Below are 72,089 nucleotides of genomic sequence, written 5' to 3'. Positions count from 1 at the left end.
CTTAAATAGATGTATCTTGTCAGTGATGTCACAGAGCAACATGAATGAGATATTAATTAACAAGTTTGTTTCTTACATAGATCAAAGGCTATGTAAGAAAAGAGAAATTGTAAGTGTAGTCTACTCTGAGCTTTATATATTCTAAAATATCCCTGATTTGCTATTAGAGTCCTTAAAATATTGTGGGGATTTTTGTCTATATAAGTTTACACTGATTAACTGCAACAAGACTTTGGATAAGCTTCCCATGACATGATCAAATCCTCTATTTGCAGCTATATTGTTTAATCTTCAAAAATATTAACTTAATCCTTATGAAATTGATTAATTACATTTAAAACTTAGTGAAAAGCCTTAAGGATATTTGATTGAAACCCTCATACAAAATCAGGAGAAACACTCAGTTGTCCCAATCTGCAGGTGAAGTTAAATTTTTCTGAGTGATACAGTCAAATCAGTGGTGTATGCCACACAACAATTTCCAACATTGCAACCTATAAATCATTGATTATTTAATGTGAATTCATTTCTTACATTATTTAACTTGATAGAAAAAGATTAAATTTGTCTAAAGCACAATAAAGGATAGCGTTTTGGAGATAAGTAATCCAAACTACACAGTTATAATGAAGGCAGGAGATATCTTCCATAATCCAAGAAGATTTTATAAATTTGTAGCCCTAGAATATTGGCTCGATATTTTGAAATAAAACAATTCAACATTATACCTAGGCAAATTTTGATGAGTAACCGATGAAACATTTAAAGAAGAATGTTGACAAATTGTGGGTATATTCAGAAGGGATCATTAGTAGGAAGGAGACCAAAGACTCACAGATTTAAAGTTGGATGACATCCTAGAGGTTATATTACACATATTAGAGATCACTGTTCCTATCTTTTCATTTTACAGATCAGGAAACTAAGTCCCTAGGCTACATAGCTAATAAATGATTGAGTGGGATTCAAATCCAGATTCTTAAATTCCAAATCCAGGTCCTTTTCCATCTTATCATGTTTCCTCCTTCTTACCCACCTCCAAGTCCCTCATTTTACAGATGAAAAATACAAAGCACAAAAGAGCTAAATGGATTATCTAAAGTCACATAGGTAATGAGTATAACAATAAACATTCAATTCCAGATCACAGAGTTACTGTAAGGTTACTGTATGGGACATCAGTAGCCATCTAGTCTAACACTCTTCTGAAAAAAAAATGTCCCTATTCTACCATACTCAACAAAGTGAGCATCTATACTTGAACAGAGGTTTATATACAACATCTGTTTGATTCACTTTTGATATAGTCTGTTGTAAGGACTTGTAGAAAATTATGACTAAATTTGGATCATTGGAAAAATTACTCAATATTGCATGTCAGTTTCATGATGTCATACTTCAGGTTCCGGATATTGGGTGATAATTTAATGCTTTCCCAGTCACCAATGGAGAGAATCAGGACTCTGTGTCTGCTCCCATGCTTTTTAGCATAAAATTTTCAGTTGTGTTTTCAGACATCTTCACTAAAATGGCATCAAGGTCAACTAATTTATTTAACTTGAAAAGACTACAAGCCAAGACTAAAATGGAGGGATAGTTGGTGCATGTTTTTTTTTCTGGTTTTTTTTTTTGTTTTGTTTTGTTTACAAGTTATTGTGTACTCATCACAGCATCTAAGACTGAGATACAACAGTTCTTGGCTGCTTGTGCTAATTTTTGCCTAACAATTAATATTAGGAAAACATAGGTTCTCTATCAGACAGGACAACATTATCCATATACGGATCCATTAATTATAGTACTAGAGAAACAGTGACTGCTATAGATAAGTTTACTTACCTTGACATTATAATTTCCAGGGATGTCCCTATAGATGATGAGGTTGATATATGCATTGCCAGAGATAGCTCAGTGTTTGGGAGACTGAAGGAAAATGTGAGAAAGAAGTTGTATTAGATTATCTACCAAACTGAAGGTCAACAGAGCTATTATGCTAACGTCATTATTGTATGCTTTTGAAGGCTACACAATCTACCAGCACCATGTTAGGAAATTAAATTGCTTCCTTTTGAATTAGCTTAGGAAGATTTTGAAGATCTCCTGGCAAGATAAAATATTGGACAGTGAAGTTCTTTCTAGAGCTGAACTGACAACCATTCAAACTCTACAGCAGAAAGCACCACTCTAATGGCTTGGTGGCATTTGATTGTCAAATATACATTTGCCTAAAATCCATATGGACAATTCAATCTAGCAAGCACTCATATGGAGTTCAGAGGAAGAAATACAGTGTCTTTGTGGAGAACTTTGAAATGTATTGCATGACATGGAAGATACTGGCATGGTGACATCAAAGAAGGCTCTGTCCTCTATATCTGAAGCAGAATTGTGGTAGCTCATAAGAAACATAAGTTGTAAAATTTTAGAGGCATCTATACATCTGACCTATGATAAAGTCTTCTGAGGTAATATTGGTCTGATCAATCAGTTGACACACTGTACTTTACCCCAAGGTAGTCACTTCATATTGCTCTTCTTTGAGAACAAAGAACAACAGTCTATCAAATAGACACAAAGAGGTGGGAAGTTTTGTATATGGAATAGCAAGAAAGAGTTTAACTGGAAGCCAGAGAGAAGGTAGAATTTGAGTCATATGGTAAAGTGCTTTGACTGTCAACCAAATAGTTTTCATTTCATCTTAATAGCAATTGGAGTATTTTGAACAAGGAAGTACCACAGTTAGAGCTGTGTCTTAGGAAAATCAATTTTGAAATTGTATTGAAGATGAAATGGATAAGGGAGAAACTTGAAGCAGGTTGACCAATTAAGCAATTGTAGTAGCCCAGGTGAAAGGTGATGAGGACCTAAAGCACATATTGGCTATATAAATGGAGTGATATGAGGACTTATGGCAGGAGAATTTTAGGGGTAGATTTAAGTAGCAAATTCTTTGAAAATCATGAGGGGCAGAAATATAAAATAAAGAATCTAGGATGTTGCAAACTTATATTACCATAATGTTGGAGATACCTTGGAAAGAAATGGTTACTTTAGAGGAAAGGAGCAGGTTTATAGGGAACATGAATTCTATTTTGGATGTGCTATGTTTGAGATGAAGATGGAAGATAGTCATTACAAACCCTCAAGCATAGGCTATGTTCTCATTTGCTGGTAATATTTTATAAATTAGCTATGGAATAGATTTCCTTATTTGTCCTCTTTTGTAAAAGATGTGCAGGAAACAAATTTGCTAATTGCTTTTTGATCTACTATTGCTTTTTATTGAAGTTCAATTTTTTATTTGTATTATAAATTTTGTTTTCATCATTTTATTAAAGCTTTTTTATTTTTTAAAACATATGCACAGATAATTTTGCAACATTAGCCCTTGCAAAACCTTGTGTTTCAGTTTCCCCTCCCTTCTCCCATATCCCTCCCCTAGATGGCAAGTACTACAATGTGTGTTAAATATGGTAGAAATATATATTAAATCCAATATATACTAATAAATTTTTACAATTATCTTGCTGTACAAGAAAAATCAAATCAAACCAGAACTGAAAATGATGAAGAAAATAAAATGCAAGCAAACAGCAAAAAGAATGAGAATACTTTGTTGTGAACCACATTCAGTTCCTAAAATCCTCTCTCTTGATGTAGATGGCTCTTTTGATCACAAAACCATTGGAATTTGTCTGAATCATCTTATTTGTAAATAGAGCCACATACATCATTGTATAATATTGCTGTTGCTGTGTACAATGATCTCCTGGTGTTGCTTATTTCCCTTAGCATCAATTCATGCAAATCTTTCCAGCCTTTCTGAAATAATCCTGCTTATCATATCTTATAGAATAATAATATTCCATAGCATTTATACACCATAACTTATAAAATTATTCTCCAACTGATGGGTGTCAACCAGCTTCTAGTTTTTTTTGCCACTACAAAAGGGGCTGCCATGAACATTTTTGGACACATGTGTCCCTTTCCCTCCTTTAAGATCTCTTTGAACTATAAACCCAGTAGAAACATTGCTTAATCAAAGCACATACACAGTTTGATAACAGCTTGGGCATAGTTCCAAATTGCTCTCCAGAATGGTTAGATCAGTTCACTATTCCATCAACAGAGTATTAGTAATCCAGTTTTCTCACATCCCTTCCCACATTTGTTGATATCTTTTCCTGTCATCTTAGCCAATCTGAGAGGTGTGTAGTGGTATCTCAGAGTTGTCTTAATTTGCATTTCTTTGGTCAATAATGATTTAGAGCACCTTTTCATATGACTAGAGATGGTTTCAATTTCTTGATCTGAAAATTGTCTGTTTATACCCATTGACCATTTGTCAATTGGAGAATAGCTTGAATTCTTATAAATTTGAGTCAATTCTCTATATAATTTTGAAATGAGACCTTTATCAGAACCTTGATTGTAAAAATGTTTTCCCAGTTTAGTTTTTCCCTTCTAATCTTGTTTGCATTAGTTTTGTTTGTACAAAAACTTTTTAAAATTAATATAAACAAAATTATCTGTTTTGTGATCAATAATGATCTCCAGTTCTTCTTTGGTTATAAATTTCTTCCTCCTGCACAGATCTGAGAGGTAATCTATCCTAGGTTCTAATAATTGGTTTATCATATCATTCTTTATGGCTAGATCATGAGCCCATTGAGCCCATTTCCACCTTATCTTGGTATACAATGTTAGCTGTGAGTCAATGCCTAGTTTCTGCCATACTAGTTTCTAATTTTCTCAGAAGTTTTTGTCAAATAGTAAATTTTTATCCCAAATGCTTGAATCTTTGTATATGTCAAACTCTAGATTACTATAATCATTGACTATTTTATTTTTTGAACCTAAACTATTCCACTTAGCTACTAATCTCTTTCTTAGCCTAAACAAAATGGTTCAGAGGGCACTACATTGTAATATAGTTTTAGATCTGGTTCAGTTAAGCCAGAAGGTCAGCTTTTTAATGCTTTTCTAAGGTCACATTTTTTTGCCTTATTTATTGATGACCATGAATCCCTTGATTGTAACTACCATCTTTCAAGCCCAGAATTTGAATTTGTTTATCTCATATCTGTTCACCCTAATAGTATAGTAGAAGGTAAGATATTTCCCCACTTCACAGCTCATATCTTGACTTTGATTGACCCTCTTGAGTTTCCTGCTTTAGAAACTTTCCGAGGCCTCTGGTCATTGCAGTGCCAAGATGAAAAAGTATAGGGAATGTGCCAAATTCTTCAATCTTTGATTACCATCTCTAGTCACTTTGCAAGTTTCTTCGAGGTGTGACATTGAAACATCCCCCCTCTCCTCCTATCTACCTTTCAAGAAGGTCTATCCACAGGATCACTGAAGACAATTTTCCTATGTTATTTTTCATAGCATTATACTATCAATATTACTTTACCAAAAAAATGGGTAACAATAGGTGGTTTTTCATCAGTAGAAGTACCAAGATTTCATGAGTGCTATATAACAGTATTTATAACATAATATAAGATCTTTATCTTTTTAGGTGACAAATCCCTAGAGTGAGAAGAATAAAGAAAGGACATCTGTTACTTGTCTGCTGTCATGGATAATATCAATTACACTTTCCACCCAGATGTCATCATTTTGAAGGCCATCCCAGGCCTGGAGAAAATACAATTTTGGCTCTCTATCCCCTTCTGCACTATGTATGTGGTGGCCCTTGGGGGTAACTCCTTGCTGATCATACTTATCTGGATGGAGCACAGTCTACATGAACCTATGTATTTCTTCCTGGCTATGTTGGCTATGACAGACTTCTTGCTCTGCAACACCATCATGCCAAAGATGCTGGCTCTCTTCTGGTTCCAAGCTGAGTCCATTTCTTTCCAGGCCTGCATGACCCAGATGTTTTTTGTCATTTTCATCTTTGTCATGGAGTCAACAATTCTTTTGGCCATGGCATTTGACCGCTATGTGGCCATTTGCTTCCCATTGAGGTATACCATGATCCTAACCCCTTCTGTGATCAAGAAAATAGCAGGGTTTTCTGTGGCCAGGGGCCTGGTCATCACTTCCCCTTTTGTCTTTCTAGTTGAGCGTTTGCCATTCTGTGGGAACAATATCATTACTGATACATATTGTGAACTAACTAAGATTTCCAGACTGGCCTGTGCAGATATAACTGCCAATAATGTCTATACTCTGGTAATGTCATTCTTGTCCACAGGTTTAGATGTGTTTCTCATTTCCATTTCCTACATGTTTATTCTTCGAGCTGTCTTCCGACTGCCATCCCGTGATGCCCAATTGAAGGCTCTAGGTACTTGTACCTCTCATGTTTGTGTCATCCTCATGTTCTACCTGCCAGCCTATTTAACAGTACTGAACAGCCAACTGGGATGCGGGATCTTATTGGCCAATCTTTATGTAGTTGTGCCCCCTGCATTGAATCCTGTCATATATGGTGTCAAAACCAAGCAGATCCAGGATATTGCTATAATTAGGCTCTCCCGACTGGGCCTGTGGTGTGGTGGAGAAAGAGTTCCGGAAGACCAGACAAATTAAGTTGTTCTATGTGTGATGCTCTGGCTAGAAATGCTAAGTTACATGCAATTTCTGTGCAGATTGTAGTATCAAAGTTTATTCCTTTCATGTGTTTAACTGATTGTATAGAAAATAACTGCATACAATAATATTCATTATAAGGATGGAAGTTTTGATAGAAAAGAAAGAATCCTATATATAGATGAGAGTTGCACTGAATATCTGTATCAAAAATCTCTAAAAGCTTCCCTTCGCCTAAAAAAAGGCTATACCATTCAAGATTTTCCATGATTTGGATTCCTAATTTGTCTTCAATTTGGCTTCATATTTATACTCTATAAATTTGCATAGATATAATGAAAAGATTCGGTTTTTCTTCTCATTAGCATGCACTATGAGTTAGCTTTTATTTGTTTACACATTTCTCTTTTTCCTAGAATGTCCTTCCTTTTTTGCCAAACCTTTGCTTTTCCACCCACTCTTCAAGGCTCAAAGCACATGCCCTAATGCTTTCCAAGATCCTTTTATTTCAGAGTCATCATTTTCTTCTCAAAATTGCCACAGACCTTTGAACATTCCATATATATCTGGAAATCCCTTGAATTACATTTTGTAATTCGAATTTTGTAATTGAATTACATTTTCAGGATTCACTTTTGCAGTGCCAACAGCAAAAGAGACAGCCTGAGTGGTCACTGAATTCCTTATCCAAGCATTTGCAATTATGGGTGTGCCACAAGAAATAAAAACAGATAATGGCCCTGCATATATGTCTAAACATTTTGAGCACTTTTGTGCACAGTATAAGATTATACACACCACTGGCATACCTTTTATTCCTCAAGGTCAGGCAATAGTAGAGAGAAGAAAAAGAGACATTAAGACACTCCTCCAAAAACAAAAGAAAGGGGGAGCCACAGGTAACCCTAGAGAATTTCTAAATTTAGTTCTCTATACCATTAATTTTCTAATTTTTGAAAAAGATGTACTGTCTCTGGAAGACAGGTTTTATAACCCACCAGAAGGGCAGTGTGCAGGGCAAGCAATTCCACTGTCGTTAGATAATCACCAGGTGATGTGAAGAGACCCAGAAAGTGGTGAATGGAAGGGACCAGATAGTTTAACTGTTTGGGGGAGAGGGTTTGCTTGTATTTCTTCAGATGGAAAAGGAATCAGATGGGTGCCAACGAGTTGTATTTGCCTTGTCCATCAGAGAGAGACAGAAAAAAAGGAAAACCTCAAAAGAAAGGAGAAGATCTAAGAAACATCTGACACTGAAAGAGCATGGCTGATAAGGAGAATATTAAAGATTCCTTAACACAAGATAAGACTGTTAAAGAATTTTAAAACCAGCAGGAATCATTGGATTTCCTAAGACAAGATGAGACTAATGAATAATGGCCTTATGGACATATATAAATTCTCAATTTATGATGATTTAATCATGTTATTTGTTACATACTTTTAGCATGTGTTATGTTACTATGTTACTATTTTTTTTCTATTTTTTTTTATTTAGAATATTTTTTCACAGTATATATGCATAAGTAATTGTTTTAATAATATTATCCCTTGTATTCATTTTTCCAAATCCCTCCCTTCATTCCCTCCCCCCGATGACGGGCAATCCCATACATTTTACATGTGTTACAATAAAACCTAGATACAATATATGTGTGTAAATACCATTTTCTTCTTGCACATTAAGTATTAGATTCCGAAGGTATAAGTAACCTGGGTAGATAGACAGTAGTGCTAACAATTTACATTCACTTACCAGTGTTCCTTCTCTGGGTGTAGTTATTTCTGTCCATCATTGATCAACTGTAAGTGAGTTGGATCTTCTTTATGTTGAAGATATCCACTTCCATCAGAATATATCTTCATACAGCATTGAAGTGTACAGCGATCTTCTGGTTCTGCTCATTTCACTCAGCAACAGTTGATTTAAGTCCCTCCAAGCCTCTCTGAATTCCTCCTGCTGGTCATTTCTTACAGAGCAATAATATTCCATACCCTTCATATACCATAATTTACCCAACCATTCTCCAATTGATGGGCATCCATTCACTTTCCAGTTTCTAGCTACAACAAAAAGAGCTGCCACAAACATTTTGGCACATACAGGTCCATTTCCACTCTTTAGTATTTCTTTGGGATATAATACCAATAACAGCAATGCTGGGTCAAAGGGTATGCACAGTTTGATAACTTTTTGGGCATAGTTCCAAATTGCTCTCCATAATGGTTGGATTCTTTCAAAACTCCACCAACAATGTATCAGTGTCCCAGTTTTCCCACATCCCCTCCAACATTCATCATTATTTGTTCCTGTCATCTTAGCCAATCTGACAGGTGTGTAGTGGTATCTCAGAGTTGTCTTAATTTGCATTTCTCTAATCAGTAGTGATTTGGAACACTCTTTCATGTGAGTGGATATAGTTTCAATTTCATCATCTGAGAATTGTCTGTTCATATCCCTTGACCATTTATCAATTGGAGAATGGTTCGGTTTCTTATAAATTAGGGTCAGTTCTCTATATATTTTGGAAATGAGACCTTTGTCAGAACCTTTAACTTTAAAAATATTTTCCCAATTTGTTACTTCCCTATCTAATCTTGTTTGCATTAGTATTGTTTGTACAGAAACTTTTTAATTTGATGTAATCAAAATCTTCTATTTTGTGATCAATAATGATCTCTAGTTCTCCTCTGGTCATAAATTCCTTCCTCCTCCACAGGTCTGAGAGGTGGACTATCCTCTGTTCCTCTAATCTATTTATGATCTCATTCTTTATGCCTAAGTCATGGACCCATTTTGATCTTATCTTGGTATATGGTGTTAAGTGTGGATCCATATCTAATTTCTGCCATACTAATTTCCAGTTTTCCCAACAGTTTTTTCCAAATAATGAATTTTTATCCCTAATGTTGGTATCTTTGGATTTGTCAAAGATTAGATTGCTATAGATGTACCCTTTTTTGTCCTTTGTATCTAATCTGTTCCACTAATCTACCGTTCTATTTCTTAGCCAGTACCAAATGGTTTTGGTGACTGCTGCTATATAATATAGCTTTAGATCAGGTACACTTAGACCACCTTCCTCTGAGTTTTTTTTCATTAGTTCCCTTGAAATTCTCGACCTTTTATTCTTTCATATGAATTTTGTTGTTATTTTTTCTAGGTCATTAAAATAGTTTCTTGGGAGTCTGATTGGTATAGCACTAAATAAATAGATTAGTTAGGGGAGTATTGTCATCTTTATTATATTCGCTCGGCCTGTCCAAGAGCACTGAATGTCTTTCCAATTACTTAAATCTGACTTTATTTTTGTGGCAAGTGTTTTGTAATTTTTCTCATATAATTCCTGACTATTCTTTGGTAGATGGATTCCCAAATACTTTATACTCTCAACATTTGTTTGGAATGGAATTTCTCTTTGTATCTCTTACTGTTGCATTTTGTTGGTAATATATAAAAATGCTCAGGATTTATGTGGATTTATTTTGTATCCTGCCACTTTGCTGAAATTCTGAATTATTTCTAATAGCTTTTTAGCAGAGTCTTTGGGGTTCTCTAAGTATACCATCATGCCATCTGCAAAGAGTGATAGTTTGATTTCCTCATTTCCTACTCTAATTCCTTGAATCTTTTTCTCAGCTATTATTGCCAAGGCTAGCATTTCTAGTACTATATTGAATAGTAATGGTGATAGTGGGCAACCTTGTTTCACTCCTGATCTTACTGGGAAAGGTTGCAGTTTATTTCTATTGCATATTATGCTTACTGACGGTCGTAAATATATGCTCCTGATTATTCTAAGGAATAGTCCATTTATTCCTATACTCTCAGGAGTTTTTAGTAGGAATGGATGTTGGATTTTGTCAAATGCTTTTTCTGCATCTATTGAGATGATCATATGGTTTTTATTAATTTGATTATTAATATGGTCAATTATATTAATAGTTTTCCTAATATTAAACCAGCCCTGCATTCCTGGAATAAATCCTACTTGATCATAGTGTATTATCCTGGGGATGATTTTCTGAAGTATTTTTGCTAATATCTTATTTAAGATTTTAGCATCAATATTCATTAAGGAAATTGGTCTATAATTTTCTTTCTCAGTTTTCAATCGACCTGGTTTAGGTATCAGTACCATGTCTGTGTCATAAAAGGAGTTTGGTAGGATTCCTTCATCACCTGTTTTTTCAAATAGTTTATATAGCATTGGGTCTACTTGTTCTTTAAATGTTTGGTAGAATTCACATGTAAATCCATCTGGTCCTGGGGATTTTTTCCTGGGGAGTTGATTAATAGCTTGTTCTATTTCTTTTTCTGAAATGGGACTATTTAAGCAATTTATCTCCTCCTCTGTTAATCTAGGAAGCCTATATTTTTGGAGGAAGTCATCCATTTCACTTAAGTTATCAAATTTATTGGCATAAAGTTGGGCAAAGTAACTCCTTATTATTTCTCTAATTTCCTCTTCATTGGTGGAAAGATCCCCCTTTTCATTTGTAAGACTAACAATTTTATTTTCCTCTTTCTTTTTTCTGATCAGATTTACCAAAGGTTGATCTATTTTATTGGCTTTTTCATAAAGCCAACTCTTGGTTTTATTTATTAATTCAATAGTTTTTTTACTTTCAGTATTATTGATTTCTCCTTTTAATTTCTGTATTTCCAGTTTAATTTTTGGTTGGGGGTTTTTAATTTGGTCTTTTTCTAGCTTTTTAAGTTGCAGGCCCAATTCGTTAATCTTCTCTTTCTCTGTTTTCTTCAAATAAGCCTCTAAAGATATAAAATTTCCCCTTATTACGGCTTTAGCTGTATCCCACAGATTTTGGTATGATGTCTCATCATTGTCATTATCTTGGGTGAAATTATTAATTGTTTCTATAATTTGCTCCTTCACTCAGTCATTCTTTAAGATGAGATTATTCAGTTTCCAATTACTTTTTGGTCTATTTACCCCTACCTTCTTACTGAATGTAGCTTTTATTTCATTGTGATCTGAGAAGAAGGCATTTATTATTTCTGCCTTCCTACATTTAATTTTGAGATCTTTATGGCCTAATATATGGTCAATTTTTTGTATAGGATCCATGAACTGCTGAGAAGAAAGTATATTCCTTTCTATTGCCATTCAGTTTTCTCCAAAGGTCTATCATACCTACTTTTTCTAATATTCTATTTACTTTTTAAATTTCTTTCTTATTTGTTTTGTGGTTTGATTTGTCTAAATCTGAGAGTGCAAGGTTGAGATCTCCCACTATTATAGTTTTACTCTCTCTTTCTTCTTGAAATTCTCTTAACTTTTCTTTAGAAAGTTAGATGCTATACCACTTGGTGCATATATGTTAAGTATTGATATGGCTTCATTATTTATGCTACCTTTCAGCAGGATATAGTTTACTTCCTTATCTCTTCTAACTAGATCAACTTCTGCTTTTGCTTGATCTGAGATAAGGATAGCTACCCCTGCTTTTTTGGCTTTACCTGAAGCATAATAGATTCTGCTCCAACCTTTTACCTTTACTCTATATGTATCTCCCTGCTTTAAGTGTGTTTCCTGTAAACAACATATTGTAGGGTTCTGATTTTTTATCCAGTCTGCTATCCGTCTCCGTTTGATGGGAGCGTTCATCCCATTCACATTTACAGTTAAAATTACTAAATCTGTATTTCCTGCCATCATATTATCCCCAGATTATTCTTTTTCCCTTGACCCCCCTGAATCCCTTCCCCGATATTTAATTTATAGACCCCACTTGTGATGCACAGCCCTCCCTTTTTTTTTAGTATCCCTCCCCCCTCCCTCCAAGTCCCTTCTCTTTTCTTGTACCCTTCCCTTATTCTTCTTTTCCTTTTCCCTTTTCCTCTCCCCCCTTATAATGAAGTGAGAGAGAATTCTCTGAAAATCAAATATATCAATTATTTACTCTTTGACCCTCTTCTGATGAGAGTAAGATTCACACAATGTTTCTCTCCCTCTCTAAATTCCCTCATATATGGTGTATTTTCTATCCCTCTTCCTGGGATGTAGTTTCCCTCTTTTTATCACTCCCTCCCCTTTTTCTGATACTACCCCCTTCCCTTTACTACACCCCCCTTTTTTTCTTTTGTATCAGTAAAATCAAATTATCCATGCGTACTTTCTATATACCCACAACAGAGATACCGTTCTCAAGGGTTCTGTGTACCTTTTTCTGTTTCTCTTCAGTCTTGTGGATGTAGATCAAAATTTTTGTTTAAGTCTGGTTTTTTTCTTAGAAACATGTGGAATTCCTCTATTTCATTGAATGACCATCTTCTTCCATGGAAAAAGATGCTAAACTTAGCTGGGTAGTTTATTCTTGGTTGCAATCCTTGATCTTTTGCCTTTCGGAATATCTGGTTCCAGGCCCTTCTATCTTTTAATGTGGAGGCAGCCAGATCTTGTATGACCCTTATTGTGGCACCTTGGTATTTAAATTGTTTTTTTCTAGCTGCTTGCATGATTTTCTCCTTTGTGTGGTAATTGTGCAGCTTAGCCACAATATTCGGTGGTGTTCTTTTTTTTAGGGTCTATTTCAGAAGGAGTTCGATGAATTCTTTCGACATCTACTTTCCCTTCTGTTTCTATTATCTCTGGACAGTTCTCTTTGATAATTTCCTGTAAAATAGAATCTAGGCTCTTTTTTTGGTCATAGTTTTCTGGAAGTCCAATGATCCGCAGATTATCTCTCCTAGATCTATTTTCCAGGTCTGTAGATTTTCCCAGTAAGTATTTGCCGTTATTTTCCAGCTTTTCATTTTTTTTGTTTTGTTTGACTGATTCTTGGGTTCTCAATGAATCATTCATTTCTATTTGTTCCATAATGAATTTTAAGGACTTATTTCCTTCATTCAGTTTTTAGTTCTTTTTATAAATTCCCAATTTCATTTTTAAATGAATTATTTTGCTCTATTGAATTTTTTTTCCATTTCCCTAATTTTTTAGAGAATTATTTTCTTTTTCCAATTCAGAAATCCTATTTTCTTGAGACTTTTTTGTCTTTTCCAATTCAGAAATCCTATTTTCCTGTGATTTTTTTAACCTTTTCTAATTCACAAATTTTGTTTCCCTGAATCTCCTGTGATTTCTTTATTTTTTCCAACTCCAATTTCATAGCTTCTCTTTCCTTTCCCCATTTTTCTTCAAACTCTTAATTTTTTAATAGTCTCTTCTAGGAGAGAATTATGTGATGGGGGGCAGGAATCGTTCCCCTTTAGGCTGTTATTTGCTGACTCTCTGCTGTTAACTTCCTCAGGGTTGGATACCTGCTCTTTCTCTGTGTAGAAGGAAATTCACTTTTGCTTTTTACTCATACTTAAAAAATCTTTTGGGGTCTGTCCCTGGGGTAGGAAATTATTTATTTATTTCTTTACCAGCTTCCTCCCAGACCAGATGGATGCAGCGGCCCCTGCGCCTGAGCTAAGAGAGAGCTCTGGGAGAGAGTTCCCCAACCCCTCCCTGGAAGTGCCTCACAGGTGACTAGCACTGCTGTGCTTTGAGGGCGCTGTGTCCTAGTGGCTTCCCTGAGGTTTAAGACTGAACAGTAAAGGCGACACAAAGCCCAGCCTATGTGTCCTGGTGGGGCATGGATGTCAGCAGCAGATGACGTGAAAAGTCCCTGTGCTCAAACTGGAAGTGTCTGCCAGAAACCGCAGTCCCTAGTTCAAAGGTTCTGCTTCTCTGGGACTTCCCGGGGCTGAGTTCCATAGCCTCCAGCTGAGCAAGGCACTATGAGTTACCGCCCACTTTTCAATCTCTTAACTACCCCCAGGTGAAAGCCTGGATTGCCTATGTCGGCCACACCCACAGTGCAGAGATCTGCTGAGTCACCCCCAGGATTGGGAAGATCCAGTCTCTGGCTTTAAATTTTAAAGTGGCTTAATTTCTCTCTGAACTGCTGTTTTATAAGCAGAGAAGAGCTAACAGCCTGTGCCAGATTCTTCTATCTCAGTGGCTTCTCTGATCCCAGAGCCCTCCCCAGTGCAATCAGTGCAGTGTGCCTGCACCCTCCAGTCTGTGCTGGCCTTTCTTCTTCCTCCCTTGGGAGCTGACCTTTCCTGTTGAAACTCCAGATTCTCTTCAGCTGGTAAGTCGTGCTTCAGTCCTTGTGGTTTCTATCAGTCCAGCACTATTTCTGAGGCTGATTTATCTAATTGATATTGAGGGAAGAAGGGAACTCACAGTGTTGCATGTATCTTCTCTGCCATCTTGGCTCCGCCCCCCCGTTACTATGTATTTATGTAATTTATGTCCATATTGATGGATTTATGTTTCAATGTCATGATCACCCTATGTTTTAAATCAAAAGAAAGGGGGAGATGTTACCATTACAAGGTGAGAACTCAGGTTGTCTGGGCAATTCTCTAGCTCAGAATTCACACATTTAGTTCTGGCCTTTAGGGGGAGTTTATACCTTTGAATTTCTGAAAAAGAGTTTACACAGCCTATTTAAAAGGAGCAAGTTCATTGGTTGAAGTATTTTCTCACAAGCCCCGTTAAGTTCTCACTACAATCTCTGCAAGGATAAAAGACATCAGCATTGGGTCTGGAGGGTGAGTCGAGGTTGGGAGACAGAGTTAAAACAGCAGTCCCCAAGGATAACTTAGAGACAACCGGATATTTGCATTTTGTCGCCCAATGTGGGGCAAGGACTTCTGCTTATGCTGACAAGGACTTATTTTGAGCCCTTCAGAGGAGCTAACCCGGGCCTTCACAAATGTCTTATATCAACTGTCAGTGTATGATGTCATTAAAGCCAGTGTACTCAGTTTTCCTTACTTTCTCTTCTTTTCCCAATTTGGTATCTGAAATATGTTAACACATCAAATACATAAACAAATGATACAAAGTGTCTCAGAAAGATTAATCAATTTTGCAGGGGTATACCTAATTCTGGATACTAATTAGCCAAATTTCAATCAAATTCAAACAAAATAGAGGCAGCAAAGATAGTTTTTCACTTCACTAGAATTCAGGTACTTAAAATAATATATATGTTTTATAAATATTTATTTCTAGGTCTTCACATTTCTTTTAATTTTCCCTGAATTGTTTATTTATTTGCTTATTTATTTAAGCTTCAACCTTCTGGTGAATAAATAAAGGACAAGCTAGACTGATTACCTACTATTCATTAAGATATCTGAGATCAGAATTCTGATTTGGCTAGTTACTATCCAGGAATAGATATGTAAGCTGAGGAATTAAAGAATAGTGACTCAGGAACAAAAGATGGAGAAATTCAGAAGATAAAGTGATGAACACTATTCATCACTATTACAGTGACAAGAGTATTGGCTCTGCACTTGAGAATTTAAGTTCAAATCTTTTCTTTGATCCTCCCTACCTACATAACCTTGAATAAGTCATTTAATTTCCATGTGCCTCAGTTTCCTCATCTATAAAATGAAGGGGATGAACTAGATTGTCTCTGATAGTCTTTCCAGCTCTAGACCTCTGAACCTATGATGCCGCACAGAAAATATTAGAAAATATATGGAAATTTAAAAATCTTAGGATGACTCTCCTTTGTCTTTACTGAATTATGAATGGATAAAAATATTAATAATAATATAACTAAACATTATTTTCATACTTTATAACTGGGAAAGTACAGTTCAAATGTTCCACCATTTGATCCTCACAAACTTGGGGGATACATGCTATTATTATTATCATTTTACAAATTATGAAACTGGACCAAATAGGAGGTAAGGGAGTTGCCCAAGATCATGTAGCTAAGAAGTTAGACCCTTCAATGAGTCTTCTTTTAGTTCTTCTGAAAATCTCTTTTATCCATTTAAAATGGATCAAAGCTCACTTATTTATTTTCTAGGACTTGCTAATGATTTCCTGGAATAGAAGAAATAAAATCACAAATACATATAGTGCCAATGGTGAGATAATAGGGACAGAAAGGTTAGAAATTATATATATATATATATATATATATATATATATATATATATATATATATATATATATGTATGTATATGTATATGTATGTATGTATACATAGAACAAAGAACAGAACAAAAATCATGCAATTGGACAGTTTTACAGAAGTAATAGATTATGATTCATTACATTGAAGAAATGGGGCATACCCCTACATGGTAAAAAAAAAAAAAAATCTTCTCTTTATATCTCTAAGGAATATATTTTTAAAAAATTTAATAATACCTTTTTAATTTTTAAAATACTAGCAAAGATCTTTGAAAAACCTTGAGTTCCAAATTTTTCTCCCTCTCTTCTCCCACTTCCCTTCTCTAGAGAGCAAGTAATCCAATATAGGTTAAACATGTACAATTCTTCTAAACATATTTCTGCATTTATCCTGCTGGACAAGAAAAATCAGATTAAAAGGCGGGAATTATAAAGAAAAAACAACAGGCAAGCAAAGAACAATAACAACAAGAAAAGTGAAAATACTATGCTATGATCCACATTCAGTTTCCTTAGCCTTTTCTCTGGATGTAATTGGCTCTCTCCTTCACAGATGTATTGGAATTGGCCTACATCACACTCATTGTTGAAAAGAGCCAAGTCCACAAGAGTTAATAATCACATAATCTTGTTGCTATGTATAATGTTTTCTAGGATATATTTATTTCATTTAGTATAGGTTCATGTAAGTCTCTGCAGGTCTTTCTAAAATCATGCTGCTTATTGTTTCTTACAGAATAATAATATTTCATTCCATTTATATACCATATAGTTGTATGATTATAAGGAATTCTCTTTACTTCTCTCTGCCTCAGTTTTATCATCTAACAATAAGGATAATAATAATAGCACTTACCACCAGGATCATTGAGAGGATAAAATTAACAATTTTAAAAAGCATTAAAAATCATTAAAACATTATATAAATTCTAATTGTTATTATTAACAAATAAGCATAATGAAATTATCTCAATTTAGTGAAATAAATCCACACATTGTCCTCATTCAAAATGTTTATCTTGATCTGCCACTCAAAGCCCTCAATGTCTCTATCCAGTGAGGAGGTAGCTTCTTTGGAGATTGGTATTTAAAAAGAGAACCAAAGAGAAATATATCATAATAATTCTGTATCATAGGTGGGAGTGGAAAAAAGAGATAGGAAGATGAGATGTGGAGACAGTGGTTACCATGGAGAAGTGTTAATCCCTACATGGCACCATTCTACCTCAATAGAGCAAACATTTATATTTCATATAAGGAAGGTCTTCTTAAACTTTTCCTACTCAAACCCTCTTTCACCAAGAAATAATTACATGATCCTGAGTGTACAGTTATGTAAAATTTATTTCAGTTTATATAATAAAATATAGATACATAAAATGATAAAATACATGCACATAATTTATTTTAATAAATAAAGTAGTATGAATAAGTAAATAATGAATAAAGTAAACTAATAATACTAAATTATAGACATATAAAATAAAAGTTAAATATTTACTGATAATAAACTATAATTTTGTGACCCCTCTACACTCAGTTACATGACCTCACAGAGGGCCATAAGCTACAGTTTAAGAATCAGGGAAATAATTTGGTACTGGCTAAGAAATAGAACGGTAGATCAGTGGAACAGATTAGATACAAAGGACAAAAAGGGTACATCTATAGCAATCTAATGTTTGACAAACCCCAAGATACCAACATTAGGGACAAAAATTCATTATTTGGAAAAAACTGTTGGGAAAACTGGAAATTAGTATGGCAGAAATTAGATATGGATCCACATTTAACACCATATACCAAGATAAGATCAAAATGGGTCTAAGATTTAGGCATAAAGAATGAGATCATAAATAGATTAGAGGAACAGAGAATAGTCTACCTCTCAGACCTGTGGAGGAGGAAGGAATTAATGACCAGAGGAGAACTAGAGATCATTATTGATCACAAAATAGAAGATTTTGATTACATCAAACTAAAAAGTTTCTGTACAAACAATACTAATGCAAACAAGATTAGAAGGGAAGCAACAAATTGGGAAAATATTTTTAAAAGTAAAGGTTCTGACAAAGGTCTCATTTCCAAAATATATAGAGAACTGACCCTAATTTATAGGAAACCAAACCATTCTCCAATTGATAAATGGTCAAGGGATATGAACAGACAATTCTCAGATGATGAAATTGAAACTATTTCCACTCATATGAAAGAGTGTTCCAAATCACTACTGATCAGAGAAATGCAAATTAAGACAACTCTGAGATACCACTACACACCTGTCAGATTGGCTAAGATGACAGGAACAAATAATGATGAATGTTGGAGGGGATGTGGGAAAACTGGGACACTGATACATTGTTGGTGGACTTGTGAAAGAATCCAACCATTCTGGAGAGCAATTTGGAACTATGCCCAAAAAGTTGTCAAACTGTGCATACCCTTTGACCCAGCATTGCTGTTATTGGGATTATATCCCAAAGAAATACTAAAGAGTGGAAATGGACCTGTATGTGCCAAAATGTTTGTGGCAGCTCTTTTTGTTGTAGCTAGAAACTGGAAAGTGAATGGATGCCCATCAATTGGAGAATGGTTGGGTAAATTGTGGTATATGAAGGTTATGGAACATTATTGCTCTGTAAGAAATGACCAGCAGGAGGAATACAGAGAGGCTTGGAGAGACTTACATCAACTGTTGCTGAGTGAAATGAGCAGAACCAGAAGATCACTATACACTTCAACAACAATACTGTATGAGGATGTATTCTGATGGAAGTGGAAATCTTCAACATAAAGAAGATCCAACTCACTTCCAGTTGATCAATGATGGACAGAAATAACTAAACCCAGAGAAGGAACACTGGGAAGTGAATGTAAATTGTTAGCACTACTGTCTATCTATCTACCCAGGTTACATGTACCTTTGGAAGCTAATAATTAATGTGCAACAAGAAAATGGTATTTACACACATATATTGTATCTAGGTTATATTGTAACACATGTAAAATGTATGGGATTACCTGTCATCGGGGGGAGGGAGTGGAGGGAGGAAGGGGATAATTTAGAAAAATGAATAAAAAAAAAAGAATCAGGGAAATAAAGCAAACAATTATCTTTTATCACATACTTGACAAAAGTTATCATGTTCCTATTAAGACTGAGCTTTTATATACTAAATAACTCAATTTTTTTAGTCTATACTCAATGTGGAATAATTTCTACTCCCTTCACTATCATGGTTAATTGCTTTGGAAGTTCTTTTTCATTTCCCAAAATATGTTAACAAAAACTGAACATAATATACCAGCCATAACTTTCTCAGTAGTGGAAATGTTGATATTATTAACCATCTTCTTTGGAGGCATATGTTGCAATTAATTTCTTTTTTGTTAGTTTACATTGAACTTTTTGCCCTCTATAACCTTCAGATTGTGGTATTTTTCACATAAAGATTATCTGACCTTTTTTTTTCCTTATGTTTCACATATACATTTGCTTTATTGAAAACAAATATTAGGTTGATATTATATTTATTATTACTGAATTTCCTTTTATTAGGTTCAGACCATGATTCAGCTTGTAAGATATGGCTGAGATACAAGTTTTGCCACATGACAAGATAGCTTTCCATCTTAAATAAATGATTAATGAAGAAGACTACCCTGATAAGAAGATAGGCTACCATGCAAGGAAATAAATTCTCTTATCACACAAAAACTGTGTGACCTTCACACTTAGCCATTTTGTTTTTATTTTCCTCATTTGTAATACTTACATTACAATAGCATCTATCTCCCAAGGTTGTTATAATGGTAAATTCAAAAAATGTTTCAAAATATTTGAAAATATTAAAGAACTATATAAATGTTAATTATTCTCATTATTCAATGGCATAGAATCAGCTGAATACTAGAACTAGTGGGTCAAATCCCTTACTTTCCCCTGTATTATTCTTTTTTTCATATTTTGTACTATGTGTATGTGATTGAACAGATACATAGCATACAGAAATGTGTTCTAATAAGTGACAATGGGGAAAAAAATCCTCACTGAATTTGTGAGTCATGAGTGGAAGTAACTGGTACAACTCCATTACCATTGGGACTGGTAAGCTAGAAGTATAAATGCTAGGGATACCAAGGTCTTTTGGACACCAGGACAAAATCCAAGCAAATGAGGTGAGTTCTATATATTCCTTCAGGAAACAAAGAAAGCTACATCCCTTCATGGGCATAGGAAGTTAATAAACAGCACAGAGACAGTGGTAGAGGGACATGGTGGCAGGGATAACATAAGGATGAGAAGACAATGACTGGAAGGAAGAGATACTGGGAAGATTTAGAAGATAGAACTGGGAAAGGGAAAATAGCAATGGGGTCTGGGAGAGTAACAGAGATCATAAAAAAGTGTTGAAGGTGAGTTCTCAAGAGATTGTCACAACATTAATAAGGGGCACAACAATTTTTAAAATTGCAGTTTTGAATCTGAGTTCTGTGCTTTTAAAATTACATTACCAGCCTTAAATTATGACCCCTGGTATCAAAACTAATTTAAAATCTAACTGATAAGTAAGCCTGAGTCCTATGAAAATACAAATAAAAATATAATTGGAATGATTTTATAAGAGTATGAGAGTGGACCTTCTCATATAGATTATGTTTTATATGTCTTCTTATGATCTACCATTCTTATTCATGCCTTCCCACATTTGCTTCCAAGCAGATTTAGAAAATTTGATAAATTCTGCCCTCTAAGTTGTTTTTAATACTTTATCATAAATTTGTGTAACTCACATCATCTTTCTTTTAAATTTTACCTTTTGCTCTAATGCCTAAGAGTTTTGAATTTTATATTTTTATTTTATATTTTATATTTTCCAATAGCTTAAATTTATAATTTCATCATTACAAATATTGCCTTCCTAATTGAGATTTTGCCTCATCTTTGGGAATTGCTGCAGCGAAACATTTCCTAACCTTGCAAGCAATATTATGTCAATAATTAAATTGTTTTATGTTATGTATCACATTATCATCATTACAGGACACAGCAGTGATTTTTTTTCTGAGTCAGCTCTTTCTTGATTCCATAAGAAATTGAAAAGAATACTAATTGCTATAGAAGCTAGAGAAGAGACAGAGTACTGTAACTTGAATCTATGCCCACTGATCTGAGGGCTTGTATATGGGGTAAGGTGTTGTTCTATTCAAAAACAAACTAGAAAGGTTCTTTGTGTTGAAACAAGTATAGGGAATATTGAAATTCATGGAAACAGGGGAATAACTGGTTGAAGGAGCAGTCAAAATATGCACATTTATTGATTGTTTGAAATATTATAAGGATACAGATTATAGTTACCAAAACAGTTAGAGTAATAATATCAAATATTTCTGACCATGACCATGATAGCTATAAGGAAAAAAGAAAGATACTGAAAAAGATTGAAATATGCATTACCAAAATGTGAAACAGGCATGATATGAGCACATATTGTTGTAAAAATGGCAGCAATAGAGTTGTTTGATGAAAGGTCATCACAAACATTCAGTCAGTTTTGTAAAAAAAAAAAAAAAAAGGCATTATCTGTAATGAGCAATAATGTGACCCTATATAAAGGGTCACACTGAAAATTTAACAATTGACTCTAACCATTTGATTTGTATGCTGGCTTCAGCACACAAGAGACCACTGCTGTTTGTTCTCTGGGTCTTAAGTCCTAATACCCATTAAGCTTGGGGACTTGCTTTATGACTTTTACCTTGAGAAAGCAGACCTTAGACATCTTTCCAACTCCTTAAATAGATGTATCTTGTCAGTGATGTCACAGAGCAACATGAATGAGATATTAATTAACAAGTTTGTTTCTTACATAGATCAAAGGCTATGTAACAAAAGAGAAATTGTAAGTGTAGTCTACTCTGAGTTTTATATATTCTAAAATATCCCTGATTTGCTATTAGAGTCCTTAAAATATTGTGGGGATTTTTGTCTATATAAGTTTACACTGACTAACTGCAACAAGACTTTGAATAAGCTTCCCATGACATGATCAAATCCTCTATTTGCAGCTATAGTGTTTAATCTTCAAAAATATTAACTTAATCCTTATGAAATTGATTAATTACATTTAAAACTTAGTGAAAAGCCTTAAGGATATTTGATTGAAACCCTCATACAAAATCAGGAGAAACACTCAGTTGTCCCCATCTGCAGGTGAAGTTAAATTTTTCTGAGTGATACAGTCAAATCAGTGGTGTATGCCACACAACAATTTCCAACATTGCAACCTATAAATCATTGATTATTTAATGTGAATTCATTTCTTACATTATTTAACTTGATAGAAAAAGATTAAATTTGTCTAAAGCACAATAAAGGATAGCGTTTTGGAGATAAATAACCCAAACTACACAGTTATAATGAAGGCAGGAGATATCTTCCATAATCCAAGAAGATTTTATAAATTTGTAGCCCTAGAATATTGGCTCAATGTTTTGAAATAAAACAATTCAACATTATACCTAGGCAAATTTTGATGAGTAACTGATGAAACATTTAAAGAAGAATGTTGACAAATGTGGGTATATTCAGAAGGGATCATTAGATAGTTGGTGCATGTTTTTTTTTTCTGTTTTTTTTTTTTTTGTTTACAAGTTATTGTGTACTCATCACAGCATCTAAGACTGAGATACAACAGTTCTTGGCTGCTTGTGCTAATTTTTGCCTAACAAAGACTCACAGATTTAAAGTTGGATGACATCCTAGAGGATTAGAGATCACTGTTCCTATCTTTTCATTTTACAGATCAGGAAACTAAGTCCCTAGGCTACATAGCTAATAAATGATTGAGTGGGATTCAAATCCAGATTCTTAAATTCCAAATCCAGGTCCTTTTCCATCTTATCATGTTTCCTCCTTCTTACCCACCTCCAAGTCCCTCATTTTACAGATGAAAAAATACAAAGCACAAAAGTTCTAAATGGATTATCTAAAGTCACATAGGTAATGAGTATAACAATAAACATTTAATTCCAGATCACAGAGTTACTGTAAGGTTACTGTATGGGACATCAGTAGCCATCTAGTCTAACACTCTTCTGAAAAAAAAATGTCCCTATTCTACCATACTCAACAAAGTGAGCATCTATACTTGAACAGAGGTTTATATACAACATCTGTTTGATTCACTTTTGATAGAGTCTGTTGTAAGGACTTGTAGAAAATTATGACTAAATTTGGATCATTGGGAAAATTACTCAAAATTGCATGTCAGTTTCATGATGTCATACTTCAGGTTCTGGATATTGGGTGATAATTTAATGCTTTCCCAGTCACCAATGGAAAGAATCAGGGCTCTGTGTCTGCTCCCATTCTTTTTAGCATAAAATTTTCAGTTGTGTTTTCAGACATCTTCACTAAAACGGCATCAAGGTCAACTAATTTATTTAACTTGAAAAGACTACAAGTCAAGACTAAAATGGAGGGATAGTTGGTGCATGTTTTTTTTTTCTGTTTTTTTTTTTTTTGCTTACAAGTTATTGTGTACTCATCACAGCATCTAAGACTGAGATACAACAGTTCTTGGCTGCTTGTGCTAATTTTTGCCTAACAATTAATATTAGGAAAACATAGGTTCTCTATCAGCCAGGACAACATTATCCATATACGGATCCATTAATTATAGTACTAGAGAAACAGTGACTGCTATAGATAAGTTTACTTACCTTGATATTATAATTTCCAGGGATGTCCCTATAGATGATGAGGTTGATATATGCATTGCCAGAGATAGCTCAGTGTTTGGGAGACTGAAGGAAAATGTGAGAAAGAAGTTGTATTAGATTATCTACCAAACTGAAGGTCAACAGAGCTATTATGCTAACGTCATTATTGTATGCTTTTGAAGGCTACACAATCTACCAGCACCATGTTAGGAAATTAAATTGCTTCCTTTTGAATTAGCTTAGGAAGATTTTGAAGATCTCCTGGCAAGATAAAATATTGGACAGTGAAGTTCTTTCTAGAGCTGAACTGACAACCATTCAAACTCTACAGCAGAAAGTACCACTCTAATGGCTTGGTGGCATTTGATTGTCAAATATACATTTGCCTAAAATCCATATGAACAATTCAATCTAGCAAGCACTCATATGGAGTTCAGAGGAAGAAATACAGTGTCTTTGTGGAGAACTTTGAAATGTATTGCATGACATGGAAGATACTGGCATGGTGACATCAAAGAAGGCTCTGTCCTCTATATCTGAAGCAGAATTGTGGTAGCTCATAAGAAACATAAGTTGTAAAATTTTAGAGGCATCTATACATCTGACCTATGATAAAGTCTTCTGAGGTAATATTGGTCTGATCAATCAGTTGACACACTGCACTTTACCCCAAGGTAGTCACTTCATATTGCTCTTCTTTGAGAACAAAGAACAACAGTCTATCAAATAGACACAAAGAGGTGGGAAGTTTTGTATATGGAATAGCAAGAAAGAGTTTAACTGGAAGCCAGAGAGAAGGTAGAATTTGAGTCATATGGTAAAGTGCTTTGACTGTCAACCAAATAGTTTTCATTTCATCTTAATAGCAATTGGAGTATTTTGAACAAGGAAGTACCACAGTTAGAACTGTGTCTTAGGAAAATCAATTTTGAAATTGTATTGAAGATGAAATGGATAAGGGAGAAACTTGAAGCAGGTTGACCAATTAAGCAATTGTAGTAGTCCAGTGAAAGGCGATGAGGACCTAAAGCACATATTGGCTATATAAATGGAATGAGATGAGGACTTATGCCAGGAGTGTTTTAGGGGTAGAATTAATTAGCAATTTCTTTGACAATAATGAGGGGCAGAAATATAAAATAAAGAATCTAGGATGTTGCAAACTTATATTACCATAATGTTGGAAAGAAATGGTTACTTTAGAGGAAAGGAGCAGGTTTATAGGGAACATGAATTCTATTTTGGATGTGCTATGTTTGAGATGAAGATGGAAGATTAAAAACCCTCAAACATAGTCTAGGTTCTCATTTGTTGGTAATATTTTATAAATTAGCTATGGAATAGATTTCATGATTTGTCCTCTTTTGTAAAATGTGTGCAGGAAATAAATTTGCTAATTGCTTGTTGATCTACTATTGCTTTTTAGTGAAGTTCAGTTTTTTTATTTGTATTATGAATATATTTTTCATCATTTTTATTAAATCTTTTTATTTTTCAAAACATATCCATAGATAATTTTGCAAAATTAGCCCTTGTAAAACCTTGTGTTTCAGTTTCCCCTCCCTTCTTCCGTCTCTCTCCCCTAGATGGTAAGTACTACAATATGTGTTAAACATGGTAGAAATTTATATTAAATCCAATATATACTAACATATTTTTACAATTATCTTGCTGTACAAGAAAAATCAAATCAAACCAGAAATAAAAATGATGAAGAAAATAAAATGCAAGCAAACAACAAAAAGAATGAGAATACTTTGTTGTGAACCACATTCAGTTCCTACAATCCTCTCTCTTGATGTAGATGGCTCTTTTGATCACAGGACCATTGGAATTGGTGTGAATCTTCTTATTTGTAAAGAGCCACATACATCATTGTATAATATTGCTGTTGCTGTGTACAATGAGCTCCTGGTGCTGCTTATTTCTCTTAGCATCAGTTCATGCAATCTTTCTAGGCCTCTCTGAAATAACCCTGCTTATCATATCTTATAGAATAATAATATTCCATAGCATTTAGACACCATAACTTATTCAATTATTCTCCAACCTATGTGCATCCACTCAGTTTCCAGTTTCTTGCCACTACAAAAAGGGCTGCTATGAACATTTTTGCATATGTGGGTCCCTTTCCCTCCTTTAAGATCTCTTTGGACTATAAGCCAAGTAGAAACATTGCTTTGTCAATGGACATACACAGTTTGATAACTCCTTGGGCATAGTTCCAAATTGTTTTCCAGAATGGTTGGATTCCACCAACAGTGTATTAGTAACCCAGTTTTCCGACATCCCCTCCAACATTCATCATTATTTTTTCCTGTCAGCTTAGCCAATCTGAGAGGTGTGTAGTGGTATCTCAGAGTTGTCTTAATTTGCATTTCTTTGGTCAATAATGACTTAGAGCATCTTTTCATATGACTAGAGATGGTTTCAATTTCTTGATCTGAAAATTGGCTGTTTATAACCTTTGACCATTTGTCAATTGGAGAATGGCTTGAATTCTTATAAATTTGAGTCAAATCTCTATATATTTTTGAAATGAGGCCTTTATCAGAACCCTTGAATGTAAAAATGTGTTCCCAGTTCATTGTTTCCCTTCTAATCTTGTCTGAATTAGTTTTGTTTGTACAAAAACTTTTTAAATTAATATAAACAAAATTATCTATTTTGTGATCAATAATGATCTCCAGTTTTTCTTTGGTTACAATTTTCTTCCCCTTGAACAGATCTGAGAGGTAATCTATCCTAGTTTCTTCTAATTTTTTATTATAGCATTCTTTAGGTCTGGCTCCTGAACCTATTTCTACTTTATCTTGGTATACAGTGTTAGATATGAGTCAATGCCTAGTTTCTGCCATGCTAGTTTCCAATTTTCCCAGAAGTTTTTGTCAAATAGTGAATTTTTATCACAAATGCTTGGGTATTTGTATTTGCCAAACACTAGATTACTATAATCATTGACTATTTTATCTTTTGAACCTAAAGTATTTCAAATTTCTACTACTCTCTTTCTTAGCCTATACAAAATGGTTCAGAGGATGCTGCATTATAATATAGTTTTAGATCTGGTTCAGTTAAGCCAGAAGGTCAGCTTTTTAATGCTTTTCTAAGGTCACATTTTTGCTTTATTTATTGATGACAATGAATTCCTTGATTGTAACTACCATCTTTCAAGCCCAGAACTTGAATTTGTTTATCTCATATCTGCTCACCCTAATAGCATAGTAGAAGGTAAGATATTTCCCCACTTCACAGGTCATATCTTGACTTTGATTGACCCTAAGTCTTGAGTTTCCTGCTTTAGGAACTTCCCCAGGGCTCTGGTCATTGCAGAGACAAGATGAAAAAGCATAAGGAATGTGCAAAATTCTTCAATCTTTGATTACCATCTCTAGTTACTTTGCAAGTATCTTCAAAGTGTCACATTGAAATGTTCCCCCTCTCCTCCTATCTACATTTAGGAAGGTCTTTTCACAGGGCCACTGAAGAAAGTTTTCCTATGTTATTTTTAGAGCATTATACTATAAATATCACTTTACAAAAAAATTGGACAATAGGTGGTTTTTCACCAGTAGAAGTACCAGGGTTTCATAAGTGCTATATAACAGTATTTATAATATAATATAAGATCTTTATCTTTTTAGGTGACAAATCCCTGGAGTGAGAAGAATAAAGAAAGGACATCTGTTACTTGTCTGCTGTCATGAATAATATCAATTACACTTTCCACCCAGATGTCATCATTTTGAAGGCCATCCCAGGCCTGGAGAAAATACAATTTTGGCTCTCTATCCCCTTCTGCACTATGTATGTGGTGGCCCTTGGGGGTAACTCCTTGCTGATCATACTTATCTGGATGGAGCACAGTCTACATGAACCTATGTATTTCTTCCTGGCTATGTTAGCTATGACAGACTTCTTGCTCTGCAACACCATCATGCCAAAGATGCTGGCTCTCTTCTGGTTCCAAGCTGAGTCCATTTCTTTCCAGGCCTGCATGACCCAGATGTTTTTTGTCATTTTCATCTTTGTCATGGAGTCAACAATTCTTTTGGCCATGGCATTTGACCGCTATGTGGCCATTTGCTTCCCATTGAGGTATACCATGATCCTAACCCCCTCTGTGATCAAGAAAATAGCAGGGTTTTCTGTGGCCAGGGGCCTGGTCATCACTTCCCCTTTTGTCTTTCTAGTTGAGCGCTTGCCATTCTGTGGGAACAATATCATTACTGATACATATTGTGAACTAACTAAGATTTCCAGACTGGCCTGTGCAGATATAACTGCCAATAATGTCTATACTCTGGTAATGTCATTCTTGTCCACAGGTTTAGATGTGTTCCTCATTTCCATTTCCTACATGTTTATTCTTCGAGCTGTCTTCCGACTGCCATCCCGTGATGCCCAATTGAAGGCTCTAGGTACTTGTACCTCTCATGTTTGTGTCATCCTCATGTTCTATCTTCCAGCCTATTTAACGGTACTGACCAGCCAATTGGGATGTGGAATCCTGCTGGCCAATCTTTATGTAATTGTTCCCCCTGCATTGAACCCCATCATATATGGTGTCAAAACCAAGCAGATCCGGGATATTGTTATAATTAGGCTCTCCCGACTGGGCCTGTGGTGTGGTGGGCAAGGAGTTCAAGAAGACCAGACAAATTAAGCTGTTCTCTCTGTGATGCTCTGGCTAGAAATGCTAAGTTACATTCAATTTTTGTGCAGATTGTAGTATCAAAGGTTATTCCTTTCATGTGCATAATTGATCTTATAGACAATAGCTCCACACAGTACTCTTCATTATAAGGAAGGAAGTTTTGATAGGAAAGAAAGGATCCTAGATATATATGAGAGTTGCAAGTCCATTAGAATTGATCATCACATTTTTTTGTTGTTGTGGATAATGTTCTCTTGGTTCTACTTATTTCCCTTATCATCATGAACTGATGTTCTCTCCTGGCCTTTCTGCAATCAGACTGATGAATAGTTTCTTACCAAACAATAATATTCTATTACTTACATATATTATAACTTATTTTTCATTCCCCAACTGATGAACATCAACTCAGTTTTCAAAAAGTTTTCAAATACATAAAGAGATACATCACAGACATACCTATTTAGTCTGTTCTAAAACACTTAATACTTCAACCTACCCAGAGTTTCTTTAATCCTTCTAATCTTCAGCACCTTGTTAGCTTTCCTTTGAAAGCCTTGAGATTTCTCACTAGACTTCCAAAGAAGAGATATTTAACATAGCAAATGATTGAGTATGACCCTATTCCCTGTTAATACAGTTTTGCATTTCCTTGCTTATTTACAAGACATGTCATACTGTTGATTTACATTGAACTTTCAGTCTACTAAGAACATAAGGTCTTTTTCAAATAAATGATTATCCAGCTAAATTGTACTGTGTTTTCTAGAGCCCCAACGCTGGGGTGCCAAAATATACTGTCTGGAATAGCTCTCTGGAGGATCTTGGGACTAGTGTGAGTCCTTGGTCTTAGTGGAGGAGAGATGAAGTAGGGAACCCACAAGGATGGTCAAAGATGGTGTCTGTTTATTTCAAGTCCTTTCAGTCCCTAAATACCTTAATACAATTCCATCACTGCACACTGCACAAGTGCTAACTATAAGCACCCTGCTATTAATATGTAAATGCCTCTCTTTAAGGTAAGTATCCCTGCTTCAAGTAGAACGCAGGTAGTCATGCCCCTCATGACTTCTGAGGAAGAGTGAGATGTCCCAAGGGAAGATGAAAGCCAAACCAGATATAGTCATCAGGTTCCCTCTGGGCTGAAGGATTTTATACCTAACCAAGAGTTCCCTCACTGTCTGTGGCTCTCCACAATCTCTTATTCTGTACTTATATAATTGAATTTCTAGAACCATATTTCCCTAAACAACATAAGTTGTCAATGCCTTTTATGATATAAACTCCTTGAAGACCATATTTCTTTTAATATTATATTTTCAGCACTCAGCATATAAAAATCACTAAATAAATGCCTTTTAATTCATTCACTTATTGATTTATTTGTCCTTTTAACATTGTATCATATTGGATTCATTCATTCCATATCCTACTTTTGGTATCTTTTGAATCTTCATTCTACTATCCAATGTGTTAACTCTAGTAAGTGAATGAATATACAGATAAGAATAATCTTCCCAAACAAGCCGTAAAATAATTAAATGGTCTGTCTTATTAAACATTGAATTCTTCTTTTTTAATATTTTAATAGTATTTTATTTTTCCAAATACATGCAAAGATAGTTTTCAACATTCACCTTTGCAAAACCTTGTATTCCAAATTTTTCTCCCTCTTCCTTCTCTAAGATAGCAAGCAATTTGGTTAAATATGTTAAACATGTGCAATTCTTTTAAACATCTTCTAAACAGCATTTCCATATTTATCATGCTGCACAAGAAAGATCAGATCAAAATGGGAAAAACATAAGAAAGAAAATAAAAGCAAACAAGCAAAAACAACCAAAAAAAGAGAAAATACTATGTTTTGATCCATATTCAAACTCCATAGTTCTCTTAGCCATGAGTATAAACACCAGAGACACTGAGTCTCATTGTCATTGATAACACTATCAAGAAGATTACCTAGACTGTCATTAAGGTAAATAAAACACTTGTCTGAAGAGAGAAGAGACAGACTGAAGATGGAGGCAGATGAACCTTTAGCAAATAAAAACAAAAAATAGAAAAAGAATGGTAAAAAGGCTGATGTGGAGAGGATGGTGGTGATGAGAATGAGAGACACTGTTAAAGATCACAGTATAATTAAAAGAGTAGAAACATAAAATGGGGCAACTAGATGGTGTAGTGGATAGAGTATTAGCCCTAGAGTCAGGAGGACCTGAGTTTAAATCCTATCTCAGACACTTATTACTTACTAGTTTTATGATTTTTGGACAAGTCATTTAACTTCAATTGCCTTGCCAGAAAGATATTACTACATATGGGGAAAGACCTAATTGAACTAGAGGAACACCAATTCATCTACGGTGATACTAATAGTACTTGAAAGACACTAAAGGTATGAAGAGATCCTGAGAAGTTTGTGTATGGACTGATGGGGATGAGATGATAATAAGGAGATAAACATCAGGTGAAGTTTTGTGAGTAGAAAGGTAATAATGTAGGGGAAAAAGAAAAAGAAAAGTACAGTATACCACTAAGGATGGGGAGAGAGTGGATGAAATGAAGGGACAGTAAGAGGACTATGGTGGCAATGGTAGTACAGTGAAAGTGATGTAGGTCAAGAAATAGAAGATAGTGATGAAGTTGGAAAGATAAAGAATATTGCGAATGCAGTGATGTGGAGAGACACTGGGAAAATACAGGGAATAAAGGAAAATGTAAATTATAAGAGAGAAAGAAGCATGTGGAGCCAGTAATGGCTATGGGTTTTGGGGAGATAGGGTAATTGATGGTCCCTATTTAGAGGAGCAGTAATATTTGGATACAGGAAGATAAGAAGACAATAATGTAAATAATGGACATATTCAATGAATAATTAATTGATCAATAACAATATCTTGAACATCACATAATCACCAGGTCCCATACATTGTAATTTTGAGGAAGAAAGAATAGAAGTCATTTAATATCTAGATCCATGTGTCCAGACACTTAATGTTCTAGTTAGTAAAGTAACTCCTAACCATGTAAAAAGACAAACAATACTCTGATAGATAAATCTCTGTTATTATTCAAATATCTATTTCCTCCATTTGTGCAAAGTACATATCCCATTTGGTTCTTTTTCAGGCCCTTCCATAAAGCCTCCATAGAACAACTACCTAGCCTAGAAGGAGGGCTTGTTTCCTTTAGGTGTTTGGGTGTCCATTTATTTTTCTATTCTGTCATAAAATATGTGGCCCACATCCTGTTCCAGATATTTATGCAAGAGGTAAAAGAGCCAATTGACTTTCTGAGACAGCACATAGCTGATTCCTAAGAGAGTAGAAAGGAGGGTTAAGGCTGTTTTAGCGCAGTATAAATAGACTAAAGTTAGTCTCTAACACTCTGAGTACTTCTCATTAATAGATAATAGTGGTCCATTTGTGATCTTTCTTTTCTCTGAGTTTCTATTAAAAGTTATAACTGGTCAATGGGAAAGAAGATAGGATAGAAATTCCATTTGGAACTATGGTTGAGCAGTAATTGTGCTAAACCACAGACTAAAAGCAATAAAGCCAATGAGGAAGATGCTCCAAACTAATGAAAGGAGGAAGGACAGTTGAAAATAGTTATGAGATATTTTTTAAACACTTCTATAGAACTTTCCATATTAAAAGGATGCATCTTCACAAGCACCCTGTGAGGAATGAAATATATTACCATGACTTTTTTTTTAGATGAGAAAAAAGATGAGACTAAAGAAATGACTTGAGCTTGATCATTTAAACCTAGCATTAAACAAGCATTCATTAAGCAATTACTATAAGCCCGGAACTCTGCTAAGAAATGGGGATAGAAAGAAAGCCAAAAATATGGTCCCTACTCTGAATGAGCTCATATTCTAACTGGGGAGACAATGTACCAAAAATCATTATACAAAATGTCCACCATATAAATGGGAGGGAATACATATATATATATATATATATACAGATATATATATGTATATATATATATGTGTGTGTATACCTATATATAATAAATATAATGCATATTTTATGTATATAATTTTCAAGTATAAGGTTTCTGAATAGTATATAAATCATCGATCTCTTATTTCTTGATCCTGAATCATTCTCCAAACCTTTGTCCAAATGAAAATGTTCAACATACAAATTGTTTATATTTTGTTTCTATTATGCAAACATCTTTCAAGTTGTAACTTGTGTTGCCAAAAATGTTATTTATATTCAGTGGAACCTATAAAATAAAGAAAAATAAAGTCTTATAGATAACAGCAAACATATCTTGCTAACTTACATCATTCTTAGAGGATTCTTGTAATTTCTCTATGTTTTGACTTTTTCACATGGAGTTTTTATAATCACTAATAAAATTAAATTATTTTTGTAATTTATCATTGTAATAATTATAAAGATTTAATGAATAATTCTAAAATGATATTATTAATGACATTGTTATCCTGGGGATTTAAATTTTGCTGTTGCTGCAAGTTGCTTGAAGAACAAAAGCTTTGGGAATTACTGAGTCATAGAGGAACATTTAATTAGGGGCTTTCAGAAATTCAGAAGGCAATATCTGAGTCACAAGATGGTCCTCTTCTTGGACAGGTCCCTACTTTGTAATGGAAGTCATTTAATCAGGCTGCACTATATTCAATGACCACTAGAGGGTAGCCTCATTAATATACATGCTAACTACCTACCTATAAAAACATGCACATTTATGTATGATTCGTGTTCAACATAAACACACATTTCTCATACCATACACTGTTATTCACTCTATCCAATACATATAAAGTATATAAACTTTGAAGTCCAAATGACATGGCACCTGAACACATGTTCTGCAGTCTTGGGCAGTGACTGAGATAATAACACTTTATTTTTTTTAGTTCTCTTAAGATTTCCTTTTCCGCTATCTGATACAATCAGAATAGTTCAGGGAATTCTGCACCTTCAGCATTGCCCGTTCTTGAGACTAATTGAGTGGAACACCATCTTCTTTCCCAAGGGTGGAAAGAGTTAACAAATCTGCAGGAACCAGGACTCCAGAGACCTTGCTTGCTTTAAGATTTCTCCCTTCTGAGATCCCAGGGAAAGAAATAAAGCATTTTGTCCTTTTGGCTGCAGGTCTTTCTGGCCAGTTTCTAACCCCATTTTCTTCTAGCCAAAGCCCCATGTACATCTCAAAACCAGGGCCTGGTAAGTATTGTCTCCTGGATGATTAAGAGATATAGTCACTGAAAAGAATGATACTGACCTTGAGACCCAGAAGCCTCACCTTAAGTTGCTGAAAGAAATAGGACCAAATCACTCCCTAGTCATTGGAAACACTATTCTCTTGGAAAATATCTCCTTTTCCTTCTTAAGTCAATGCCTATGGAAAGAGAATCTTTTTTTTTAAATTTTTTAAATTTAATTTTAATTTTTGTTTTTGTTTTTGTTTTTGTTTTTTTAAAGAGAATCTAATGAATAGATTTTCAAATAGTGGGAAAGCAGATGAAGGTTAAAGGCTGTGAAGGTCGAGGTTAGAGGTGGATGAGCACAATTGGAGAGTAAGCAAAAGCATAGCAATGGATCCTGTGCTCACAATCTGAATCTATGTGTATGTGTGTAGTATAGGTGTATTTAACATGAACTTTACAAATTATCTCAAAGTTATAATGGCTTTATTAATTGGAACAATATTAAAGTTTTATTTGAATGGCACACATGTAGAAGCCACATGTTTTTATCCTTTTACACTTGGAATCACTTGCCTTTTGACCATTGAAAATGTAGAGTCATTAGATTATACACTAATGACAGGAGTTCATTGGGTGCATATTCTTCTGATATCCATGCTCACTTTTTCATATTTACAAACAGACTAAACTAGGAGTCAAAATAATTTCAACCAAATTCCAAGTCAGCTACTACTTCTTCTAAAGGAAATCACTTAACTTCACTGCATTTTAAAAAGCAAGTAGAATGAGGCTAATCTTCTCTCTATATGCTAGCCTACTATGTATTTAAAGATGGCTTTCATTATTCTCCCTACATATCACACTTATCTTTTTTGGTTCGAAAGTAAGAAGGTGACATTTCCTTATATTGACTCTAAATTTGGGGGACACATTCTACATGGGGTTTGTAAAAATAATTTGTATTTAAGAACAAAATATAGTATTTTAAACTATCATTTGATTTTGCAGAGGTGAACTCTGTAATTCCCATATGGGAAAGATATTTTTATTTCCAAATTCTCTCTCCTCCTTCACTTCCTTACCCTTCCAGAAGGTAAACAATATGACATAATCTGTCTACTTTCTAACAAATTCCATATAAACACTTAATATTTGGACTAAATCCAATAGTTCAATGATCCTCTAATTTGTCCTGTGCTTTCCTAACTACTTATTCATGTAGACTACCTCCTTCCTCTTGGAAATCATTCACTACATATCTTCTTGTATTAAAAATCTTTCCTTCCAGGTCTGTCTCCTTAATCCCAAGTTGCCAGTGATCTTTCCATCCTCAGATTTCTCTAGTGAGCTTTGGTTAGAACATCCTAATTATTGCATTATTGCATTTGGCCGTATTATAATTATTTATGTATATGTTTTAACCCTCTTACTAAATTACAAATTCTTTGAGAGCAGGTACTGTGTGTTTTTCACATGAGATAAAACATAAATGCTATGTATACTTCAAAGTACTCTATAGATAATGCCATTATTTTTCATAAATACATTTATGCTTTCCTCAAAACACATTTATGCTTTCCTCAGCGAATTAGGGGAAAAGATATATTACTTCCATTGTCAGATAAGAGATGGGATTGTTTGAGATTAAGTGTTTTTCAAATGATCATGCTAATCAGTGTCTGAGTTAGTATTGAAGCTCAGTTCTCTTAACTACAAACCCACTCATACTGCCTTTATCTTGGTATTCTCACATATTCTTTAGTATGGCATTTTTTTCACATTGTATAGGTTTATTTAAAAATGAAATCTTGAATTTCACTGACAATGAAGTCCTAAGTAGAATTAATACAACATGTAGGAATTGCAATTCATAGTACAGTGGTAAACATCATCTATCTTGATATTTAAGTAATTAATTTGTCCCCTTTTATGGTTCTGATGAACAAAGCTACCGACACTGTAAAAAGAAGGTACTGAGTAATTTTTTATACCATCCCCAAAGAAATAAATGTTTTTTTTTCCTCTTCATATAATTCCCTTTGTTCTCTCCCTCAGTTCCCCTCATTGGTGGGCTTACACAAACCCTACCCAGTAATATAAATCCTACATAGTGGAAACAAATCAGAAAGTACAAGTCTTATGTGACTGGGACTTAAATGTGAGAGTTCACAAGCTAAGACTATGTAGATTTCTGTAAGTTATTGCTTAACTGCATGCTAGGATCCTGTCCACACACAGATCTTGAATCTAATCTATCCATCAATTTATCGTTAAGCTCCTCCTATCTCTGATGTGATATTATAGCTAATAATACAAAATAATAGTTAAGTGAGGCTTAACAACATTACATAGTAACTTGATCTTTTCTATGAAAAAATGTTTTCCCAGAGCTTAGGTTTGTAAAACCAAGATGAATGCTAAGGGGAGAGCCTGGATTTCCTAGAGTCAGTCAAGAGAATTTATTCAGGTAAGTACTGACTGATTTGGTAAGTGGAATACATATAATTTAGTGGGGTGGGGGAAGGTATCTTTGAGAAAAGGAATAATCATGGAGGATGCTTAGATATGGGAGATTCTCAGTACATGTCAATAATCAGTCATTTATTTGTCCTTAGCACTCAAGAGCCATCAGATCCCAGATGACAATGACCCTATTCAACATGAGCAGCTTCAATTCAGCCCCCTTCACCCTGATGGGCATCCCAGGACTGGAAGAGTTCCACATCTGGATTAGTATCCCTTTCTGTACCATTTACCTTGTGGCCATTGCAGGTAATTCCATCCTGCTGTACCTCATCACCATGGAGCGTAGCTTGCATACACCTATGTTCTACTTTCTTGCTATGTTAGCAGTCACTGACCTTGTTTTATCTACCACATGTGTCCCCAAAACCCTCATCATATTCTGGCGTGGCCCTCAGGAAATTGCCTTTCCCAGCTGCCTGACTCAATTGTTTTTCCTCCACTATAGCTTTGTCCTGGATTCAGCCATCTTGTTGGCAATGGCATTTGACCGCTATGTAGCCATCTGTTCTCCACTGAGATACACAACCATCCTTACCCCTCAAGTCATTGTCAAGATTATGGTGGGCATCTCCTTCAGGAGCTTCTGTGTTTTTGTTCCATGTGTTTTTCTGGTGAAGCGGCTGCCTTTCTGCCGGACACACATTATCCACCACACATATTGCGAGCACATTGGTGTGGCCAGACTTTCTTGCGCTGACATCTCCATTAATATCTGGTATGGTTTTTCTGTGCCAATTATGACTGTGATTTCAGATGTGGTTCTTATTGCCATCTCTTATACACTCATTCTCAAAGCTGTCTTTCGTCTTCCATCTCATGATGCTCGTCAAAAGGCTCTAGGCACTTGTGGCTCCCATGTCTGTGTCATCCTTATGTTCTACATACCAGCCTTCTTCTCTATCCTTGCCCACCGCTTTGGGCATAATGTACCTCTCACCTTCCACATTATGTTTGCCAACCTGTATGTGGTCATCCCACCTGCCCTCAACCCAATTGTTTATGGAGTGAAAACAAAACAGATAAGAGACAAGGTTTTCCTTTTGTTTTCTATGAAGGGCACAGAGTAATATAGAACTGGAGACAGAGTAGGGATTGGGGGAAGCAGATGGGATCTTTGTATTAGAGCTCAAGAATCAATTTGTAATTGGTGAATACAGAATGCATGCTTCTATTCTTTCAGAATTTATAGTGCCACTGATAGGGTAACTTTTTCCATTCTTCTAGATCACAGCTCTTTGGCAACTTAGCAAATAGTCTTTCACAGTTGTTGTGTCTGATTCATTGCTCTGCCACCAACCTGGTGGTTGAATGATAAGCCTGCCTGAAATCACTTAGGCTGACCCTCCGATAGTAATTGTATAATCTATCATCAGAACCATTCTGGTTCTCACTTTCTATGAGCTCCCAGAATATGTACATTGTTGCAAGAACTTTCATGATCCATAAATCAGCTTTATATAATAATGTGGCATCAAAGTAATACTTTAGGGAGCTACCCAAGGAATAGGATAGGAATAAAAATAGAACATGTGATTTTAAAATTATAGATGTCCTGTAAAGTATTCATGAAAGACATCAATTCTATCTGCCTTAGTGAGAAATAAGACAACAGCGAGGTAAAGGGTTTATTTAGTTCACACAATTGGTAGCAGCATGGAGAGATCACAAAGACTCAGAAAGATGAATTTATCTAACTGTGTGGTTATAGAGTACCACCTAATTTCTCTGTGTTATTTTTCCCCTCCTTAAAGTGATGTACTCTGCACTTCATAGCCTAAAAGGCTCCTTTTAACTTTCAAATACACCATATACATGGCTCTGGTGTCTATGTGTAGAAACCAGGAATTCAGTGAAGACCTGGATATTTCTTCTATCATCAATAGCAAAAGTTTTAGTACTGGACTGTTAGAGGAAATCCAGTTGAAGGTATTGACTTAATATAACATGCTATAGGAGACTTAATTTATTTGGCCATTACAATAAGGTAAATATTTTATATAATTCCTGTCACCACAATGACACAAATATAATTGTTGTTTGTTCTTAATTTCAAAGAGGACCAATGACATCACAAAATGATGCTTTGACTTGCATATGAATTGGATTTAAGTAAGGTAGAATTGCATACAGTTGCCAGCCTCACTCTTCCAGAATCATCAAAGTCCGGTGGTAAAGCAAAATGTCATGATGATTGGTGATAACCTGGTATTCAATGGATGACTCTCATGTCTATAAGGCCTGACCAAGCTCTCAGAATTCTGTAGTACCTATTTAAGTGTGGTTGTTGGAATGAATTGTTTTCACTCCCTATTCTATTGGGGAAAATCTTTATAGGCTTGGAATAGAAATTCCCTAACTCACTATAATACCATTTGGAAAATAAGAGAGATATATCTAGGCTTAGAACTATGTTTTTATTTATATATCCCCCATATTATACTTGTGAAATGATTTTTAAAATCCAAATATGTGACTTTTTATTTGATCTTATCAAATCTAATAACATTATATTTGACTCAATCTTCTAGCTTATTAACATATTTTAGAATATTGATTCTGCCTGCTATACTAGCTATCTCTCTCACTTTTGTTTCATTTGAAATTTTGGATAAAGATGCATCCATAATATCTTTATATAATTCAATGATTTAAAATAAAAATTTAAACCACACAGGACTGCTCACAGATCCCTGGTTGACTCCACTAGAGACTTACATAAGGTTGACAAACCTCCTTGAATGACTTACTCTTTGCATTCATCCATTCAATCAATCCATTATATAGGCCAGACCCATCCCTCTTATTTATAAAGACAGCATGAGAGAGAAGGTTAAAATGCTTGGCTGAAATCTAGGTAAATATATCAATGGCATTTTTGTGTTCTATTATTCTATTAGCCATGTCATAAGAGGAATCATAGTTGATTTGTCATCACATGTCCTTGATATACTTGATTTGAACCAATACTGTTTTCATCATGTTATCTTAACTCTCACTACTTTATTCTCTACTTATCAGTTTCTCTCTGACATACAACAACATATCATAGCAAAAATTTCTATTTGAAGGGAAATGTACAAAGTGACTTGGGTGTAAATCAGAATTCACTTTTGTACTTGACTTTTTCTGAGAGATAAAAAGAATGACACTTTTCATTACATCTCCTTATCAAAGTATATAAGATTTTTACTCTGAGATCTTGGTCTAAATTATCTCCTCTTCTTATTAACTATATAACCTAATTTCACACAGCCTCCATTCATCAGTAAAATAAGGAAGGTGAGTTAGATGATCTCTAAACTGATTTTGGCTATCCAGTTGCAAATCTATGCATTCTATGAGTGGATAACAATTGCCTAGTACAGAATACTTTGCTTTTAAAGTCCAACAAGAATATTCATTTTAACCATTTACAAAGACTCATTCTAGAAGATAGAACTATTATAAGGGATAGGGAGTGAGATGAAGTGAAGCAGTGTTGGGGAATGCTTTTTCTTTGCTAAAACTTTATGGGGTACTCTCTCTTATTACATTAATCTTCTTTGAAAATAAAATCTTCTGGATTAACGAATTGGGCTTACAACTTAAAAGGCTAGAAAAAGACCAAATTATAAACCCCCAACCAAAAATTAAACTCGAAATACAAAAATTAAAAGGAGAAATCAATAAAATTGAAAGTAAAAAAACTATTGAATTAATAAATAAAACCAAGAGTTGGTTTTATGAAAAAGCCAATAAAATAGATAAACCTTTGGTAAATTTGATCAAAAAAAAGAAAGAGGAAAATCAAATTGATAGTCTTACAAATGAAAAGGGGGATCTTTCCACCAATGAAGAGGAAATTAGAGAAATAATAAGGAGTTACTTTGCCCAACTTTATGCCAATAAATTTGATAACTTAAGTGAAATGGATGACTTTCTCCAAAAATATAGGCTTCCTAGATTAACAGAGGAGGAGATAAATTGCTTAAATAGTCCCATTTCAGAAAAAGAAATAGAACAAGCTATTAATCAACTCCCCAGGAAAAAATCCCCAGGGCCAGATGGATTCACATGTGAATTCTACCAAACATTTAAAGAACAATTAGCCCCAATGTTATATAAATTATTTGAAAAAATAGGGGATGAAGGAGTCCTACCAAACTCCTTTTATGACACAGACATGGTACTGATACCTAAACCTGGTAGATCGAAAACTGAGAAAGAAAATTATAGACCAATCTCCTTAATGAATATTGATGCTAAAATCTTAAATAAGATATTAGCAAAAAGACTTCAGAAAATCATCTCCAAGATAATACACTATGATCAAGTAGGATTTATTCCAGGAATGCAGGGCTGGTTTAATATTAGGAAAACTATTAATATAATTGACCATATTAATAATCAAATTAATAAGAACCATATGATCATCTCAATAGATGCAGAAAAAGCATTTGACAAAATCCAACATCCATTCCTACTAAAAACTCTTGAGAGTATAGGAATAAATGGATTATTCCTTAGAATAATCAGGAGTATATATTTAAGACCGTCAGTAAGCATAATATGCAATAGAAATAAACTGCAACCTTTCCCAGTAAGATCAGGAGTGAAACAAGGTTGCCCACTATCACCATTACTATTCAATATAGTACTAGAAACGCTAGCCTCGGCAATAAGAGCCGAGAAAGAGATTCAAGGAATTAGAGTAGGAAATGAGGAAAACAAACTATCACTTTTTGCAGATGACATGATGGTATACTTAGAGAACCCCAAAGACTCTGCTAAAAAGCTACTAGAAATAATTCAAAATTTCAGCAAAGTGGCAGGATACAAAATAAATCCACATAAATCCTCGGCATTTTTATATATCACTAACAAAATGCAACAGCAAGAGATACAAAGAGAAATTCCATTCCAAACAAATGTTGAGAGTATAAAATATTTGGGAATCCATCTACCAAAGAAAAGTCAGGAATTATATGAGAAAAATTACAAAACACTTGCCACAAAAATAAAATCAGATTTAAATAATTGGAAAGACATTCAGTGCTCTTGGATAGGCTGAGCGAATATAATAAAGATGACAATACTCCCCAAACTAATCTATTTATTTAGTGCTATACCAATCAGACTCCCAAGAAACTATTTTAATGACCTAGAAAAAATAACAACAAAATTCATATGGAAGAATAAAAGGTCAAGAATTGCAAGGGAACTAATGAAAAAAAAACTCAGAGGAAGGTGGTCTAAGTGTACCTGATCTAAAGCTATATTATATAGCAGCAGTCACCAAAACCATTTGGTATTGGCTAAGAAATAGACCGGTAGATCAGTGGAACAGATTAGATACAAAGGACAAAAAAGGGTACATCTATAGCAATCTAATCTTTGACAAACCCAAAGATTCCAACATTAGGGATAAAAATTCATTATTCGGAAAAAACTGTTGGGAAAACTGGAAATTAGTATGGCAGAAATTAGATATGGATCCACACTTAACACCATATACCAAGATAAGATCAAAATGGGTCCATGATTTAGGCATAAAGAGGGAGATAATAAATAGATTAGAGGAACAGAGGATAATCTACCTCTCAGACTTGTGGAGGAGGAAGGAATTTATGACCAGAGGAGAACTAGAGATCATTATTGATCACAAAATAGAAGATTTTGATTACATCAAACTAAAAAGTTTCTGTACAAATAATACTAATGCAAACAAGATTAGAAGGGAAGTAACAAATTGGGAAAATATTTTTAAAAACAAAGGTTCTGACAAAGGTCTCATTTCCAAAATATATAGAGAACTGACCCTAATTTATAAGAAACCGAACCATTCTCCAATTGATAAATGGTCAAAGGATATGAACAGACAATTCTCAGAGGAAGAAATTGAAACTATATCCACTCACATGAAAGAGTGTTCCAAATCACTACTGATCAGAGAAATGCAAATTAAGACCACTCTGAGATACCACTACACACCTGTCAGATTGGCTAAGATGACAGGAACAAATAATGACAAATGTTGGAGGGGATGTGGGGAAACTGGGACACTAATACATTGCTGGTGGAGTTGTGAAAGAATCCAGCCATTCTGGAGAGCAATCTGGAATTATGCCCAAAAAGTTATCAAACTGTGCATACCCTTTGACCCAGCAGCGCTACTACTGGGATTATATCCCAAAGAAATACTAAAGAGCGGAAAGAGACATATATGTGCCAAAATGTTTGTGGCAGCTCTTTTTGTTGTAGCTAGAAACTGGAGGATGAATGGATGTCCATCAGTTGGAGAATGGTTAGGTAAATTGTGGTATATGAAGGTTATGGAATATTATTGCTCGGTAAGAAATGACCAGCAGGAGGAATATAGAGAGGCCTGGAGAGACTTAAATCAACTGATGCTGAGTGAAATGAGCAGAACCAGAAGATCACTGTACACTTCAACAACAATACTGTATGAGGATGTATTCTGATGGAAGTGGAAATCTTCAACATAAAGAAGATCCAACTCACTTCCAGTTGATCAATGATGGACAGAGGTAGCTGCACCCAGAGAAGAAACACTGGGAGGGGAATGAAAATTGTTAGCACTAATATCTGTCTGCCCAGGTTGCATGTACCTTCGGATTCTAATGTTTATTGTGCAACAAGAAAATGATATTCGCACACATGTATTGTACCTAGACTATATTGTAACACATGTAAAATGTATGGTATTGCCTGTCGTCGGGGGGAGGGAATAGAGGGAGGGGGGGTAAATTGGAAAAATGAATACAAGGGATAATATTATAAAATATATATATATATATAATAAAAAAAATACTCATGAAAAAAAAAAAAAAAAAAGAAAATAAAATCTTCTGGAATCCATTTACAATAAATGACAAGCCTCATTTATTAATCAACTCTGGATTTAATATGGACCTATGTTTTAATTAGTGATATTCATTATTATAATTTATTATTATTATTTTATTTTGTATTATTATGCAGAATTAAAGTAAAAATAGTAATTATGTTATACAAATAATGGGAAGAGGAAGAGGTATTAGAGGAGGGAGGTGGGCTCCTGCTTGTGAAAATCTACTCATATATATTAAAAAGAGTATAGCACCCTCCAAAATCCAAAATAGTAAGGAACCTACAAAAATCCATAAAGAAATAAGGGGAGAGGGATGAGCAGATGGGGAATCAAAGGGTATGGGAAGAAGACAAAGGAGGAATCAATGGGTTGGGGGAAGGTTAAGTAAGACCAAGGCAATTTAGAATCAGAATTAAAGCAAAAAATCAGCAGGAGGTCTTCCAGGCAAGATGGCGGCGTGGAGGCAGACAGCTGCTTGAGCTCTGTGTTTTCTCTCTGGACTTTCTTCATGACCAGCCTCAGAGTTAATGCTTGACCAGAAAAGAAACCCACAAATAATCACCAAGAGAAGACATCCTTGAAATTCACCAGAGAAGGTCTGTGTTTGTTCGGGGGAGGGTCAAACAGACTGGGCGCAGACTGAGGGCAGGCAAGCCAGAGTGAGACAGGCAGCTCACACAGCTCAGACCAGAGGGGGAGGGGTACGATCTCTGCCGTTTCCCCAGTGTGGATACTCCGTCTTGGTAGCAAGCCAGGAGCAGCAGAGAGGGTGTAAACACCGGAGGTGAAGATTTAATAAAGATTAAAACCCAGGAAAGCTAGCATCTCTCAGAACCGGCCACCCCCCAACCCCCACCTGGAGTGACTCAGTATGTTCTCAGAGCCTCAGAGCACAGAGGCAGCACAGCCATCTCTCTTCTGTTAGTGGCTCTCTGCTGCCCTACCCCCAGTCTGTAGAGGAAGCCCATTAACACCATCCAGCCCCATCCCCCCAGAAACAGACCAGTTGTTTCTCTTGTCAGTTTGTTTTCTTCTATTCCACTCTTGACAAAATGAACAAAAAATTCAAAAGGGCTCTAACCATTGACAGCTTTTGTATGGAGAGAGAGCAGACTTCAAATACTGAGGAGACTAAAAACATACTGTCCCCAGAGGAATCCCCTAAGGAGGATATGATCTGCTCCTCAATACAAAAGAATCTCATCTAAGAAATCAAAAAGGCTCTCACAAGAGAGCTGGAAGAGAAATGGGAAAAGGAAAGGGAAGCTTGGCAAGAGAGCCTGGAGAAGTCATCCCACTCATTCAAAGACAGAGTGGATAAAGAAATCAAATCATTGAGAAACAAGATTAGTGAGCTGGAAAAGATAAACAACTCCAAGGAAAACAGGATTAGTGAGCTGGATAAAGAAATCAGCTCTCTAAAAAATAAAATGGATAAAATGGAAAAAAAATTCCATAGAAGATAAAAACACAATTGGACAATTACAAAAAGATATAAAAAAAGTGAGTAAAGAAAATACATCATTGAAAATTAGACTCGAACAAGTAGAAATGAATGACTCAAGGAGAAACCAAGAGGTAGTCAAGCAAAACCAGAGAAATGAAACAATTGAAAAGAATGACAAGTACCTTATTAGAAAGACAACAGACCTGGAAAACAGATCCAGGAGAGACAATTTGAGAATAATTGGACTCCCTGAAAAATGTGAGGAAAAAAAGAGCTTGGACTCTATTTTTGAGGAAATTATCAAAAAGAACTGCCCAGATGTTTTGGAAACAGAGGGTAAAATAGACATTGAAAATATTCACCAATTGCCTTCTGAAAGGGACCCTAAAATCAAAATGCCAAGAAATATAGTGGCCAAGTTCAAGAACCATCAGACAAAGGAAAAGATATTGGAAACTGCTAGAAAAAAGCAATTCAGATATGGAGGATCCACAATAAGGATAACCCAGGATCTAGCAGCATCCACATTAAAATAACGAAGGGCCTGGAACATGATATTCCGAAAGGCTAAGGAACTTGGTATGCAGCCAAGAATAACGTACCCAGCAAGAATGAGCATCATTTTCCAGGGAAGAAGATGGACATTTAACGAAATAAATGAATTCCATCTATTCTTGATAAAAAAACCAGACCTACATAAAATGTTTGATCTTCAAATACAGAACTCAAGAGATTTCTAAAAAGGTAAAAAGAAATCTTGAGAACTATACTTCTGCCATAAAAATATGTAAAGAACATATGTATAATTTATCCTAGAAACTAGAGGTAGAAAGGAAATTATATCATAAAAAAGTGTAAAGTGGTGGTACTACATCTCATGAAGAGACAAAGGTAACCTATTATATCTGAGAGAAAGAAAGGAGGAAGATGAACATAGTGTGTATCAATAGACATATTCGATTTATGGTGAAACTTCTTCCACTTCATTGAAAAGTGAGAGGGAAGGAGTAAGCTAAGGGGAAGGGAATACAGAAATTGTGAGGAAAAGGGGTAAAATAAGGGGAGGAACTTTAAGGTGAGGGAGGGATACTAAAAAGGGAGGGCTGTGAAAAGCAAGTGGTGTTCACAAGTTTAATACTGGGTAGTTAATTACTGGGGTAAAAGGGAAGGAAAGGGGAAAAGCATAAGCAGGGGTTAACAGGATGGCAAGCAATACAGAATTAGTCATTCTAACCATAAATGTGAATGGGGCAAACTCCCTCATAAAGAGGAAGCAGTTAGCAGACTGGATTAAAAGTCAGAATCCTACTATATGTTGTTTACAGGAAACACACCTGAAACAGGGTGATACATTCAACCTAAAAGTAAAAGGGTAGAGCAGAATCTACTATGCTTCAGGCAAAGCCAAAAAAGCAAGGGTAGCCATCCTCATCTCAGATCAAGCAAAAACAAAAATTGATATAATTAAAAGAGATAAGGAAGGGCATTATATCCTGCTAAAGGGTAGCATCAATAATGAAGCAGTATCAATATTAAACATATATGCACCAAGTGGTGCAGCATCTAAATTCTTAAAAGAGAAATTAAGAGAGTTGCAAGAAGAAATAGACAGCAAAACTATAATAGTGGGAGATCTCAACCTTGCACTCTCAGAATTAGATAAATCAAACCACAAAATAAATAAGAAAGAAGTCAAAGAGGTAACTAGAATACTAGAAAAGTTTGATATGATAGATCTTTGGCGAAAGCTAAATGGAGACAGAAAGGAGTATACTTTCTTCTCAGCAGTTCATGGAACCTACACAAAAATTGATCATATACTAGGACATAAAAACCTTAAAATCAAATGCAATAAGGCAGAAATAATAAATGCATCCTTTTCAGACCACAATTCAATCAAAATTACATTTAACAAAAAGTCAGGGGAAAATAGACCAAAAAATAATTGGAAACTAAATAATTTTATACTAAAGAATGATTGGGTAAAACTGCAAATCATAGACATAATTAATAACTTCACCCAAGAAAATGACAATAATGAGACATCAACCAAAATGTGTGGGATACAGCCAAAGCAGTAATAAGGGGAAGTTTTATATCTCTACAGGCCTACTTGCATAAAATAGAGAAAGAGAGGGCCAACGAATTGGCTTACAACTAAAATTACTAGAAAAGGAACAAATTAAAAACCTCTAGACAAACACAAAACTTGAAATCCTAAAAATAAAAGGTGAGATTAATAAAATTGAAAGTAAAAAAAAAAAACTATTGAATTAATTAATAAAACTAAGAGTTGGTTCTATGACAAAACCAACAAAATAGACAAACCCTTAGTAAACCTGATTAAAAAAAGGAAAGAGAAAAAGCAAATTGTTAGTCTTGTAAATGAAAAGGGAGAACTCACCACTAATGAAGAGGAAATTAGAACAATAGTTAGGAGCTACTTTGCTCAACTTTATGCCAATCAATTCGATAACTTAAATGAAATGGAAAAATACCTTCAAAAATATAGCTTGCCCAGATTAACAGAGGAAGAAGTAAGTAGCCTAAATAGTCCCATCTCAGAAAAAGAAATAGAACAAGCTATTAACCAACTTCCTGAGAAAAAATCCCCAGGACCAGATGGATTTACATGTGAATTCTACCAAACATTTAAAGAACAACTAACTCCAATGCTATATAAACTATTTGAAAAAATAGGGATTGAAGGAATCCTACCAAATTCCTTTTATGAGACAGACATGGTACTGATACCTAAACTAGGTCGATCGAAAACTGAGAAAGAAAACTATAGACCAATTTCCTTAATGAACATTGATGCTAAAATCTTAAATAAGATATTAGCAAAAAGACTTCAAAAAATCATCCCCAGAATAATACACTATGACCAAGTGGGATTTATACCAGGAATGCAGGGCTGGTTTAATATTAGGAAAACAATTAGTATAATTGACCATATTAATAATCAAATTAATAAAAAACATATGATCATCTCAATAGATGCAGAAAAAGCATTTGATAAAATCCAACATCCATTCCTACTAAAAATGCTTGAGAGTATAGGAATAAATGGACTATTCCTTAAAATAATAAGGAGCATATATTTAAAACCTTCAGTAAACATCATATGTAATGGTGATAAACTAGAACGTTTCCCTGTAAGATCAGGAGTGAAACAAGGTTGCCCACTATCACCATTACTATTCAATATAGTACTAGAAACTCTAGCCTCGGCAATAAGAGCCGAGAAGAGATTCAAGGAATTAGAGTAGGAAAAGAGGAAATCAAATTATCACTCTTTGCAGATGATATGATGGTATACTTAGAGAACCCCAAAGACTCTGCTAAAAAGCTATTAGAAATAATTCAGAGTTTTAGCAAAATTGCAGGATACAAAATAAATCCACATAAATCCTCAGCATTTTTATACATTACCAATACAATCCAACAGCAAGAGATACAAAGGGAAATTCCATTCAAAATAATGGTTGATAGTATAAAATATTTGGGAATATATCTACCAAAGGAGAGTCAGGAATTATATGAGCAAAATTACAAAACACCTGCCACAAAAATAAAGTCAGATTTAAATAATTGGAAAGACATTCAGTGCTCTTGGATAGGCCGAGTGAACATAATCAAGATGACAATACTCCCTAAACTAATCTATTTATTTAGTGCTATACCAATCAGACTCCCAAGAAACTATTTTAATGACCTAGAAAAAATAACAAGAGAATTCATATGGAAGAACAAAAGGTCGAGAATTTCAAGGGAAGTAATGAAAAAAAAAATTAATTGAAGGTGGTCTAGCTGTACCTGATCTAGAACTGTATTATAAAGCAACAGTCACCAAAACCATTTGGTATTAGCTAAGAAATAGACTAGTTGATCAGTGGCATAGGTTAGGTTCACAGGGCAAGATAGTGAATAAAATTAGCAATCTAGTGTTTGAGAAACCCAAAGATCCCAAATCTTGGGATAAGAATACATTATTGACAAAAACTGCTGGGAAAACTGGAAATTAGTATGGCAGAACCTGGGCATGGACCCACATTTAATACCACATAGTAAGATAAGATCAAAATGGGTCCAAGATTTAGGCATAAGGAACGAAATCATAAATAAATTGGAGGAACATGGGATGGTTTTCCTCTCAGACTTGTGGAGGAGGAAGGAGTTTGTGTCCAAAGGAGAACTAGAGACCATTATTGATCACAAAATAGAACATTTTGATTACGCCAAATTAAAAAGTTTCTGCACAAACAAAAATAATGCAAACAAGATTAGAAGGGAAGTAACAAATTGGGAAAACATTTTTACAGTTAAAGGTTCTGATAAAGGCCTCATCTCCAAAATATACAGAGAATTGACTTTAATTTATAAGAAATCAAGCCATTCTCCAATTTGATAAATGGTCAAAGGATATGAACAGACAATTTTCAGATGATGAAAATAAAACTATTTCCACTCATATGAAAGAGTGTTCCAAATCACTATTGATCAGAGAAATGCAAATTAAGACAACTCTGAGATATCATTACACACCTGTCAGATTGGCTAAGATGACAGGAACTAATAACGATGAATTGGAGGGGCTGTGGGAAAACTGGGACACTGATGCATTGTTGGTGGAGTTGTGAAAGAATCCAACCATTCTGGAGAGCAATCTGGAATTATGCCCCAAAAGTTATCAAAATGTGCATACCCTTTGACCCAGCAGTGCTACTACTGGGCTTATATCCCAAGGAAATACTAAAGAAGGGAAAGGGACCTGTATGTGCCAAAATGTTTGTGGCAGCCCTTTTTTTAGTGGCTAGAAACTGGAAAATGAATGGATGCCCATCAACTGGAGAATGGTTGGGTAAATTATGGTATATGAATGTTATGGAATATTATTGTTCTGTAAGAAATGACCAACTGGAGGAATACAGACAGACTTGCAAAGACATATCAACTGAAGCTGAGTGAAATGAGTAGAACTAAGGGATCATTATACACATCAACAATGATACTGTACCAGGATGTATTCTGATGGAAGTGGATATCTTCAACATAGAGAAGAGCTAATCCAATTCCAATTGATCAATGATGGACAGAATCAGCTACACCCACAAAAGGAACACTGGGAAATGAGTGTAAACTGAGAGCATTGTTTTTTTGGGGTTTTTTTGGTTTTTGTTTGTTTTTGTTTTTGTTTTGTTTTGTTTTGTTTTGTTTTGTTTCTCTTCCCAGATTATTTTTACCTTGGGAATACAATCCTTCCTTTGCAACAACAACAACAACAAAATTCGGTTCTGCACATATATATTGTACCTAGGATATACTATAAGATATTTAATATGTATGGGAATGCCTGCCATCTAGGGGAGGGGGTGGAGGGAAGGAAGGGAAAAACTCGGAACAGAAGGGAGTACAAGGGATAATGATGTAAAAAAAACATTACCTATGCATATGTACTTGTTAGGATTACTAGATGAGAACTCAGGTTGTCTGGACAATTACAAGGTGAGAACTCAGGTTGACTTGACAGTTCTCTGGCTCAGATTCTAAGAGGAGCAAGCTCATTGGTTGGAGTACTTCTTTCCAGAAGCCCTTGCATTATCCCACACCCATTCTCTGGGAGGATAAAAAGAGGCAACAGTGAGCCTGGAGAAGCAGTCTGGACTGGGGAAGGACAAGAGCTGGAGGAGATTTAGAGCCAGGATTCAGGAAGAAGAAGAGGCTGGCTGGAGGCTCCAGAAGCCTCCCAAGAAACCTGCTCATAGAGGAAAAGATTATACAGAAAAGAAACCTTCTCCCAGAGAAGGATTACAACTGAGAGACGATCAAAACTTTACATTTACTGTCAAAGAAAATGTTACAATTATAAAAATTAATTTTAAAAATTCAAAAAAGTCAGCAGGAATAGAAAAGGTATGTGTGTGTATACATCTACATAACTTTACATGAATGTATCCTTTCTTAACTATAGCCTGCTTAGGGGTGAGGTGGGGATGAAAGGGGCAAAAAAGAATAAAGAAGATGCACTGCAGAGGACAAAAGAATAACTTACAAGGAAATAAAAAACAGATGAACCAAGTTATTGTACCTTGGTATCATAACAAAGTGGTCATCCAGTATTTGAATAAAAGCAGGCTCCAAGAAAGGAGACATGACTGAAGGAGACAATAAAAGATTTGGACTTAATACCTGGCTACAATTGTGGTGATTACTGAACTGAAAGAAGGCTGCCTCCAGAGACCCCCAGAGAACATTACATTTTAGAGAGAACACTACACAATAGTATGTAGGGAATGTTAGTTTTATAATGTACATTTTGTAAATGAGAAAAAATGAAGCCTATACTTTTGAAGTGACTATATGGATCAGACATGTGGAGACAATGAGAAGATAAGGAAAACAAAAAGTCAGGAAATGGGTTGTTGTAAACAACTGAAAAGAAAGAGCATGTAGAAACTTTATTAGAACCTGGAAATCTCTGTTTATTAAACTGTTTCTGTAAGACAAATTATCTTCATAATGAGATGGTGAGATAGTGTTATGGGCCAGAACTCTGAACTTGAAAGAAAGGATTCCTACAATGTACTAAGTCATTAGAATTGATAGAGACAATAGTTATCTAATTTAGCATAGTGCAGTATGATTGATTTAATCCTACAAAGAGATATTATGGTCCAGAACTTGAAACAAGGTAACAAGTTGAATTGAGGAGACAATGGTTAAATCTAGTTTAGCATTGATTTAATCCTACAACAAATAATGGTTTACTAATGGTTTAATGATTGGTGTATACTCAGTGTGAAATATATAAGCTAGAAGCTCTCAGAGCCAGGAGAGACAAGCACACTAGAAGCTCTTGGAGGTTGAGACAGATTTATTCCATCATCCACTTTTGTGCTGGCTGGAGGCTGAAGCACAAACCCTTGGATTCAGAGGGCAGAGAAGGAGGCAGGAGCTCAAGCTCTTGGAGCCAAGGAGAGAGATAGGCCTCTAAGAAAGCTAAGCAGGCTCTAAGAAAGGAGACATGACTGAAGGAGACAATAAAAGATTTGGACTTAATACCTGGCTACAATTGTGGTGATTACTGAACTGAAAGAAGGCTGCCTCCAGAGACCCCCAGAGAACATTACATTTTAGAGAGAACACTACACAATAGTATGTAGGGAATGTTAGTTTTATAATGTACATTTTGTAAATGAGAAAAAATGAAGCCTATACTTTTGAAGTGACTATAGAACAAGTCCCATAACTGAAGAATAATAACAATAATAGAATGATGGTATGGTTTCTTTGAGGTTTGGAAAATGCTTTCATATATTAGTTCATTTGACCTTCATGACAATTCTGTGAAGTTATATTATTCAATCTCTTTTGCATATAGGGAAACTGAGCCACGGAGAGGTTAAATGACTTTTCAGTCATTCAGTTTATATCTGAGGTAGGATTAAAAATCAGTTTAAAAAAATAAAATATTTTTTTTTAAATTTAGTTTTTCCTAATCTCAAGAGCAACACTCTATTCTCTGTGCCACCTAGCTTCCATGGTAGCTAACCATCTTTTTGTTTGTAAATCTGGGGCTTCTGATTCATCCCAGTCTCCCTCATACCACATTAGGTTTCCTCTGTGTCAGCTGAGCTGAGACTTGTGACCATATAGATACTTGTTACTGGTCCCTCTTCTTAGTAACATTTACCAGCATGGCAGCTTGATCTCTGGGTTCAGGTTGGGAAAACTGGTCTCTTTCCATATTGAACACTTATATGGCAAATATTTTTTTCCTCTGGGACAATAAGCTTGAATGTATTTGAAACACTATATGTTTATGTTGGTAATGATTAAAAAACATTAGGGTCGATAAACAATTTTTGGCATTCAGGCAGTTATTTCATCGAAGTCTGACTGCTTCTGACTGAGCACACAACATATTCCTGCAATTCCTCTGCAACATGTCATCAAATAGCATGTATTATTCATCTCTCAACAAGTCATCAAATTTTTTCTAGACCATAATAAAGGTTCTACATTTAAGCACAAACTTATTCCCAATGAATGGACAGACCCAATGTTATGCTTCTTTTCCAAGATGTTGACTTTTTTCATAATTCATAATTGGGGCAAAGCTCCCACTACTTTTTCCAATTTTTCTTCCATCTCTATCATCTGATTTCTAAAATTCTTTTTGATCTCTCTCAAGAGATCTCAAGAGAACCCTTTGAACATAAAATCAATTCTTATTCCCTTTCTAGCCTTCACATGTAGGCATTTTTCTGTGCTCTTCTCTATTTGTGTTTTGATCTTCCCTATCACCATTGTAGTTTTCTATACTCAAAGCTCTTTTTAATTTTTTGCTCATTTTTCAAAGTTGTGCTCTGTGATGTCCGGGCTAGCTTTCTGGATGATCTCTGGACAGGCCTTAGTGTTAGCAGGAGAGTACCACAAGGTCAGGGATAAAGTCTGGAATCTAGAGTCAGTGAGTCTGAAATAGAGCTTGAACACACTCACTCTCATACTCTCCTTCACTCATTCTCTGTCTCTCTCCAGTCCTCTCAGCCCTTACATACCCCAGTACAATTACATCACTATAGCACACTGAGCATGCGCCAACTGTAGAATCAGTACATCACCACACTAAGTACTAAGTATATGTGAACTAGAGAACCATTATCTCATCAGTCACACTGAGTAAACACCCTGCTGTAAGTATCCTTGTTTCAAGTATACTTTTCTCAGAATTCTGTCCTCTATATCTCCTTCTTTCTTTTGTTTTAGAACACAGGTGGTCATGCCCTCCTGACTTCTCAGGAAGGGAGGTGGGCATCAAAGGGAAATGGGGAGTGAAACCAGATATTGTTTGTGGGTTTTCTCTGGGCTGAAGGGTCATACTTGAAACAGTTATACATAAATCGTTCAGCAGGGGAGGTATTACACAAGCACATAGAAATATAACACAGGTTAGTAGTGATATAACAAACAATATGAATGAACATGAGGATATACATGTTCATAAATCCTAGAAGGAGGGTATATAAATATCATTCATACATACAACTCTTTCAGCAGCCAAAAGGTAGTCTAAAACTAATCTATTGTCCATTGCTTCATGTGTGAGGGAATCCAATGATTCTGCAGGTTTTGAAGACCTGCAACAGTCTCATTGAAAATTTTTGATGTTCATGAGTCAATTGCCATACACATTGGGTTAACAGTCATGCTTTTTCAATGGCACATGTAGTCAGAGATGGAGCCACCAGATGTTTCATGGGTCTTCTCCCTCTCTCCAAAGGACAAGGCAGATATGGCTCGCTGGCACTCATCTGATTCCTTCTCCATCTGTAGAGATACAAGCAAACTCTCTCCCCCGAGCAGTAAACTTGTTTGGTCCCTTCTATTCACCACTTTCTGGATCTCTCCACACACATCACCTGGCTATTATCTAAAGATAGTGGAGCTGCTCTCACTGGACACTGCCCTTCCATCAGGTTATAAAACCTGTTTGCTAGACCCAGTGAATCTTTATCAAAATAATAATAATAATAATAATAATAATAATAATAATAATAATAATAATAATAATAATAATAATAGAATAAAGAGCTACATTTAAAAGTTTTCTAGGGTTACCTGTGGTTCCCCCCCTTTTTTTGTTTTTGGAGGAACATCTTGATGTCTCTGTTTCTTTTTTCTACTATTGACTGCACTTGAGAATTAAAAGGTATGCTAGTGGTGTGTAAAATATGATATTGTGCACAAAAGTTTGCAAAATGTTTAGAAGTATATGCAGGTCCATTATCTATTTTTATTGCTTGTGGCATACCCATAATTACAAAAGCTTGTATAAGGAATTCAGTGACCACTCAGGCAGTCTCTTTTGCTCGTGGTATTGCAAAAATAAATCCTGAATAGGTGCCTACAATAACATGGATAAAATACAGATGACCAAAAGATTTATAATGGGTCACATCCATTTGCCAAATTTCAATGGGTCTCAAACCACTAGGGTTCTTCCCTGGAGGGAGCATAGAGCATAGTAGTATGGAAAAGAAGGCAAGCTGTATAGGTTTTTACTATGCTTCTAGTTTCCTCTTTTGTTATCCCAAATTGCAAATGTAAAGCTTCAGCAGCCTGATATTTAGAATGAGATTCTTAGGCTACCTGATATAAAGGAGTATTGGTAAACATGATTAGAAAACTATCGATAGAAAATAGATAGAAAACTGTCTTTGAATTTCCATAAAAAATAGGACCTGAAAGTCCACTAGGAGAGTGAACATGAAAGCTATAAATCTTACCTTGACACATTTTTACTTGCTCTTGAAATTCCTTAAAGAGCTGGTATATATTAGAAACTACAAATTTTATTTCGGCTGTTGCAATTCTTTGTACCACGCCTACTGAATAAGCTGAATCAGATTTTATATTTACATCTCCTGGATAATAAGTAAAAGCTAGCATGACTTTATACAATTCATTCTGGTGAGTGGACTGAAAAAGACTTCTGACTACTCTCTTTATAGTTAAGTCATGAGAGTATACAACACCAATGTTATGTTTGGATGCATCTGTAAAGATAGTTGGTCCTTTAAGAGAAATCTTAGAAACTTTTTCTTCAAAAATCAATTGCAAATGATGTAATAGCCAGGTTATCTTTAGTGGAGACCCATGTGTAAAATTTGGAGCTATGGCCAATAAAATTTGACACTTTAGGATGGTTTCACAGCATACATTAATCTGTGCATTAATATAAAAGGTATATATCTTGTCAGGTCTTATTCCAGATAATTGTACTACTCGCTTAATGCCATTTAATAAAATTCTATCCACAAGCACTGGGTAAGGAGTAAGGTTTTGTTCTGGTTGTGCTGGGAGGTTCATCCACTCTATCACACTGTCTCCTTGATGAAGGACTGCTGTGAGTGTCTCTTTCATAGCAAAAACTGATATTTCCAAGGATTTTTGAGTACCTTTTTTAACCACATTGGATAAAGCCAGTTCAATTTCTCTCAACGCCTCTTGTGCTTCTTTTGTAAGCTGGCATGGTGAGTTTAAAGCAGTATCTCCCCTTAAAATGTCATACAATGGTTAAGCCTAACATTGGATGCATCTACTGGATATCTCCTATCAATTTTTGAATGTTATTTAAGGTATTCAACTATCTGTTCTTAAAGAAAGCTTTTGTACTGTAAGCACCTTAGGATATACTTTATATCCTAAATTCTGAAAAGGAGCATGCCTTTGAATTTTTTCTGGAGCTATGTGCAATTTGTAGTTCCTTAGGGTTTCTATTGTCTTTTGTAGACATGCTACTAACATTTGCTCCTCAGGTGCAATCCCAAGATATCATCCATGTAATGTAACAACATAACTTTTGGAATGCTTTTCTTACTGGAATAAAAGCAGCAGCCACATACATTTGACACATAGTAAGGCTATTTTTCATTCCCTGTGGCAGGCCTTCATTAGTACTCTTGGCTAAAAAGCTGAAGTATTCATTTGTAATCCTGTTTTAAGATGCCCATAGATTAATGGGGATTTGTTCAACAATAAAAGGAGTAAAAACTCTTGTTTTGCCTTCAAATATCCATCTCAAAGGGGTAACACTAACTTCAGCTGCTATTGATCCTACTACATCAGACATGTAGGTGACTGCCTTAATCTTTGGCCAGTGACTGGGCCAGTTTGCACCTCTAATGACTGTATAATCTGCAGCTGTGTCTACCAATCCTTCTAATGGTATGCCATTTATATAAATAATGAGTGTAGGTCAGTCAGCTGTAACTGTTGTTGTCCAGTATATTCCTGGATTCTGTTGCTGTGAGTTAAAATCACCAAACTGCCCTATTAAGAGTATGTATCACATTGTCTACCTGTATTAGTGACTGGGATATTATCTACACATTCTCCAGTTTCCCACATCAGTGTATGGATAACCACTGTTTTGTAAGCACTCTTAGAATGTAAAATGGTCAAGCCTACTGTACCTGGAGGTAAGGGATCCATAAGCTGGAAAGGAACAGATTTCACCTCTCCAGGAGGTATCTCAGTTGCCCCAGATGCATAAAACTCTATTCTCCCCAATTGTAATCCCTTTCTCCTATCAGGTTCCTTCTTGGCTGATTGGTCATTTCATGCCCCAAGTATTTTTGGTCTTGGACCCTGAGGCTGGGCCTGCATCCTGTTTCCCTGAGTCAATCTACATTCTGATGCCCAGATGCTTCTGCTCCATTGCATTTTGGACATGGGGTACTAGGTCTTGTTCTCTCACCCTGTTTTCTCACTCTGTCTCTATGCCAACATTGAGCTTTCAAATGCCATACTTTACCACACTAAAAGCATTGATGAGTCTCTCTAGAAGTCCCTTGCCAAAAGGAATCCTGTCTTCCTATGTTCATATCTTGAAAAATCTGCAACCTAGCCTGGGTATAAAAGGTATTTGTGCCCACTGTGGCACAGCATCTTATGATCTCCTCTAAAGGAACATCCTTGTGTAGTCCCCATATAATTCTTTTACAAACCCCATTAGCATTTTGTCTAGCAAGTTGTCATCATAACGTCTGTTACTGCATTTTCACCATTAGTCCATATGACAGCTGTCTGCAGACATCCCACAAAATCAGCAAAGGGTTCATTTGGACCTTGTGCTATCTTGTCTTCCTGGGAGGGAATTGCTGCTTTGATATCAGTAGCATTAATTTACTCATATGCTGCTATAGGATAATTAATCTGTGTTAAAGTGTCTGCATAAGGACCTATACCAGCTAGTTGATAAAAGGTGACTAGTATATTAACTGCCGGTTGCCTAATTCATTGGCTTGTATTCTACAGAGTTCACTATAATCAGAAAGCCACAACAAGTTTTGTTCAGGTTTTAAACATGATAGATTTCTGTAAAGTTCTTCATTTGGTTTTCTTGGGGGTCTTTGGGTAGCCTTCCTTTCAGTCAGAGTAATCACCACAAGAGTAATCCAAATCCTTTATCACCTCTTTCAAAGTCTTGTCTTCTTTCCTGGGGCCCAGTTAGTTTTCTTAAAAGCGTTTTGGAGTTTTGGTTTCAGTGGAGAAAATACAGGAGGAGAGCCTACCACAAAGGTGGTGTGAAATGGGATGAATGAATGTGGATGTGAGTCCCCGGGATTATGCTTCAGCCTCCAGTCCTTTTCTTGTCTACCTGTCTCTCTGAACCTCTAAGAGCTTAAGCTCCTCCTCCACTTCTCTTGTCTTCTCTGCCTCTCCTCTGAATCTATCTAAGGCTCCTGGCTTAAATGCTCTACACTGAGTATAAACTAATCATTATATTACTAGGAAACCATTATTTGTTGTAAGATTAAATCAATCATACTGGACTTAAGAGAACTATTAAACATCATGCTAAACTAGATAACCATTGTCTCATCAATTCCACTTACTACCTTGCTTCAAATTCAGAGTTCTGGCCTGTAACAAATTTCCAATCATTAGGGGTTAAAATTTCATAAACCAAATTCTCTAATTCCATCTTAACATAAGATGATATAGACCCATAAAAAATGCAAGCTTTTTTCAGATCTTTGATAATTTCCAGATTAAAAGGAGTATATCCTCTTCTTTCTTGACCTGAAGAGTCAAACTCTTCAAACAGGGTATGCTTCTACTCTCAAATCAGATGTATTTTGTCCTTCCTCTTTAGCTTTAACTAAAGCCTTTTGTAATCTTGTCTTAGAGGGTGGACAAACTGCTGCATGGGTGGTGCTAATGGTGTTACTGCCCCTCCCATTCCTCCTCTTCCCTCTGCCCAAGAAGGTGAAATTGAGGGAAGAGGGTCAGGAGAGCAGGGAATGCTCTAAGGGCCTGTGGTTAGGTATAACTGAGCTCGTGAAAGTTCTTCCAAGTTACCAACACACACTGCTTCTATATTAACCTAATTATGCATGCTATACACTCATCTTTGGGTGGGGAAGGCTCTTTTCTTAGTATTTGCCCCAGTTCAGCTGAAAAAACAAAAGTTTATCCCTTACCAAAGTTTCCTGTTTATCTATTTTTATACTTACCCTATTTCCTGGTCACAAGGATTTCTCTACTGAGTTATGATTGGTCAGTTGAACTGCTGAGCTTAGGTCCTTACATCCAGAGCCTCACATCTAGGATGTAAGGAAGGAAGAACCTAGATAGCTTTTTTAAGTGCTTCCTAGTTTAATGTGTTGAAAAAAATAGTAAATACTAGAAATTAAAAAAAAAAGGAAACAATGCTCTCACAGAACATACATTTTAACAGCAGAAGACAATACTTAAAATAACATATATATATATATATATTTTAAAAGAAACACGATATTGTACTCAGGCTGTACAGAGAGCTATAGTGGAGGTGCAGTAGACTTAGAAGTACACCAGGAGAGATGTGAACAATGTGTTGGAGACTTCTAAAGATATGACATTTGTGGGCAAGGAATCGTCAATAATTTAGCATCAAAGCAGAGTTGCTCAGAGAGGTAAAGCAGCAGATATACAGGTAGAGCAGACCGGAAAAGGAATAGAGAGGGAATAACAGTGAGTGGTAGCTATTTAAGTTTGTAGGTATAAAAATTAGATATTCTTAAGAACAGGTAAGATAAAAGTGGCTCTACAGTCAACAATCCAATCTTATATGTATCTTCAAATATGGCCTTGGACTTTTAATACTTCCTAGCTGTGTGACCCTAAGAAAGTTATTTAACCCAAGTTGCCTTGCAAATAAAAAAAAGAAAAGAAAAGAAAAAGAAAAAAAGGAAAAGAAAAAGAAAAGAAAAGAAAGAAAAAGAAAGGGACAAGCAATATCTAAAGTTTTCTCACCCAACCAGGTATCTCAGGTAGGCAGAGTCTACACTTCTGAGATCATGATTGTTTCCCTGCACTTTTTAAAACTTGAGCTAGAGCATAATCAGTTATTTCTCTGTTTCGAAAAAAAAAAAAAAAAAAAAACTCCTCATACAAACATTATTGTTAGATTCTGGTTTTTAATCTATTCTGCCATCTACCTCTATTTTATATAATGTCCAGACTAGCTTTCTGGAGGATCTCTGGATGGGCCTTGGTTTTAGGAGGAGAGTCACCACAAGGATGGTTAGGGATAGAGTCTGGAGTCTGTGAGTCTGAGATCAAACTCCAGCACACACTCACTCTCACACTCTCCTTCACTCTCCATCTCTCTCCAGTCCTATCAGCCCTTAAATACCCTATTACAATTACATCACTATAGCACACTGAGCATGTGCCAACTGTATAACCATCATATCACCCATGCTTAGTACTAAGTATATGTGAACTGGAGAACCATTATCTCATCTATCACACTGAGTAAACACTCGCTATAAGTATCCTTGTTTAAAGTATACTTTTCTCAGAGTTCTGGCCCTTTACAGAGCTCTGCTCCTAGAACCCAGCAAACAAAGTGCTAAGCTTACTTTGTAGGGGGACAAGGACCTTTTCACTGGATTTACTCACTGGGGCTGGAGCTGCTGGCAGTTTTCTTGCTGTGCTGGGATGGCCCTAATCAAGCCTGTGGGGTTTGGGTATTCACTATTTCCTTCTGTGCTAGGGTTGGAGGTCTCAGAGCTGGCATGCTGTTAAGCTAGGACAAAGGGGCCACTGCTGCTGATTTGTTTTGTGGCTAAGATCTTCCTGCTACATTGCCCATGTCATGCCAGTGCTGGGTCATGCTCCCCTTTTACCAAGTGAAACAGACTTTTCCTAATAGCCTTCTAGTTATCTTACTTTATAAAATATTTTCACTCCATATTTTTGTGGGTACTATAAATCCAGAATTCATTTAGAGGCTTGATTTAATGTTGTTTCTGAAGGAAAATGGGAAGAGCTCAGGTACTTCCCTGGCTTCTCTCTACCATCTTGGTATCACCCATCTAATTCTTCTGTTTCCTACACAGTTTTACTTTTAGAATCACATTATATTCACTTCTACCCCAATCTTTCTTTCAAACTATATAATTACTACTGACAATATTGAACATATAATTTTCATTTCCACATATAAAAATAAGTACTTTGCCCTTAATGAATCCCTTGTAATTAGCCTTTGATGTTTACCTCATATTTTTCTTGAATCTAATATGTCCAATTTAATATTAAATTCAGGTCTTTTGTAACAAAATCCTGAAAGTCTGGCAACTTGTTGAATGTTTTTTTTTTTAAGAATTATGCTTAACTTTTCTGGGGCCACAACCACAATTCTTTTTCTCTTTGATAAATAGTGTTCCAAGATCTGTGATTATTTAATGCAATTGCAGGTAGGTGTTTTATAATTCTTATTGTGGTTCTACCATATTTGAATTTTTTATTTCTTGTTGTCCATAACATTTTCTTTTTGACCTGGGGGTTTTAGAATTTGACTATGATGTTTCTTGGCTTTCTTTGTGCGATCTCTTTCAAGTAGTAATTGCTAGATTATTTATATATATATGTATGTATGTATATATATATATATATATGTATATATATATATGTATGTATGTATATATATATATATATATATATATATATATATATGGAAGAACATGACAAATAGGAAACAAGATCAGCTAGGGAACATGGTCCAGAACTCTTGATATCATTGCATTGTTCTCTGTTGGACAACTCTATTATTTTCTAATTTTCTTTATTGTCTTCTGTTATTCTTTCACTATGATATACAACAAGGCTTCTAATTTTATCACTCAAATGAAACTTCTTTCTATTAGGTTACTGAAAAATCTTTAAATTGACAAATTAGATATCCTTTACTAAATCTAATCCTTCTAGACCTCTCAATAGGATATGACTTCTGTAGACAATAAAATAAGAATTCAGCATAACTTTAATTCAAATTCTGTCTCAGTCACTTACTAGTTTTTTTAACCTAAATAAGACATTTAACTTTTATATACCTCAATTTCCTTGTCCATAAAAATGAGAAGATTGGAATTAAAGACTTTTATAGCTCCTTTCAGTTCTAAAATTAAAATCCTATGAGCCAAGAATTCTTCTTTACAGACTACTCACTCCCTGAGTTTGTGGGCTGGTTTCATCCCACTAAGTCATTCATTAGAGGATCAAAGTCTAGAAAGCATGGACATTTGCCATTAACCTTGACACTATTATCTCCACCCCCCCCCAGGAACAGCAATTGTGCAGACCCATCCACCAATCCAGGGTAGTTTAAATAATAATGGAACTAATGCCAAAGAGTTTCACCCATTCCCTAATATCTGATTCAACTGTTCCCTGGTGGTGTGACTTTGCTGATGGAGTACAATGAGAGGCAGTGAGAGAGGCTTTAAGGAAGCTCCTTGACACCATTGATAGATGGTTGGGTTTGGCATGAGGAAGACCTGAGTTCCTATCCAATGCTCAGATATTTACCAGTTGTGTGATACTGGACAAATCATGTAACTTTTATTTACCTCAGTTTTCTTATATGCAAAATGAAAAATAATGGAAACAAAAAAGGAAAAGAGTAGCATATACATGCTAGGGTTATTGTGAAGATCAAATCAGATAATAATTATTAAGCCCTTAGTTCAATGTCTTGTATATAGAAAGCACTATATAAATGTTAGCTGATATTATTATCATTAGGGTATTCTCATCTATATGGTTCTGGGAAAGAGCCTAAGTCTTTGGGTTAGCCATTTCTTTTTTTGCTTGTTTGTTTTAGATTAAGAAAGTTTTGCCTCAAATCTTGTGAGTTTTGAAAGTTCAGGAGAGGGAGAACATCTGGGATTCCCAGAATCTGAGTGTTGTAGTTAGTTTAAAACCAGTACCTAAAGGTGACATTAAGTAATGATCTTTGAGATCCAGCCCAGCCCTGGTTAAGACAAGTGCTCATTTAGCAGTGCTTGGTGGGACCAATGTTATGTAGGAACTGAGCTAAGTTTAAGTTCTTTCTCTCTAGAGATATAGGGGAAAATATGTTCCTAACATGTTGGAGGAATTATTTGTACATCTATTATTTCTATATTTTTAAAATAAATATCCCTTTGTAAAAGTTGACTGTAAAATACAGTATATTGATCAATTCTGATGGATGTGGCCATTTTCAACAATGAGATGAACCAAATCAGTTCCAATAGCGCAGTTATGAATTGAACCAGCTACACCCAGCGAAAGAACTCTTGGAAGATTACTATGACTACATAGAATTCCCAATCCCTCTATTTTTGTCCACCTGCATTTTGGATTTCCTTCACAGGCTAATTGTACACTATTTCAAGTCCAATTCTTCTTCAGCAAAATAACGGTATGGACATGTATACATATATTGTATTTAATTTATACTTTAACATATTTAACATGTATTGGTCAACCTGCCATCTGGGCGGGGGAAGGAGGGGGAAAATTAGAACAAAAGTTTTGGCAATTATCAATGTTGTAAAATTACCCATGCAGATATCTGGTAAATAAAAACTATAAAAGAAAGAAGTTGACTTTAAATGGAACTGGAAACTAGAAACCAGTCACTGTTAACTCTGTCTTCCTAACTGTCTCCCTTCTAGTCTTTCATTCTCCCTCTATTCACCCCACCACCACTACTTCACCAACTCCACTGGAAAGACTTAAAGTTCCAAACTTTCATATCAATAGCTAATAGGTGTTAGGGAGTCAGCTACAGATCCATGTTGCCCATGATCTCAACTGTATTACTCCAAAAGGACATGTGGACAAGTGATAACAGTTCTTGTACCCCAGACTTCAGGAGGAAGGACAAGAGCTCCTAAAATTTCTTTTCTGAAGACTATTCATGGAGATAATATTGAAGTTTCACATAAATTATAATTCTGCTTCAGGTGGAGTTATGACTAGATACCTAAGAAGTTTTCCTCTCATTCTAAGATTATATAATTCTAGATTTCTGCAAGCTGAAGTAGTTAGGGGGAAAGGAATGTTTCATGGAGATCATATCATATAATCATGGCGATTAATCCTAAAGAAAGAATCAGACTTAGGAAATCAGAAGGCTAGTGAAGATTATCCCAGTTTGGGAGAATAATGTAAGGAACGTTTTAGAAAAAGGTATGTTTGGTTGAGAGAAAGAGAGACAGACAGACAGACAGAGATAGAGAGAGACAAAGAGAGAGACACAGACAGACAAAGAGAGGAGGAAGGGAGGGAGGGAGGGAAAGAGGGAGGGAGGGAGGAAGGGAGAGAAGAAGAAGGAGAAAGAAAGGGAGAAGGAGAGGGAGAGAGAGGGGGAAGGAGGGAAAAAAGGGAGGAGGAAGGGAGAGACAGACAGAGAGAGAGACAAGATATGTAACTTGGGTGAAAAGAGGGAGTGATGAAGAAATGAACACATAAAGATAGATTACCCTAGATTTATTAAGATAGAGCCTTCCCCTCTCTCTCCCTTTGTAAGAAACACACATATATATATATATATATATATATGATATATAAATATCAGACATATTTATGCCCTATTGTCATGTAGTTTATCCCCCAAAATACCATCATCATTTTATTCATAATCCCCATGCTCCATTGTAAAGGAAGGAGGTGAAAGGAAAGGAGAGAATTTGGAACTCAAATTTTTGAAAAATGAATGTTAAAATTCTGAGGAAGGAATTGATTCTTCCCTCAGCAATGTTCTGGTAGATGTGAGAATCAATTCAAGGTTTGTGCTTTCTTCTGGAACCCCAAATAAAAGCTAAGTATTTAAAAATATAACAGGCATCCTTTTCATTGAAGAGGAGGTAATTAAAGCTGTCAAAACATTAGTATGATTTTTAAAAAATAATATTAAAAACTCTGCAAGCAATTGAAAAAAACATTATTAAAAAATTAGTATTGAGCAAGATGTCAATGCAAGATCCACATCCTTAATTTTTCTGGACACCTTTTCTAATAATAACTGAAGACCAAACATTCTATTGAAATCTGAGAATAAATCAAAGCATTTAGTAAACACCCACAATTTGGTGACGACTAAAATTGTTTTTTCAGAATCTCAGTATCATGATAAGTTCTAGCCCAGCCAATACCTCTCAGCAATCCAGTAATTTTCTCCCTTTGGTTCCCTTGAGAAATAACACATACAGAATGATGCAAACTTTTTAGTTAAGGAAATGGTTAATTTTTTTGATTTGATGTGGCCTGAATTGCCAGAGTTGTCAAGGGACATGAATGGCTTTTCACTAATATATCTACCCTAACTTCCAAGGGAATAAGGAAAGATAAATAGAATTGTATCTGCCCATTCCTTGAAGTATACCTTTATGTTCCATTTGTATTCACATTTTTTGAGCTTGTATCCAGATTAGGAACAGGTGGGTAACTGCTATTAAGCAGTGGGAAAATCTAAAATCAGAGTAACAGTATTGTTTTAATAATTGTGGGACTAATATTAGTAATAATAATTATAGGACTAAGTTATTTTCATGTCTACAAATACCAAAATTATCTACTATTAGACACTAATAGACACTATCTGTATCCAGAAAAGGAACTGTTAAATAGAAGTATGTATAGTGATATTACATATAAAATATATATTTGTATCTAAGGGTACCTGTCTACATCTGGACAGGAGGAGGAACAAAGGAAAAAGGGGGAAAATGAGGGGAGAGAAAATTACATAACAACTTTATGTATTTAAAAAGAATAGCAAGCTGTACAAAATAGATTTGCAGTTTCATGTGCAATCTTTATTCTGTTCTACAATGTTATGGATATGCTTGTTTTATTTCTAAAGTTCAGAATATAATAAATAACTTCTAAAAAAGCAGGGCTAGCATTCAGGCTAGTTCTGGGGCAAGGTCCTGAGGGGATGAGAGGAAAATGAGAGCTCTCAACATCCAGCCTTCAACATCTATCAACAATCAAGATCTTTGATCTTCATTTTATTTCAGACCAACATTATAGAGAAATACCTGTAGCATGAGCAGTAATAGAGAAAAGAAAAGAGACCAGGAAATTTCCATTTGAGGTACATTCAGACTCTCAGCTACCTTCTAACAAGGAGCAAATGATGGACAGGCTAGTTTAGGACAACATTTAATTAATATAAGAGGGTTGAAATCCTTGCTCTGTCACTAGTTCCCTACCTGACTTTGGACAAAGTCCATCTATCAAATGAAGTAATTGAATTACAACTTAGATATTTCTTCTAGTGCTGTGCTAATTTCTCCTTCCTAAATCTGGTAGTGGCCTTAGGTAAGCTTTTAGTGTGTGTGTGTGTGTGTGTGTGTGTGTGTGTGTGTGTGTGTGTGTGTGTAAAACTGCAAATGTATTTTAAAATGGATTTTTAAATTGCCTTGAAGGACCCTTTCAACTTTTTTGGTAGATTAAACAAGTCTTATATATTGAGATAAAAAAGGATGTCTGCCATTATCTTTTATAGCTCCCGTGTCTCCCGTGTCTTTCTCTGTTTCTATTTCTATCTGGATATCTCTATTTGTCTATCTCTGTCTCTATCTCTCTATCTCTATTACTCTCTCTCTTTTTCTCTCTCCCTCATATTTAATACAAGAAATGCCTTTTGAGAAAACCAAAATTGGTAAAGAGTGTGGTACTAATGAAGGTAATAGAAAAGAAAATATCCAGTAATTGAACACATTATTTTTTTTTAGAATTCAACTCCTGTTTGGGTTGAAATTGAAGGTAAATTTAGAGGAATGGAGTTAAGAAAAATCCATATGGTTCTAATGATTGGTAATCATGCTTGTTTCTAGGACTTCCAGGATATCCAAAACAAAATCACAATGGTCACATATAACTGGAGTAGCTTCAATCCAGACATATTCATCCTGGTAGGAATCCCAGGGCTAGAGCAGTTCCACTTCTGGATTGGCATTCCTTTCTGTGCTATTTACCTCGTGGCTATAGTGGGAAACTCAATTTTAGTGTATCTTATTGTCATGGAGCGCAGTCTGCATGAACCCATGTTCTTCTTCCTCTCTCTGCTGGCTTCCACTGACGTGGTGCTGTCCACAGCTGGTGTTCCCAAAACCCTCAGCATCTTCTGGCTTGGAGCCAAGGAAATCACCTTCACCGGCTGCCTCACCCAAATGTTTTTCATTCACTACAGCTTTGTTTTAGACTCAGCCATTCTGCTTGCCATGGCATTTGATCGCTATGTGGCCATCTGCTCTCCACTGAGATATAACACCACCCTGACTAATCAAGTCATCATTAAAATCATAGTAGGAATCTGCTTTCGCAGTTTCTGTGTCATTTTCCCACTTGTTTTCTTGTTGAAGCGCCTACCCTTCTGCCAGACACATATAATCCCACACACATATTGTGAACATATTGGTGTGGCCCGCCTCTCCTGTGCTAATATTGCCATCAACATCTGGTTTGGTTTTGCTGTGCCCATGATGACTGTAATTTCAGACATAGTATTGATTGCTGTCTCTTACGTACTTATCCTCCATGCTGTGTTCCGCCTCCCATCTCAGGATGCCCGTCAAAAGGCACTAGGTACTTGTGGTTCCCATGTCTGTGTGATCCTTATGTTCTACATACCAGCCTTCTTCTCCATTCTTACCCATCGATTTGGACACAATGTTTCTCGAACTTTTCACATCATGTTTGCCAACCTCTACTTAGTCATCCCACCAGCCCTCAATCCCATCATCTATGGAGTTAAGACAAAGCAAATAAGGCACAAAGTCATCATCTTGTTCTCTCCGAAGGCAATCCAATGACATGGTATTTTGAATAAGGAAAAGTTTATAAGAAGCTAACAATATGCAATTTTGATGCAGAATGGACATTTGTTTGTTAGATACTACCTGTGCATATGAGCTTTCAGTTAGAGAATATTTAAATCTTTACTTTAGACTGCAAGTTCTCTAAAGGAAGGTAATCATTCCAATCCAATTCAGTATAATTCAGCAACCATCTTTTATTCATGTAGCTATCTGCTTCACAGAATAGAACAAGTACATTGTAAAGATTCAGTAAATTATGCAGTAAATACTTCTGGAATAATTAAATAAATGTTATTAAGTTAATTGTGGAACTTCAGAAATGCAAAATACATTTTATCAAGATTACAAATTCCAATTTATTGAGTGGCACAAATGACTGCAAATAATCTGCAATTAGAAAACCTGACAAGTGAGTAATCTGGCTCCTTCTTGGGCTCTGTTTTTTCCTCTTCAGTGTGACCAATTTTTAACCTTAGGTGTTTCTCTTTAAATTATATCACCATATACATTATCCTTCTTATCACTTAAGTTCACCTTTATATGAATACGTCTTTATCTTTAACTCATTTGAGTTAATAGTGTGAGGTAAAATCTCATGACTGCTTTTTAAATCAATGTTTCTCTTACTAATTTTGATATGGAGAATTTTCCTCAATGATTTTCAATGATTGCAATGCAATTCTTATTTGAGAAGATTTTTCATATCTTTTGATTACTTATGTATTGGGGGAAAAACTTTTAGAAATGTATATATAATACATATACATGTATATAGTATGAAAATATATGTATTTATAAGACTTTTATGTTAAAATATTTAAAAATCACTAAAAGAAATACAAATTATCTTTTAATATGGAAAAGTTAAATAATGTCTCTGAGAAACCATAAAACACAGAGCTAAATAAGTAAATTGAAACTTTTTTTTTTTCATGAAAGGCGGAAGTGGAAATTCTTCAGAAGAAATATCTTATTTCATCCTGAGGAATGATTATATTTTGATATCTATGCCACATTACCTATCCTCTTTCATCTTTAATTGTTTCTGTACCTCTCTTTAAGGAATTGAGCTAGTTTGCAAATTCTCTAGAGAAGAGAAATTTCCTTTTCCCCAAAAAAATTTATTTTTGAGAGTTTCTTCCCCCTTGTAAGCTAAACTTCCATATAGAATTCTAGTCCATGTGATTCTATCTCCCCTTCCCTAAAACCTTTGAAATCTACTCTCCCCAATTCTAGACTGCTTTTCAGAATATGTCTGATTTTCTTTTTTATCACAAACTCTAAGAGCACTATGGTCACTTCTTCACAAGTTTCTCATCATTTCCATTCAGAATTCACTTTTTTCCTGTTTGTGAAAATCTAATACAATGCAAAAGTTGATTGTTAGCCTCTCCATTTTTTGAAGGATTAATTATTGCATTAAGAGAATATTAATTGGTCCACTTTGTAAAAGTAATTTTTATTTATATCTCTTACTTTCATTTCACTAGAATATTTTTTCTAAAATTCTTCCTCCTTCCCTCTCTCAGAAGGGCATTTCATATATTAAATGCATTTAAAATAAAGGAGAAAAGGAAAAGAGAAGGAAGAGAAAAAATCATTAAAACCAATCAATACATCAAACAGAGTTTCAAAATATGCGCAATACACCATACTTGTGAAATTCTCATTTCAGCAAAGGAATGAAGTGTCAATGCCTTCTCATATTTCTTTTTTAGGGCTATATTGGTTCTTTGTAATTTTGACAAATTCCACTTTGATTTTTTTTGTGGTTTTCTTTTCATTTGTATTTTTATAGTCATTATGAAAGTTTTTCCTTGACTGTGCCTACTTCACTATATATCATGTCAATATGCCCAAAGTTCTCTTTTTTCCAACCCATGTTCTTTCTTTCTCGCAGCACAGTGATATTCTATTACATTCAAGGACCATAATTTCTTTAGCCATTTTCTAAACAATGGGTATAGAATTTGTTTCCAATTCTTTGCTACCAGAAAAAGAAAAGTATTGTTACAAATGTTTTGGTATATGTAAGAACATTCTTACCAATTACTGTTTGGAGCATAATCTTATTAATGGAATTTCAAGGTCAAAAGACTTTGACACTTTAGTTACTCTATTTATACAAACTGTTTCCCAAAGTGGTTGTACTGATTCATACATACATCTACTAGTATCAATGTATTCCCACAACCCCATTAAAATAAAATATTACACATTTTTTTTTGTTTTATTTGACAAGTGGGTGTAAGGTGAAACATCAGGGCTGTTTTGATATGCATTTCTCTTAATGTTAGTGACAGAGCATTTAATACATAATTATTAAATGGAATGTAATTCAAGAAGACTAAGATATGTTTTCAGAGAATCTTTAGATGTTGGGTCCCTCATTCATCTGTCCCCAACCCATTAGTTTCAACCTTCTATTGTTTTCATTTAAGACATGTTTATTTCTAGTCCATTTTCATGTCCATTATAGCAGAATTTGTATATGTTTATGCTCTATTAAATTTTTGTGACATTTGTGCTGTTTAGATTTTTGGATCACTTCATTTTATCTCTTTAAATTATTAGGAGAGAAAAAGAATCATGCAAATCACTTATTATCATTCAGAAGTTGAAAAACTCTATAAGTATTTTTAGGAATGGTTCAAAGAAAGGACTGCACCAATTTTAATCCTTCTTAATTATTATATAACTGTCCAATTACAAGGAAACATATATTTTTCTTCTATAAAAATAGGAATTAATATGTTCAAAGCATTATAGATTTATTTTGTTGGTGTTTATTTCAAAACAATCATGATCTTTTATATAATGATTTTGGCATTCATGAAGTTATTATATCAATGTCTGCTATTGATTGTGTACAACATGTTCTTGAAGTTTCTCTGCAATATATTATCAGATTGTTTCCAACTATGACAAGTTTGTGACAAGCTACATTTAAGCACTAACTTATTTCTGATGGCTGATCAGACATTTGTGCATTTTCTCATTTGTATTCAGTACACTGTATCAGAATAGTTTCCTCATTCTCCTCTGTTATGTCATAATCAATTGTATCATATGTATCATGATCAAATCATTATCAACATCTAGAGTACAATATCTAGAGTGCTGGATGGTTAATTGGGAATTTTGATTTTGAATCTGGTCTAAGATAGAAAGAGTCAGACACAAGTGAAACAACTGACCAACAAAAATAGCACAAATCAGAGGCTGTTTGAAAGCATGATCACTGAGTATGTCCATTACAAAGTAACTTAATGCCATAACAGACCATCAGAAACATTTTTCAGAAACAAATTGTATATTTCCACTCCTTGTAGTATTAAACTTTTAAAATGTTTAAATTTAAACTTATAATCTACTTATATCACTATTTTTCAACTTTATTGATTTTCAAATGAACTGGATAGTGATATTAATCAGTCAATCAGTAGAGTTAGAGTTTCTGTGAGAATTTGACTGGTGAGCCATTGATAGAAGACACATCTGAAGAGATCCTTTTTTCTTACAAAGTTAGTTTCCATATAAGCACTATTTTAAAAATAAGCAAATTGGAGTTTAAGTACGTTTATCATTTTAAATACAGTGTCAGACATTAACTAGGTCTGTGACCATGGACAAGTCACTTAATTCTATTTGCCTCAGTTTTCTCATGTGTAAAATGAACTGGAAAAGAAAATTACAAATCATTCAAATATCTTTGCCAAGAAAACCCTAACTGGATTTATGAAGAGTCAGGCATAACTGAAAATACTGAACAACAACAATAATTTAATATAATACTTTTACCCAGTGAAAAAACAAAATATCTTATAACTGCATCAATTGGTTAGGTGGCAAAATATTTTAAAAAATGAATGTTTCATTTGTAAAATTCTACCATTTTCTACCTTTGTGTAAATAAATATTTTAGTTTTATTCTTATTTTAAATCAAAATACAGAAATGAACTCAATGAAAATCCAGATTAAAGACTATTTGGTTTTGAGTCAGATATTGCAAATCTTTGTTCAAATGAAAACATTCAAAATAAAAGTTGTTTTATGTCATTATTCTATTACATAAACATCTTCCAACTTTTAACTTATTTAATTTAAAATGTTTTTATATTCCACAGAATATGTAAGATAAATTAATATGAATTCTAGATAACTAAACATGTCTTGCTAAATAACTTTTTTCATTATTACAAATAGTTCTGTTGTTTCAAAAGATGCTTGAAGAGCAAAAGCTTTGGAAACTACTGAGTCATAGAAGAAAATTCAATCAGTGGTTTTCAAAATTCAGAATGAAACATCTCAGTCATAAAGTGGCCCTTGACTTGGGCAGGTCCCTTTGTAACATAATTAAACATTTCATCAGACTGCACTATCTTTACTGATCATAGAGGATAGCCTCATTTATATACATACCAATTCATTATCTATAAAGTCATGCACATTTGTGTACTATTCACGTTCAGTATAAACACACAAATCTCACAACATATATTGTTATTTCCTTT

The 72,089-nt window shown here is 34.9% G+C and overlaps 4 protein-coding genes across 4 annotated transcripts; all 4 read left to right on the top strand.

Moving 5' to 3' along the window:
• The first annotated feature begins 5,673 nt into the window (after window positions 1-5,673).
• On the top strand, window positions 5,674-6,549 carry LOC141562492 (olfactory receptor 52B2-like). Its single transcript, XM_074302520.1, has one exon. The coding sequence runs from the start codon at window positions 5,689-5,691 to the stop codon at window positions 6,547-6,549; it is 861 nt and encodes a 286-aa protein (XP_074158621.1). The 5' UTR covers window positions 5,674-5,688.
• A 21,364-nt stretch (window positions 6,550-27,913) lies between these two features.
• On the top strand, window positions 27,914-28,905 carry LOC141562491 (olfactory receptor 52Z1P-like). Its single transcript, XM_074302519.1, has one exon. It carries the CDS (start codon window positions 27,943-27,945, stop codon window positions 28,903-28,905), a length of 963 nt encoding a protein of 320 aa, XP_074158620.1. The 5' UTR covers window positions 27,914-27,942.
• Window positions 28,906-36,732: 7,827 nt separating this feature from the next.
• Window positions 36,733-37,686, top strand: LOC141559929 (olfactory receptor 52H1-like). Its single transcript, XM_074297587.1, has one exon. The coding sequence runs from the start codon at window positions 36,733-36,735 to the stop codon at window positions 37,684-37,686; it is 954 nt and encodes a 317-aa protein (XP_074153688.1).
• Window positions 37,687-66,620: 28,934 nt separating this feature from the next.
• Window positions 66,621-67,568, top strand: LOC141559928 (olfactory receptor 52H1-like). The gene has a single exon (XM_074297586.1). It carries the CDS (start codon window positions 66,621-66,623, stop codon window positions 67,566-67,568), a length of 948 nt encoding a protein of 315 aa, XP_074153687.1.
• The last annotated feature ends 4,521 nt before the right edge of the window (window positions 67,569-72,089 follow it).

Source organism: Sminthopsis crassicaudata, chromosome 3 (genome assembly GCF_048593235.1).
Source record: "Sminthopsis crassicaudata isolate SCR6 chromosome 3, ASM4859323v1, whole genome shotgun sequence".
In the NCBI taxonomy this organism is placed as follows: domain Eukaryota; kingdom Metazoa; phylum Chordata; class Mammalia; order Dasyuromorphia; family Dasyuridae; genus Sminthopsis; species Sminthopsis crassicaudata.
The sequence above is the reverse complement of the archived record's forward strand: the minus strand, read 5'-3'. Positions and strand labels throughout refer to the sequence as shown.

Bases quoted from the DNA above. Each gene is read 5' to 3' on its own strand.
- LOC141559929 (XM_074297587.1), top strand. From the start codon at position 36,733: ATGACAATGACCCTATTCAACATGAGCAGCTTCAATTCAGCCCCCTTC.
- LOC141562491 (XM_074302519.1), top strand. From the start codon at position 27,943: ATGAATAATATCAATTACACTTTCCACCCAGATGTCATCATTTTGAAG.
- LOC141559928 (XM_074297586.1), top strand. From the start codon at position 66,621: ATGGTCACATATAACTGGAGTAGCTTCAATCCAGACATATTCATCCTG.
- LOC141562492 (XM_074302520.1), top strand. From the start codon at position 5,689: ATGTATGTGGTGGCCCTTGGGGGTAACTCCTTGCTGATCATACTTATC.